The sequence below is a fragment of the Penaeus monodon genome, chromosome 14, assembly GCF_015228065.2.
Source record: "Penaeus monodon isolate SGIC_2016 chromosome 14, NSTDA_Pmon_1, whole genome shotgun sequence".
Classification (NCBI taxonomy): Eukaryota; Metazoa; Arthropoda; class Malacostraca; order Decapoda; family Penaeidae; genus Penaeus; species Penaeus monodon.
This window is the reverse complement of record NC_051399.1, coordinates 20,611,514-20,677,885: the sequence shown is the minus strand read 5'-3', so window position 1 is coordinate 20,677,885 and position 66,372 is coordinate 20,611,514. Positions and strand designations below refer to the sequence as shown.

At 41.0% G+C, this 66,372-nt stretch overlaps 2 protein-coding genes across 6 annotated transcripts in view; one reads left to right on the top strand and one right to left on the bottom strand.

The window, feature by feature from the left end:
• Window positions 1-10,113: 10,113 nt before the first annotated feature.
• On the top strand, window positions 10,114-18,390 carry LOC119580967 (aldehyde dehydrogenase, mitochondrial-like). The gene is made up of 10 exons (XM_037929215.1): window positions 10,114-10,328; window positions 13,383-13,487; window positions 13,605-13,745; window positions 14,128-14,374; window positions 14,585-14,772; window positions 15,931-16,080; window positions 16,203-16,340; window positions 16,453-16,617; window positions 17,170-17,327; window positions 17,871-18,390. The coding sequence occupies exons 1-10, from the start codon at window positions 10,197-10,199 to the stop codon at window positions 18,016-18,018; spliced, it is 1,572 nt and encodes a 523-aa protein (XP_037785143.1). The 5' UTR covers window positions 10,114-10,196; the 3' UTR covers window positions 18,019-18,390.
• A 35,581-nt stretch (window positions 18,391-53,971) lies between these two features.
• LOC119580965 (mannose-1-phosphate guanyltransferase alpha-A-like) overlaps window positions 53,972-66,372 on the bottom strand; it is a 16,816-nt gene continuing 4,415 nt past the window's right edge. For 2 of the 5 annotated variants that reach the window (XM_037929212.1, XM_037929210.1), the window contains 8 exons: window positions 64,134-64,332; window positions 61,854-62,083; window positions 61,559-61,709; window positions 61,334-61,429; window positions 60,892-61,063; window positions 60,594-60,709; window positions 60,223-60,371; window positions 54,009-54,278 (listed from right to left, as the gene is read on the bottom strand). In XM_037929212.1, coding sequence (XP_037785140.1) covers window positions 54,178-54,278; window positions 60,223-60,371; window positions 60,594-60,709; window positions 60,892-61,063; window positions 61,334-61,429; window positions 61,559-61,709; window positions 61,854-62,083; window positions 64,134-64,332 — 1,214 coding nt within the window. In that variant the 3' untranslated portion in view covers window positions 54,009-54,177. Of the gene's footprint in view, window positions 54,279-57,644; window positions 57,784-60,222; window positions 60,372-60,593; window positions 60,710-60,891; window positions 61,064-61,333; window positions 61,430-61,558; window positions 61,710-61,853; window positions 62,084-64,133; window positions 64,346-66,372 lie in introns of all 5 variants that reach the window. The other 3 variants (XM_037929211.1, XM_037929213.1, XM_037929214.1) reach the window with 3 other exon arrangements.

The window sequence follows — 66,372 nt, the reverse complement described above, 5'->3', positions numbered from 1 at the left end:
TGGTACGGGCAGCCACTCCTCCTCCTGCAGCTTCACAGAGAGGAAACGAGACATTCCCCCTCGGCCAGCTGGTACTCAGATGCCACAGGCTATGAACCACTGGCACTCTCTGAAATAAACAACAGAGGTACCGAAGTCATTCTGCACAGAATGCGCCTAGGTTACCACTGTGCATGGCAGATTATACAAACCATAGAACGTTAAGAGAGGTGTTGCATGCATTGCGGCGAGCCGAACGCCACACTGATACACTACTTGGAGAATTGCGTGCACACGCAATTCCTAAGACAAACCCCACAGAACACAGCCGTCGTGCTGGTAAAGAGATTATGCGAGATGCTTACACCACGGCTACAGGAGCGCCTGCTGGCAATCCCACCGCCACGGTAAGCACCGAGTGTCAGACCAACAAATGAGACAGCCATAAAAAGCTGACACAGGCCGGGCCATAAGTGAAAGGCCTGGGCGAAGCCAGAACTTCGCAAATCTCAAGCAAGCAAGCAAGCCTCACATTCTTTCGCCCAGGCCACTGACTCTACCTATGCCGGAGTGTGTATAGTTAGAGTCAACATCGACTGAAGGTGGCCATCGATATGTATATACGTACATACATATGTATGTACACACACACACCCACACCCACACACACACACACATACATACATATCCCATGATAGGTGTAAAAATCTTTACCAAATGCTAACATGAAAAAGGCATTCGCCTTTTTCATGTTAGCAATCCGCCCTAACATTCGCCTTTTTCATGTTAGCAATCCGCCCTAACATTTTATGGACTTTTTCATTCATATGGGCTTAAGTTCTTGGGTTATGCTTATTCCAAGATCTTTTTCACAATTTGCTGTATTTGATACTGAGTCTCCTAACTTGTACTGTGTAGGGGTCGATTACTTTCCCGGAGCCCGACTACATGTTATTTAATAGTTTTGACTTCCATTTTCCAAGTACAACTCCACATGAAGAAGTTCTCACTCTGGAGGCATTGGCATGAGACGTCGTCTACTATCTTTTGTATTTTCTCACCGTTTGCAAACGTATTCAGATAGCTACCTGGGCTTATGTTTGATGTAAATCATCAATGAAAATGGTAAATATAATCGGTGCCAGAACGATCCTTGAGCTACTCCGCTAGTTATTCTTCTCCATATTGAGTGCTTCCCACTTATTACCGTGCACATTTGTCTTTCACTGAGGAAGCCTTTCATCCATTCATGAAGTTTGCCACCTAGGTGTTCTAATTTTGATAATAGTCTTTTTAAAAGCATTTTTAATGTCTAAGTACACAAAATTCACTAAGCCGCCTCTTCCAAACAATATTTCAGAAACTGTAATAAAAACTGTGGAGATCTGCTACAAATGACCTACCAGATTACTGATATGATATCAATATTATGCTTTTCAAGTACTTCATTTCTAGAAGCTTACATGTTATAATGGTTAACGAAACTAGCCACCGCTCTTATATGCAAAGATGTAAATCTTAAAATATCTTGCTGTCAAATATGCACCTATTGGGCGCAAGATATTTCAAGACTTCCTTTAAAATCTTTTATAATTTCTGTTTAACGGAACTTCTTCAAACGCATTTTTGACGAGAAATTCAAGCATGCTATGGTTTGGATCGGTTTGTTTCGTCTTGCCGAATTCGTCAGAAAGTCCCGAGGCTCGACACCCCAACGGAAATCGTGGAAGAAAAGAGAATGACGCTGTTAGTAATGATAGAGGATTTAGTGAGAATGACATCTTTTCTCGCCTGAAGAAGATAAAAGGATAAGAATTTAAAGAAATTAGAATTTCAAAAAATCATTTACATATGTAGCTCAAACTATGAAGAACTACACACAATATAGAGCAACAGTTTAACGGGACAATATCTACTGTTCATAGCAAAGCTAGGTCTTTCAGTCTTCTAGAACAGTGGTCCCCAAACGTTTTCTGGTCGTTAGAGTTGGTTAGAGCATCGGACTCAAGACGGTTACGACGGCAATCTGAGTTCGAGGGTTCGAGTCACCGGCCGGCGCGTTGTTCCCTTGGGCAAGGAACTTCACCTCGATTGCCTACCTAGCCACTGGGAGGGCAAGCCAGCCCAAGTCAGCGACGGTCCCAAACCCGGGTAAATAGAGAGGGTTGGCGTCAGGAAGGGCATCCGGCCATAAAAGATATCTGACAGAACCTGATTCACAGCGACCCCATATAGGAATGGGAAAAAAGCAAAGAAAAAAAAATGCTACATTGCTAATGGCTCCAGTTTGGGAACCACTGTTCTAGAGCTACTAATATACTCCAATTAATCCTTTTGGTCGGCACGCATATGATCACAGATCGGTTTTCTATGGCATCGTCTACTAGCGGCAAAATAAGTATCAAGAGAATTTCATTCCATAATTATTTACGTCGGCCATGTAGGCAGATTGTTTATAATTGTGACGTCATGAAGCTGCAGCAAGCTTCCTTTGGAATTAATCTGAAAATTCCTTAAAAATCCCGTTAGAGATCTCATCTGGCCCCTCTGCTTAGTCTTGCCTAACCCTTTTAGGAAGAATTTCATTTCATTCTTCTGAGTGAAAAGTGTGCGATATTCTGATTAATGTTTAATGATAATGATAATTAATGATAATGATAATGATAATGATAATGATAATGATAATGATGATAATGATAATAATAATAATATATATATATATATAATATATATATATATAATATATATATATATATATATATATAATATATTAATGTATGTATGTATGTATGTATGTATGTATGTATGTATGTATGTTATGTATGTATGTATATAATATATATGTATGTATGTATGTATGATGTATTATACATACATATATAAAGTGTTATATATAATGTAATATTTGTATTGTACATATAATAATATATAATTTATATGTATTATGTATATTAATATATATATATAATATAATATACAATATACATACATATCTGTTATACTTTATATATATATATATATATATATAATATAATAATATATAAAGTATAAACAGAGATGTATATATATGTATATGTATATATGCAAATGTATATGTATGTATATCTGTATATATGTACACATATGAAGATATTTATATGCATGTATTTATATTTATATATGCGTATATGTATACATATGTAAATGTATATTGTAGTGTGTGCCCGACGCGCTATTAATATAATAGTCTACGTTCAAACTGGAAGGTAGCTCTGGCCGCTCGTTTTCAACTCGTATTTCATTGTAAATAAAATTATTTGCTTTTGGTTATCTTTATATTTTGAAAAGTTTGACTGGCTGGACTGCAGCATAGGATTATGATACTTAATTACCCGTTATTGATTTATTAAATAATAAGTTACAAATATATATTTCACTCGTGCCACAAGAAAATGAAAGCTCTTTAGCTGTTCTTTCCTACTTGCGCCAACACCACCACAAAATACGGAGAAAAATACTTATCTAATTGTTATTTTCATAAAATCCGGGGGGGGGGGGACAACGGGAGCGTATGTCCAGCCAGTCGTGAGCGTGACCTCTCGCGCCCTTGAAAATCACTGCAGGGGGCACGACCTAGAACGGCTCTGATTGGCTGGAGCTACACGCCCGTTAACCTGATTGGTCTATACGTAATTCGGGGGTACATCTTTTAGAAATAAAATTTGAGTGGAATAGAATACTAAAAATAAATTCAGTAAAATGTGGCAATAAAAAGCACCTTACAAAACATATAGTTAAAACATAATAGAGAGAAATAATAAAAACTGTATACAAGAAAATAAAAGTGTATGCTTAAAATAAAAGAAAATGTAATGTAATTGTTCACAGAGAACGGAAGTTGGCCATTTTAGGCGGTATTCGTATACATCCAGACAAGTAGATATGTACGTATATGTAAAGATTAATATCCAGGTGGACCTCAGGGTATGTATATATATATATATATATAATATATATATATATACATATATATAATTATGTATATATGAATGTATATATGTATATATATGTATTATGTATATGTATATATGCATATTTATATATGTATAAGTATATGCGTATATATACAGTACATATATATACACAGTATGTATGTGTACACACCCCACACACACACACAATCAACACACACACACACACCACACACACACACAACACACACACACACAACAACATATATATATATATATATATATATATATATATATATATATATATATATATATTATATTTTTTTTTGTTTTTTTTTTTTTTTTACCAAAAAATATGGACCAGGAATGTTAACCGGTTATTATATGCATATTTTAGGGAAATGGCTTTAGGGAAATGCCTCATTTGTGAGGACGTATCTCAGTCATCATTACTTTTCTCACTCGCTTTCAAAATTGTGTACTTGATATGAAGGGTCTCTACACGATGCACAGTCTCGCGATCACTTATAGATTTTTTGCCTTGTTTATAAAACTCATCAGATGCATCTTCACCACAATAAAGACTGCCATGAAGAAAATAAAAATCCGCGTCTTGACACCTCTATAATAGTCTGCGATCTGTAGAGGGTTTCTGTCTTCGCTGAAAAGCTTCAGCACTTTTTTCTTTCGTATTCATTTTCTTACATTTTCATTTTTTGATCTTTGCGCACCTTTAGTTTCGATAACCGAGCAACATACCAAAAAAATGTGTGAAACATATTTTGTAGAAATTTGTTTGTAAAATAACAAAAACCTTAGATGGAGGGGTACTAAGTTAATATGTTATTAAATACTCGATTATGAAGACGATAAAACAAACTGAAGCTCTCCGTAATTTTTTCCCATTATAAATCACCATTTTTCTGGCCTATTGTGTCTGTTTTCCTATATACATATGTGTGGGTGTGTATATGAATATGTTTACATACATATATATGTATATATATATACATATATATGTATAGATATAGTTCAACAGGCATTCATCCCACTGACTTAGGCCTCTCTCAGTTCATTATTGAGAGATCATTTGGGCAGTATCACCCTTGCCTGATTGGATGCCCTTCCTAATTAAACGCGGTTCAGCGTGCTACCATTTAACGCCACGGCGGCGACTTCCCTTACGATAACTACGTTTGACCTCGCCGTGAGATCAACAGTCGCTGCGTACAAGGTCTATTTAAGTATACTTATATAGATCATCACTCGTGTATGGGATTTTGTCAAACTCACACCTTGTCTATAACGCAGCAGCAACAAATCTATAAGTCTTGTGCCACAAGAACTACCCTGGAACACAGGGCCTCTTGTCTCGCTTGACATTGTTGCTTCTGAGTTTTATAAAGTAAGCTCAAGTAAAAAATGTTTTTACAGATCCTTTGGCACTTTCTAGTGCTTTGCCTGCACCTTCAATGCTCTTGATTTTGCAGGTGACACAAGATTACAGTAATCGTAGTCAGCACCCCACCTCAGACCGGCAACTCTCTACTGCACCAGGGTAGCCTTGCGGGCTTTGACCCCTGGTTAGGGAGGTCCAGTAGTCTGAGGCGTCGTTTGAAGCACGTTTATATTCTGAATTCTTTTCCTCTCTCCATGTGACTTCCTTGAGCCAACCGGAGTTTCCTTGTGGCCTCCGGTATTCGCTTGGGGGGGGGGGGGCATCAAATTAACGTCCTTCGCTTAGGCAAGTTCGGCGGCAAAGAGGTGTCCTCCACATAATTCGATCCCTCTTTGGTACTGGAGAACGCAACCAAGCTTCTGCTGGGGGGGGGGGGGGACGGAAAACTGCCTTACTCTCTTAGCTATTGATGTTAGGTTAATACCAAAATATGAGAGTTTTTGATCCCTGCAGGACTACGGTTTCGGGCCAAGGAGTCGGACCTGTTCCGATTCCCAGGATGGATGCAACCCCGGCTACCCCTTCTCCTCCTCAAGGAGGAGGGGCGATCAATTCGACGCTGAACAATGGAACCCTTACTAATAACAAACCTAGAAGACCTCTTTTCAAATTCCCTACCGAGAATGCAAGGTTCACGAATTTTAAATGCGTGAATGAAAATCAATCGCTTTTGAATGTGAACCCCTTTATCATCAAATAAGTCCTTGATGGTCAAGTGGACGGCGATTTTGATTTTGTCAAACATTGTGAGATGGAAGCCTCCTTGTTAAATTACAATATAACTCCCAGCTTAAGGATTTACTTAAGCTGACGCAAATTCATGATTTCAGAGTTAAATTAACTATCCCTATTGGCCCAAATATCTGTAAGGAAGTAATCTTTCACAGGAATTTGAGGACATGGAAGAAAGGGAAATTCTCGAGAGCATGAAGTATCGATACGTAGTGGACGTTCATTGTATGACCAAGGAGGATAGGAATGCGGTGAGCGAAAGCTAGACTGTGTTTTTGACCTTTGCTTTAGATAAAATCCCCGAATATGTCAATATCGGATACGAACGTGTCCAAGTAAGACCTTACATCCAAAAGCCAATGCATTGTAATAGATGCCAAAAATTCGGACAAACCTCATTAAGATGTATTGATAAAGAATCAAATAAATGTATTTGCCGTAAACGTGCTGAAGCCCATGACACCATCACATATACCAGTCAAATTTCCAAATGTGCTAACTGTGGAGGTCCCCATCAGTCAGGCCTGAAGAAGGAGACTGAGACATTAGCATATATGAGAAAACATGAAGTTAGTCATACTGAAGCTAAGAGGAAAGTGGAAAGTTGAAAAAATAACTACCAGTAACTAACATCACCCCTAATGCAAGTAATGTCAGTCAACAGTTTACAGCTAAAGATAAAGAAATTGCTGAACTGAAACAAACTGTTAAAAGATTATACATTAAAGTGTATCAGCTAACTAAATTGGTCGATCATGTGGCTGCATCAACCCAGCATACACACCCTAAGGAGGCTGATACTGAATCACAGTCCGGAGCGCACCTTCCCATCCGGGTACGTGTGAGGATTTCGTCTGGCTCGCGATTGGTTTCTCGAGAGAGGGCAGATCGCAATCGTCAGTCGTTCCCTCCCCAGGGGTGCAGGACTAAAGGCTTCTATCCCCAAAACCTACCGGAGAGTCCCCGAGAAGCGGGGAGGGGAGGCGCCTCCCTCCCATAAAAAAAAAAATTTAAAACTGGCGGACAAGGCATTTCCAAACCCAAAAAAAACGTAATCTTCGCGTCGACCATTATAAAGGGAAATTTACTTTAGATCTAAAGTAAATGACCTTAGATTTTTTACCTCTCCTATTTTTCCCAATTTTATTTCCCCAGAAAGCACTTAACACCCCTAGTCTCACGAGGTCGTTTCACGGTTTCACCATTTATGTCGGAAGGTGGGGGTCGCCTGTACATCCACCAAAGTTTCCCTTTTTACTAAAAATGACTATGTTTCTCTTTGGAGTTTGCGATGAAAAAGTAAAAATTAAGGAAATATCTGACTATATTTCAGTTTTGTCCGCGAAAATGGACAATCTAGATGAGCCTTTACTCTGCAGGTTTTTTTTTTCCCAAAAAAAATTTAATTTTAGGTAATTTAATAGTATCAACGCTATGGGTTTCCTGGGGGGGAGGGTAGGGTGGCAAGTGTTTTTTGAAATTATTCAAATTTGGTCCTAAACGAGGGTAGTCCGAAGCGGTGGCGAAATACCGGACTTTGAGTTTATTGCCGGGCCGGGCACCCCTTTGACGACTCGTTGGGGAAGAAATCCCCTTCCTATTCATTAAATTTTCTTTCGCACAAAAAGAACGCCTTCAGCCCAAAATTTAACGTAAAAAAAAAACAGACTGGGTCGCTTTTAAAAAGGAGGTCAAGCTCGAATTTGTGGGAGGAACCTTTGCTGTAAAAAAACAATATTTGAATTCGATCTTAGATGCAGCAAAAACACCATCCTAAAAAACTTCGACAATTCCTGGTGGACACCCGTTACGCAGGGCGCTGGCCAACCAATAGGGACTACAGGCTTTTCAAAAACAACATCAATAACGGGGACCTTTGCAATTACAAAGAAGCAAGAGATAGGGCTCGTAGAATAATTAGACAAGCAAAAAGAGACTTCTAGCGGAGCTTTGTCTTTACAATTAACAGCAACACCACACTATCACAGGTTTGGCCCACTGCCAGTAAAATAAAATAAATAAAAGATATAAAAAAAAATCTTACAAAATTAAAAATATCATTCATGAAAGAAGCAATTTTGATTCACCTAGAGACATTGCTAATGCGCACGCCAGGCAGTTTTCATATACAAGCAGCTCGGACAGTTACCATCCCGCATTCCTTACCACCAAGGAAGCGGCTGAGCTGCAACCAATTCACTTTACCACAGCAGATGACTTTGATTACAATAAAGATCTAACCATGGATGAGCTTGTCCGAGTCCTAGAAGCCTGTAGAGGAACATCCCCAGGCCTCGATGAGATTCGATATGAGATGATAAAGCATCTTAATCATGGTGACTTGATTAGGTTGCTAGAAGTGTACAATGAAATTTGGAAGAGCTCATGGTACTTCGCTCACATCATTCCCATATTGAAAGGAGGGGGAAATCCTAGAACCGTCATCTCCTACCGCCCAATTGCTTATGCAAGGTCATGGAACGAATTGTTAACAGATGGCTATTTCATTTTTTTAAATTCCAGTAATTTGCTAGTTGACGAGCAGTGCGGCTTCCGGAAGGGACGCCAAACACTTGATCAACTAGTAAAACTGGGCAGTCAAGAGGCAATTGCCAAAAAAGACTTTGATTTCAGTATTTTTTGATACAGAAAAAGCCTTCGACATGGCATGGCGATATGGCCTACTCGGAAAACTATGCTTTTGGATTACGTGGAAACTTGCCTTGTTTTGTTAAAAATTTCATTTCTGACAGAACTTTCTTTGTCAAACTCTTTTCCGGCAATGCCACTTTTTCGGACATTTTTGTCCAGGCAAACATTTTTGCCCAGGAAGTGTCTTGTCGCCAACATTATTTCTATGTATAATAAACGACATCTTACCAGCTCCCCTCGGAATCTTAAATACTCACTGTACGCTCACTGTACACTGTATGCATTATGGCATTCCAGCAGTAATGCAGAATTCTCGGCAAATGATTCATAACAGGCATATGATTCATAACAGGGGCCTCCAGTGGGGTTTTAAGTTTTCCACAAGAAAGAGTATTGGGGTATTTTTTCATATAGGAGAAAGCCGAGGCTAAATCTAGACAATCACCCAATACCTATTCAAACGTCTGCTAGCTTTCTTGGTCTACTCTTTGATCGTAGACTGTCCTTCCCTACCTCCCACCCTTAACCAGAGACGTCATTTCAGCCTTTACTTAGGGGGGCGCAAGAGTGGGTAGACGAGCGAAGCGAACAAAATATAGAAAAAATAGCTAGTCTCGAGGTATTTTTATGTTATAACTGGACCGATATAGGTGTATCAAAATAAGTAAAAAAAAATCGTGGCCACAGTTGCCCCTCCCCCCCAACTGACACCCCTGCCCTCTTTCCACTCCCTCCCTCTCTCTCTTTCTCCCTCCTCTCTCTTTTTCTCCACCAGCCCCCCTCTCTCTCACTTTAGAGAAAATAGGGGCATTTTTAAGCTATAACCTGACTATAGGTATAATTTAGTATAAAAAAAATTGTGGTCATGGGAGGGGGGGGGGTCAAGCAAGACCTTGAGGGCGACATAACAGAATCTTAGGGGGGCAATTGACGCTTCTTCTCTCTCTCTCTCTCTCTCTCTCTCTCTCTCTCTCTCTCTCTCTCTCTCTCTCTCTCTCTCTCTCTCTCTCTCTCTCTCTCTTAGTGAATAGTAGATAAGTTGTTTTTTGCATATACAGTGCGGATTTGATCACATGACTAGTTTATTATACTCACAATATCTTGATAACCGGTATCATAAAAATGATAAATTTCGGATACCGATATAACAGATGAAAATGCCGTTGGCAGTTAAGAATTTCAGAACAATAGATTGCATCTTCCTTGGAAAGAGTTAACGATTTAAATGTTTCCGACTTATGAATGCACTAGCTTATAGGTTTAGTTAAAACTTGCGAGGGAGCTGGTTATTCTGCTGGTTATAACGATGCTGTAAAAACGTAGCTGGCAACTGTCTCTTGTTAAGGATCGCTACGTCACTCGGTTGGACTGGAGTCAGTAGGCTTTGAACGCAAGAACAGACAACATTTAGTTCTAACTTCAAGATGTTACGCTCCATTCTGCAACGTACTGCTTTTATAAGGGCAGCTACAAAGTACAACATACCAACTGCTGCAGCGTTTTCGAATGCTGCTATCCCACAGCCGATTACATCGCCCGACATACAGTATACAGGGGTAAGGAGAAAAAAAATGGTAAAAGACAAGTGGCTTGGTAGGTATTATTTTAGTTTTACACAACTATCAAATATTGCATTTATTATACCTTCATTTAATTACCAACGCTGTAATATACCGCAATCTGTTGTTATTTTTCATCGCAAATAATATGAATCAAACTATTTTTAGCGTTTACAAAGTAACCCTGACACTCTGAGATTGTCTTATTACTCCAGCTATTCCTGGGCAATCTACAAACATCGCCGTATGAACCAAAATCGGTTTTTTGAGTTGCGATGGAAGTACATAGAAAAGTTTTTTTTATATTTATTTGCTCTATCATTTGCATATATTATTTTCCGTTTTAAAGACGGCTAGTCAAAACTTTACCTATACCCCAAAATCCTCTCTAACCCGGTGGCTTCGCCCCCAGTCCCCCATCCGATTGCCGTATTTCCCTATCAGGGGCTCCGCTCCCCAGTCTCCAACCCAATCTGAAGTTATATTTTCCCTACACAAAGCTTTGTATTTGTGTGTTAAGTTTTTCTCTTTGATATTTAATGTCATTACATTTTCATGTAAATGTATACCAAAGTATTACGTGTTGCACAATATTATCATCAACTTGCGAAGTAAGTACCATATATGAAATATATTTCGCGCATTCTGTCCATTACAGGCAAATTTTACCTTGTATTACATGGCTTGGGGACACATAAGTAGTCTCTTTATATAATGAACGAAATTATGGATTGTCAACATGAATAATCATCATAAAAACGTATTAATGGAATACCCGTTATATATAGTAATGCAGTAATTAAGCTCTAATTGGCCTGGGAAAGCGTGTAAAAAGAAAAAAATCGACAAGCTAACTTTCGTTCAAGTGTCAGCAATTTTTTTTTTTTGTTAACTTTAACCATATAGTATAAGCGTTCAGATTTACCAATACCGCCTGCGTGTGGAATATTGTCAAAGTAACTCGGTTTTATTTGAACTATTAAAGTTTTAAACGATCAGTAAATCATTTAATAATATAAAAGAATGACACAACCCGTGAATATAATCTATAGTACCTTGATTTCCAAATCCCCATCGCTTCCCTCTGTCTAGAGGTCGGACGTACCTTGCATCCTGTCAAAAATTCATTAGTGCAGTAACTTTTGAGAGGTTCAACACAAGTCTTGGGTTTACGCATTAGCCTGTCATTTACTAAGTGACTTTTATTTTAATAACGGTTATATTTTTGTATGTTATTCAAATTTAGCGCCTAATTAATTATCGATGAGCCTGTTTAGGAAACGTTTACTAGTGTATGTAGGGATAAGTAGGTGCTTCAGAGAGTTGTTAAAAATTTTCCTGGGAAAGCCGGCCATATGAAGATAAGATGACTTTGATAATGAACACTCTAACTAGAAAAAAAAAAAAAAAAACAGCGCGTGTAGTAGAACTCCAGATATCAAGGTCATCATCACATGTTGCCAAGTGGATCTCGCACAGGATTCGTGCGTGAAAGTCAAATTCAAGAGATAAATTTTATCTGGCAGTTGTGCTTCATGCGGGAAATACGGGATTAGGATTCGTTCATAGGCAGTCTCAAAGTTTGGCAATAAGCAATAAAGTAAAACGATTATGCAGATTTCTAATTTGTTAAGATTTTTTTTTGAGGACAGGAAACTATTTCCGCTTGTGAATATATACATATTATATATATTATATATTATATTAATATATATTATATATATTATGTTATATATATTATAAATTTATGTTATATATTTATATTATATTATATATTTATATTATATTATTATATTTATATATATTATATATTATATTATTATATATATATATTATATATATTATATATTATATTAATATATTTATATATTATATTATATATATTTATATTATATTATTTATTAATATTATATTATTTATTTATATAATTTTATATATTTTATATATTGTATATATTGTATATATTATGTACATATATATTTTTGCTTGGAATTTGTGACCAGAAAATTTCTTGGAGTTGGAGGAGGACGGTGTAAAAATATTGGCATTCCCTTACAGGGATCAAGCGTAATCTGACAAGGAACAAGGGATAAAGCTTTTTGACTTGCGATTTTTAATAGCCGTTTATAAATAGATCATTAATAGGCGTTTATATCTAGACAAGATGTGGCGTCGTAATTTTACGTTTGAAAGCCATCGCGGAAACTGGCAATTCTACGAATGTGTAACTTGCAAATACATGCGTTGTTTGATATACTTATGTCGGGTTAGATATCCCACTAAACAAAATTTGTCATAAGAAGGGCACATAGACGTGAATGTACGTACTTATAATGTACTTATAATACGGTAATTACAATTTTCAGAAGTTGGCTCAAATGACAGTTTACGCCCTGAGAAACAGGTTTTGTGATTCAGTGGGGAACCGAGACCTAGCTTGTGGGGGAAACAACCGGTTTGATGGACGAACCCAAAAGGGTTTTTTTCTTTATAAATTTATTTAAGGATGCACTCATAATTGCTTTTCAGCAGTCCTGAATACATATGAAATCGAGAAGTTATTTTGTCTAGCGCACACTTGAGATTTCAAACAAAAATGGGAATGGCATACCGAGTAGGCTTTGATACAGGGAGACGAAGTGAAGATAACGCCGGGGCATGAGGGTTGCCGTCCTGGTGGGACAAGGCAGCTGTTCTAGAGGATTGTCGCTCGAAGGTCAGTCCGTAAGTTAGCCAGGCCATTCGGTATAATGAATACATCGTGTATTACACAGTGAACATGTTTGTGTAAGTTAGAGGTTATCATAGTACTAGTAGATGAGGACATAATAGGTTTAGTTATATGAAGAAAATTCACTGGGAAGTTTTTTCTTTTTCACAGGTGGTTATTAGGCCGAATCCATTTTTAGTATGGTCATTTAGTATATCTTGCCGTTTCATCTGGTGTCCATGACATTGACTATTCCTCTCAACTACCTTTACCGTCCGCATGAGATCCAGATCATGGGCTATTAATCTGCACTTTCTATTTATTTATTTATTTTTTTTTAGGTATTCATCAACAATGAATTTCACAAGGCTGAAAGTGGCCGACAGTTCCCAACTGTCAACCCAGCAACTGGAGAAGTCATTGCAATGGTTGAAGAAGGAGATAAAGTAAGTAATTTGTTTTTATTAGATTGAAAATTAATAAGTGATCTGTGATATTTAGTATGAATTCTATAAACTTTACCATTCAACAAGTTTCTAATAATCACAATTGCTGTGTTACAGGCCGATGTAGAGAAAGCTGTGAAGGCTGCTCGTAAAGCCTTTTCTCTGAACTCGGAATGGAGACAGATGGATGCCTATGATCGTGGCCAGCTGCTGTATAGGCTGGCTGACCTGATGGAGCGTGACAGGGTCTACCTTGCTGTAAGTGGTAGTCGCCAATTGGTTTTGACAATTTTGTCTCAAATATCTAATTTGAGTGTTATATTTTTCTTGATATTATTTGACATGCCTACAGATGTTTAGCTTCTAAATAGAGCTTGACAACAATGGCTTGATATTTTTTAGCAAAGAAATGATAAAGTACTTTAATTCTACTTCACTTATTTTTGTATTTTTTCATTGTGTGCTTTTGTGTATCATGTATCACCTTATATTGTTAATTTTCATAAAACATAACTAAATGTGTAATTATTTAAGTTTTATTTTCTACTTCGTAAGTATATTGAAACTACGATTTTACTTCCAATTGAAGTTTTTGTTTTATGAGTATTGAAATTTATGATGCATCACATTGGACTTCCAGAGTCTGGAGACACTTGATAATGGCAAACCTTACACAAACTCGGTCATGGTGGATGTAGAGCTTTGTATTCGCAATCTTCGCTACTTTGCTGGTTGGGCTGACAAGGTTCATGGAAAAACCATTCCAACTGATGGCCCTCACTTTGCATACACACGACATGAACCTGTTGGTGTTTGTGGCCAGATCATTCCATGGAATTTCCCACTCCTCATGCAGGCATGGAAGTTTGGACCAGCACTTGCTACAGGTAGGATATAGCATTAAATATGCATTTTGGTATCTGGCTCTCAACTTGAGCTTGATGCAATTCTTTTGTCTTTTGTAACAAAGATGATCTTAGTTGTGTTGGTTCCTAGCTTTTTTTTTAAGGTTATATATTGTAAGTGAATGAGATCTTTCATGGCAGGGATTTACATAACATTTTGTGCTAATACAAATATGATTTTGTCATATTTAGGGAATACAGTTGTTATGAAGTTAGCAGAACAGACCCCACTCTCTGGCCTGCATGTAGCAAAATTAGTGGCTGAGGCTGGATTCCCACCTGGGGTGGTAAATGTTATTCCTGGTTTTGGCCCAACTGCTGGGGCTGCAATTGCTTCTCATATGGATGTTGACAAAGTAGCCTTTACAGGATCAACTGAGGTAAGTTGTATCAGTTTTTAGTGATGTTCCATTATAGTGCTTTTTTCAGATCTGCAAATATTTGCCTTAACTAACTGAAATAAAGAAAAGTATCATTTAAAGGGGAAGGCTGAGGGGAGACCAATTATTTGAAGCAGTAACCCTGTCCTCCAACCCATATGTATGGACTTCTCTTGCTTATCAGTCTGTGTTTTGCATGCTTTAAGCAGAGGAAGGGCACGTATAGAAAGTTGAATGCATTTGATGTTAGTTATTCAATTTCTTATGATGAAACTTAAACTGTGTTCAACATTAATTCAGTAAAGGAAATAGAAGTCAAATATCTATGAATGATGTAGAACAATCTAAATATAAAATTCAATTACAGAATTTAGAAATTATATAATAATGGTACTTGAATTATGGAATATGAAATGGATGGGAATATTTGAGATTCACATTTGTGAATGTTAAACAAGGAACTGGCCTTCCTAAAAACGGAAATATGCATTCATTCCATCTCTAGTACTTAATGAAAAGTTGATTTTGAAAAATGCTAAATATTTGTATTATTACATATGTAAGCCTTTGTTACAAGTCTGCATGTGTGACACCCACTAATAATATAGTGTCATAGATGTACACCTGGATTAAATTGTTTATTTATGAATAAAGTGGAAGCAGAATCTACCACAAGAAATAGGGCAAATGTTTTTTTGAAATTAAAATTTGAATGCTTGAGACTTTTAACAAGGTACTTTTAAATATCTTACACAGCCATTTTAAAAAGAGGTCATCAAAAATTATGCAACTAGATCTATTATTTTTGAAACATTTTACAAAGTAAGTTCATATCATTCATTGATATATATAATAGGAATTGAATTTTAAACCCTAGGTGTAAAAGATTATCAACTCGTATGAACTGCACTCCCAGCAAAGAATGTTGAATACATTGCCTGTTTATTTATATTAGGCTATGAAAGGTGTGCATAAGAAACTAGGGGGTAGAATACTTGGTGCATACCTGTAAAGACAGAGGCTTTGTGAAGACGGTACTGATGAAAGTGGTCACCAGTGCACCAAGAACTGTATTTTAATGTGAAAGGGAGGTATTTCTCATTGGTTCAAAGTGGTGTCACCTATGTTTTCTACATAATTTTGTTTTCATTTCTGTAGATTGGTCATCTTATTCAACAAGCTGCTGGTGCTAGCAACTTGAAGCGAGTAACTCTGGAACTGGGAGGCAAGAGTCCAAATATTATTTTTAAGGATGCTGACTTGGACTATGCTGTTGAGCAGTCACACTTTGGTGTTTTCTTTAATCAGGTAAATTGTTATGAGGTGAATTTTTTGTGATTTCTCTTAACAACTGAATTTTTTTTTTTTTAAAGATTCTGAAAGCAACAACTTAATTTCTTTGTATGCTAAGAATTTTAAATTCTCTATAGGGGCAGTGTTGCTGTGCTGGCACAAGGATCTTTGTAGAAGATGCAGTTTATGATGAATTTGTGGAACGCAGTGTAGAACGTGCGAAAGTTCGTACAGTTGGTGATCCTTTTGATTTCAAAACTGAGCAGGGGCCACAGGTAGGACCATTGTTTTAGATTTGTATATGAAATTATAGATTATTGTAAATATAATTAGTGGCTAATATCAATGGTATATGATAGTAAGATTGATGTTTGACTATCTTCAAAGGTGGATGGTGAACAAATGGACAAAGTCTTGGAAATGATTGATTCTGGCAAGAAGGATGGTGCAAAGTTGGTTCATGGCGGCACCCGCGTTGGGGAAAAAGGCTATTATATTGCTCCTACAGTGTTTGCAGATGTGCAGGATAACATGCGTATTGCTACAGAAGAAGTAAGTATGTTTAGAATTTTTCAACATTTAGAACATTTAGCAGAGATGCTGCTCAAATGTCAGAAATGATTCTTTTGATTTTTATGCGTAGAATTTTGCTGTATTCAGTCGTTATAAATCTGCTGAAATGTATTTTTTGTACTATTTATGTAAACTTACATATTTATTTGATATTTTTCCAGTGCTATATCCAGTGGGGTAGGTGCATCTGTAATACCCCTTGCAATGACTGAATTTAATTTATTATTATTATTAAAAAATAATGCTATGATCAGTGTTTGGTAAAAGTGCTCAAATAAATGTTACCTTGATTTACATTTATTATTTTTAAGTAATATAATTATAAGTCTTTTATCCTCATTTTCTGGATATGGCATGTTAAGAAAAAGTAAAATTCACTTTTTGGGTAAATTCAGAGGGTATTATCAGACTTCCTCATGTAGAATTGGTTGCAAAATTATCTTCATGTAATTGCTAGTGAGGATCATTAAAAATCAGGTTTCTAAACAGGCAAACTTAAGATTATATCTATCCTTCCTTATTGTTTACCAGATTTTTGGACCAGTGCAACAGATTATGAAGTTTAGTGATGTCAGTGAGGTGATTGAGCGTGCAAATAATACTACTTATGGCCTAGCTGCTTCTGTGTTCACAAAGGATTTGGACAAAGCAAACATGTTCGCTCAAGGACTGCGTGCAGGAACTGTATGGTAAGGGTGATTAGCAATTACTTATTTTGTTTGTTGTCATAGTTTTGTTATAATCAAGACCCTGAAAAAGGAAAAGAAAACAAAAATCTCATTGCATAGTATCTTATGAATCGATTGGGAAACGAGTTTTCTTTTTTGCAGTAACAAAACTACTGTTAAAGAATTCTTGGATTAGAACATTAGTACACAATAACTTTGAATGTAATGTTCGATATTCTATTTTACACTCTTACTCATTTCTGCTTTTGCCAAGCAGTATCCTGCAGAGTAAATATATGCATCTGTAAGTATAACCTTAGTTTAAAGGGGAAAAAAGAAAAATTTAAACTTTAGTTCTCATTTTCTCAAAATTGTACTAACTCCATGGTAGATTGTTAGGAAATTTTCCTTTATTAAAAAAAATGGCAAATATGCCAAGATGCTGGTTTTATGAATTAGATTCTCCAATTTGGGTTTGCAGATCAGTATGAGTTAAGAACCCTTTTTCTTTGTTTCAATTATTTTGGTTGGAAATCTAGGCTTAAATCTTCATTCACCTTTCAGGATCAATTGCTATGATGTTTTGAATGCTCAGACTCCCTTCGGAGGATACAAGATGTCAGGACAGGGCAGAGAAAACTCGGAATATGCTCTGCAGAACTACACCGAAGTGAAGTGTGTCATTACCAAGTTGCCTGTCAAAAATGCCTAAGTCTAAAGAAAACACAAAAACGAAAGTTTGAGCATTAATGCTCAAAATGAAGTACTAAGATTCACATAAAAGCAATGATTTAAAGGAAATGTTTCACATTTTCTCTAATCGATTTCTTGATCAGTTCAGAGTTTTACATCTGTACATGATGCCAAATAATATTGCCAAACAGTGAATAACTGAATATGGAAATTTTAATGGACTATTTTTTCATAAGTATTAGCTGACTGAAAATATTTAAAAAATATAAAGAACTATACATTTTTTACAAGATGCAAGAATTTGAAAATAATTTTTGTGGATCATAATTGTTATGCTTCTCATATATTTTATTTGAGAGGCAATTTTGAATTATGTAGTAAAAATAAAAGTTAAAAAAAAGTTTTCATTTGATATCCTGCGTGTTAGGTTTATACATTATTAACCCTGCAATCACTTGTCCACCCTGTCTGGGGACCTTGAGGGATGGACCTTTTTTCCTCCCCACACCTTTCAGGCTTCCTGTGGTCAAACACGAAGATTTGTATCCATATTAGGCACATTGAGACTTGCCCCTTTATCAACCAACCTCCCTGAAACTAGCTCCTCTGGTTTACAAACCCCTGACTCTCCTTTGATCACATCTCTGAACACTGCTACTACACCCCACTTGTCAATATAAATTGTCAACCTGATCCATCCCGAATCATCTGCCCAGGTTATAACTCAACTGTTAAAAGATACTCCTTCCTCCAACCCACCTCTTGCACAATTGTCTTAATTTTCTACCTCCTCCTCCCTCATTACAACTCTTCAACCCTATTGCCCTCATCCCCGCATTACTATCTCGCTCCACACCACTCCCTCCTCCACCTGTCCTTGTCCTCTAGACTGGTTAACCTCATTGGCAAACCTATTCCTGCCCAGCCCCACTTCTCCCTTAATACATGTACTGGAACCGTTTCCATCCCCCTGGCTGATTGCCCTATCTAAGACAAAGATTGGTCAGACTGTAAAGACGACCTACTTGCCTGCCGTGCTAACTACGATACAGTATCAGTACAGTGCTACACTATTCCCCCCAGAGGCCACCGTAAGTCCCACATCAATTTTGCCAAGATTACCTTCCGTAGCCCCCCCCCCCCCAATCCCTTGCCCGTTGTCGTGGGGGGGCTTAGGAGGCGGAGACTGGGACCCAATGATGGGGAACTCCCCAACCTTGGGACTCAGCCCTCGACTCAACTAATTTTGCATGGTCTTTATTTTCCTTCCCACTTTTCGTTTGTCCCTTCACCAAACCCTTCTGCTATCCACCTCCTAAGGTGTGAGAGCCGTGCTGAAAGGATGAAAGGCTGACTTTGTGCCAGTCCTGAACGGCCTGAGGGAGCCATGGGCACGGTATTCCCCTGATTTTTCTAGCCCTTACCCCTCAAGGGGACCCTGAGGGGTGGACTGTTTTTATCCCCAACATAATCCAGGCTTACCATGGCCAGCAATGAAAACTTATCTCCACTATTAGGGGCAATGAGGCTTGCCCCTTTATCAAATAGCCCCAACGATGTAAACCCACCCGATTCCCTGACCCCAGGCTCTCCTTTGACCACGGCTCAGAACACTGCAACAACTACCCCCTCATCAATGCCTACTAGTACAGTAGCCAACAACCAATCCTTAAGAAACATTTCCACTCTCCCAGCACGCTCAACTTCATCACCTCTACCCCCACAACCTCCAACATCAACCACCCCATCCTCCCTTATTATACCTTACAGCCTTATTGCCCACCTCCCCATAACACACCTCCCTCAACACTACTCCATCGTCACGCACCCGCCCTTCGACTACCCCTATCACTACAACACATATTGAATACCCTCTTCAGCGCAGCCAAATGGGACCGATTTTTCGTGATCCCTCCCACAGCTCCCTACTCTGACAACACCCTTCTCTTCCAACAATGTCTCCAAAAACAAGTAGGTAAAGTCTCTATCAGAAGCCGACCCGACAGCTCCCGTCTAGTCACAGTAACATCCGAAAACCAAGCTATAGCAAAAACAAAAAAAACAGACAAAAATGGTAAACCCATCCATGCAGAACCCCATCCAACCCTCAATACTTGCACCGGAACAGTTTCAATCTCCCCAGCAAATTGCCCAATCTATTGACAAAGATTGGTCAGATTGTGGAGAAGACCTACTTGCCTGTCTCACAGACTATGATGCAACGTCAGTACAATGCTACTCCATTCCCCCCAGAGGTAATCGAAAGAAACCCACTAACATAGCCAAAATTACCTTCCGTAGAACATGACCTTCCCCTTTAACGTCTATATAGGAGGAGAATCCTCCCTGTTCGTCCATACCAACCTCCTCCACGTCAGTGCCAAATTGTTGGCGTCTAGGACACCCAGCCAAACATTGCCGTTCCACAGCCAGATGCCCACTATGTGCCCAACCTGGCCATACCCGATCTAACTGCCCTGCACAATCACGCACATGTGCCAACTGTGGCGGCCCCATAATGTATTTTATAGGGCTGTCCCACCTACAAATTTGAGTCTGAGGTAGCAACTCTCAGATTCAAACTGGACTCACACTACGTGAAGCCAGACAAGAAGCACGTCGACGTGGTTTCTCTCTTACTCCTTACTCCAGTAATACTGCCATTCTACCAATTCTCCTAAACCCACCCCCCCTACATCTAAACCCCCCTCTTCTACCTCCTACCTTCCCCAGTCAAACTCTTTTGCCATCCTAAATCCAGACACTCCAATCTCTACTACAGATATCTCAATCACCACCACAACCCCAACACCTTCCCCTCTCCCTCCTCGCACTACCCGTAACAGACAGAACAAACGTTCCACCCCCTCTTCCCCTACCACACAATCACCTCCACCTTCCTTTACTCCTTTGCTTGAGACACCAGTCCTCTCTTCCCCCCTCACAAGAAATCCTATATCCCCCAAAACTCCCAAACCAACTCAGAAGAAGAAACCATTGAAAATATTCAAGATTACCTAATGAAAACTGACACTCAACCTCCAAATCTTACAACTCCTGCTCCTTCCACACTCCAAGTAACTGCTGATATCCATCCTCCTCCTAACGATATCCCCCTACACCCAATCCTCCTACCCCCTCCCACACAGCCCATCTCCCCCGACCCCAACCCCGCCCACATTATCCCTCCCACCATCCCCTCTATCCCTTCCACTCCTCCTGGATACACACGTGAATCCCTTATGTCACAAGTATCCCCTTCCTCATCTCCTAATACCCCTCCTAGTAGAACACCAACTCCCACACCTCTCCCATCTCAGACCTCTCAGTCCTTTTCCCACCCTCTAGCTGCTTCCCCCCTCAAAATCAGTAAAGTATAACTATCCTTCATTGGAATATTCGCGGTTTCCGCTCCCACAGACATGACCTTGTCATATCCTTTCCTCTTATAGTCCATCTATTGTATGCCTTCAAGAGACCTTTCTAACACATCCTCCAATACCCCCAATTATCATTTTGTCTTATCCCCACATTCCCTTTATGTCTCATCCATACTTATCAATCAGAAAACACCTTATGTCACACCTCCCTTTCAAACCAATGTCCCTTGCACAGTTGTAATGTTCCCCTTTCAATCCCACACATCCTATTATCGTGCCCACGTTTTGAAACAACCCGTACCTCTGCTTTCCCCCATCTATCCTCCCTTCACCGACCTCCCAACCTATCAGACATCAACAACCTATTCTCTTTCCTCAAACGTATACATATCCTTCATCTAATCTAACTCCTTACCACACCCGACCCTAACCCTTTCACTCACCAATTCCTTTGCCCAGCTTAGACAACTAATCACTAACTCAACCACCCTTCCCAAACATTAACTATAGTGCTACATGACCTTAGATGTCTAGCACATTTCTCTTGCTTTTAACCATTAACCATTAACCATTAACCCCCCCTCACAAGAAATCCTATATCCCCCAAAACTCCCAAACCAACTCAGAAGAAGAAACCATTGAAAATATTCAAGATTACCTAATGAAAACTGACACTCAACCTCCAAATCTTACAACTCCTGCTCCTTCCACACTCCAAGTAACTGCTGATATCCATCCTCCTCCTAACGATATCCCCCCTACACCCTATCCTCCTACCCCCTCCCAACACAGCCCATCCCCCCCGACCCCAACCCCGCCCACATTATCCCTCCCACCATCCCCTCTATCCCTTCCACTCCCTCCTGGATACACACGTGAATCCTTATGTCACAAGTATCCCCTTCCTCATCTCCTAATACCCTCCTAGTAGAACACCAACTCCCACACCTCTCCCATCTCAGACCTCTCAGTCCTTTTCCCACCCTCTAACTGCTTCCCCCCTCAAAATCAGTAAAGTATAACTATCCTTCATTGGAATATTCGCGGTTTCCGCTCCCACAGACCTGACCTAAGTCATATCCTTTCCTCTTATAGTCCATCTATTGTATGCCTTCAAGAGACCTTTCTAACACATCCTCCAATACCCCCAATTATCATTTTGTCTTATCCCCACATTTCCTTTATGTCTCATCCATACTTATCAATCAGAAAACACCTTATGTCCACACCTCCCTTTCAAACCAATGTCCCTTGCACAGTTGTAATGTTCCCCTTTCAATCCCACACATCCTATTATCGTGCCCACGTTTTGAAACAACCCGTACCTCTGCTTTCCCCCATCTATCCTCCCTTCACCGACCTCCCAACCTATCAGACATCCTTTCAGAATCCCACACTTTCTGCTTCAACAACCTATTCTCTTTCCTCAAACGTATACATATCCTTCATCTAATCTAACTCCTTACCACACCCGACCCTAACCCTTTCACTCACCAATTCCTTTGCCCAGCTTAGACAACTAATCACTAACTCAACCACCCTTCCCAAACATTAACTATAGTGCTACATGACCTTAGATGTCTAGCACATTTCTCTTGCTTTTAACCATTAACCATTAACCTTCTGTAGCCATTACCTTCCCTATAAGGTCTATATCTATATATGACCCTGTCAGGCCATAACCCCCACCCCGTCAATGCCAGAAATGCTGGCATTTCGGCCTCCCTGCAAAACATTGTCGTTCCACAGCCCTGTCTGTTCAACCTGGTCATGACCGTTGAACTGCCCAGTATAATCGTGTATATGTGCTAATTGAAGTGGTTCCCATAATGTAGGCAGGGCAGCCCTTGTAAAATACAAATTAGTGGGGTAGCAATTCTCAGATACAAACCTGGCCTCACTCTACAGGAAGCCAGAAAGGAAGTAAGCCGTCGAGATTTTTCAATCACTCCCTCCAATACCATCCTTCACTCACTCCTATCCCCTCTACCCAAGCAGTCTTTACATCTTCCTCAGCATCACTTCCCCCTACTCCTCAACTTCCCCTATCTCCCAGTCAAATACTTTTCCATTCTAAAACCAGATACTCGAATATCCTCAACTACCCCTACCCCCCCCCCCCCCAATCCCTTGCCCGTTGTTGTCGTGGGGGGGCTTAGGAGGCGGAGACTGGGACCCAATGATGGGGAACTCCCCAACCTTGGGACTCAGCCCTCGACTCAACTAATTTTGCATGGTCTTTATTTTCCTTCCCACCTTTCGTTTCTGTCCCTTCACCAAACCCTTCTACTATCCACCTCCTAAGGTGTGAGAGCCGTGCTGAAAGGATGAAAGGCTGACTTTGTGCCAGTCCTGAACGGCCTGAAGGAGCCATGGGCACGGTATTCCCCTGATTTAGTTATCTAGCCCTTACCCCTCAAGGGGACCCTGAGGGGTGGACTGTTTTTTATCCCCAACATAATCCAGGCTTACCATGGCCTGTAATGAAAACTTATCTCCACTATTAGGGGCAATGAGGCTTGCCCCTTTATCAAATAGCCCCAAAGATGTAAACCCACCCGATTCCCTGACCCCAGGCTCTCCTTTGACCACGGCTCCGAACACTGCAATAACTACCCCCTCATCAATACCTACTAGTACAGCAGCCAACAATCAACCCTTAAGGAACATTTCCACTCTCCCAGCAAGCTCAACTTCAACACCTCTACCTCCACAACCTCCAACATCAACCACCCCATCCTCCCTTATTAATACCTTACAGCCTTATTGCCCACCTCCCCCCCCCAATCCCTTGCCCGTTGTTGTCGTAGGGGGGCTTAGGAGGCGGAGACTGGGACCCAATGATGGGGAACTCCCCAACCTTGGGACTCAGCCCTCGACTCAACTAATTTTGCATGGTCTTTACTTTCCTTCCCACTTTTCGTTTCTGTCCCTTCACCAAACCCTTCTGCTATCCACCTCCTAAGGTGTGAGAGCCGTGCTGAAAGGATGAAAGGCTGACTTTGTGCCAGTCCTGAACGGCCTGAGGGAGCCATGGGCACGGTATTCCCCTGATTTTTATCTAGCCCTTACCCTCAAGGGGACCCTGAGGGGTGGACTGTTTTATCCCAACATAATCCAGGCTTACCATGGCCAGTAATGAAAACTTATCTCCACTATTAGGGGCAATGAGGCTTGCCCCTTATCAAATGCCCCAAAGATGTAACCCACCCGATTCCCTGACCCCAGGCTCTCCTTTGACCACGGCTCCGAACACTGCAACAACTACCCCTATCAATGCCTACTAGTACAGTAGCCAACAACCAATCCTTAAGGAACATTTCCACTCTCCCAGCACGCTCAACTTCATCACCTCTACCCCACAACCTCCAACATCAACCACCCATCCTCCCTTATTAATACCTTACAGCCTTATTGCCCACCTCCCCATAACACTACCTCCCTCAACACTACTCCATCGTCACGCACCCGCCCTTCGACTACCCTATCACTACAACAATATTGAATACCCTCTTCAGCGCAGCCAAATGGGACCGATTTTTCGTGATCCCTCCCACAGCTCCCTACTCTGACAACACCCTTCTCTTCCAACAATGTCTCCAAAAACAAGTAGGTAAAGTCTCTTCCGTAGTCGACCCGACGCTCCCGTCTTGTCACAGTAACATCCGAAAACCAAGCTATAGCATTAACAAACTAACAGACATATATGTAACCCATCCTTACAGAACCCCATCCAACCCTCAATACTTGCACCGGAACAGTTTCAATCTCCCCAGCAAATTGCCCAATCTATGACAAAGATTGGTCAGATTGTGGAGAAGACCTACTTGCCTGTCTCACAGACTATGATGCAACGTCAGTACAATGCTACTCCATTCCCCCCAGAGGTAATCGAAAGAAACCCACTAACATAGCCAAAATTACCTTCCGTAGACATGACCTTCCATAACGTCTATATAGGAGGAGAATCCCTCCCTGTTCGTCCATACCAACCTCCTCCACGTCAGTGCCAAAATTGTTGGCGTCTAGGACACCCAGCCAAACATTATGTGCCCACAACCAATGCCCACTATGTGCCCAACCTGGCCATACCCGATCTAACTGCCCTGCACAATCACGCACATGTGCCAACTGTGGCGGCCCCCATAATGTATTTTATAGGGCTGTCCCACCTACAAATTTGAGTCTGAGGTAGCAACTCTCAGATTCAAACTTGGACTCACACTACGTGAAGCCAGACAAGAAGCACGTCGACGTGGTTTTCTCTCTTACTCCTTACTCCAGTAATACTGCTCATTCTACCAATTCTCCTAAACCCACCCCCCCTACATCTAAACCCCCCTCTTCTACCCCCTACCTTCCCCAGTCAAACTCTTTCGCCATCCTAAATCCAGACACTCCAATCTCTACTACAGATATTTCAATCACCACCACAACCCCAACACCTTCCCCTCTCCCTCCTCGCACTACCCGTAACAGACAGAACAAACGTTCCACCCCCTCTTCCCCTACCACACAATCACCTCCACCTTCCTTTACTCCTTTGCCTGAGACACCAGTCCTCTCTTCCCCCCCTCACAAGAAATCCTATATCCCCCAAAACTCCCAAACCCACTCAGAAGAAGAAACCATTGAAAATATTCAAGATTACCTAATGAAAACTGACGCTCAACCTCCAAATCTTACAACTCCTGCTCCTTCCACACTCCAAGTAACTGCTGATATCCATCCTCCTCCTAACGATATCCCCCCTACACCAAATCCTCCTACCCCCTCCCAACACAACCCATCCCCCCCGACCCAAACCCCGCCCACATTATCCCTCCCACCATCCCCTCTATCCCTTCCACTCCTCCTGGATACACACGTGAATCCCCTTATGTCACAAGTATCCCCTTCCTCAGACCCTCCATCTCCTAATACCCCTCCTAGTAGAACACCAACTCCCACACCTCTCCCATCTTAGACCTCTCAGTCCTTTTCCCACCCTCTAGCTGCTTCCCCCCTCAAAATCAGTAAAGTATAACTATCCTTCATTGGAATATTCGCGGTTTCCGCTCCCACAGACCTGACCTTCGTCATATCCTTTCCTCTTATAGTCCATCTATTGTATGCCTTCAAGAGACCTTTCTAACACATCCTCCAATACCAATCCCCAATTATCATTTTGTCTCATCCCCACATTCCCTTTATGTCTCATCCATACTTATCAATCAGAAAACACTTATGTCACACCTCCCTTTCAAACCAATGTCCCTTGCACAGTTATCCGTATCTTCCTTCATCGTTGGATCACAGTGATATCAGTCTACTTCTCCCCATCCCACCCCATTGACACTGTTGCTTTTGAAAATCTAATTTCCCAACTTCAACCACCTTTCCTCATAGTTGGTGACTTTAACTGCCGCCACAACTCTATGGGGTGATTCTATCACAAACTCCCGAGGCCGATCTCTAGAGCGCTTCCTCTCCACAGCTGACCTTACTATACTAAATTCAGATCGCCCCACACACTTTGATACACGCACACAATCTTTTTCATGCATTGACCTCGCTCTATGCTCCCCTTCTCTTCATTTAGATTTCCACTGGTCCAGTTTTAGACACCTTTCCCTATAGTGACCACTTTCCAGTTCTCCTTTCTCTACTTCATACGTACCACTCCCTAACTCCCCACGCTGGTGTTTTGATAGAGCTGACTGGCATACTTTCACTTCACTCTCTGCTATTCATACCCCTCCATCCTCCTCACTTCCATTTCAGAAATGATACAGTATTTCACAAATACAGTCTTAAGAGCTGCACATACAGCTATCCCTCGAACCTCAAGACCATATACCTCCAAATGTGTTCCATGGTGGAATTCTGATTGCACTAAAGCACTTTGCTTAAAACGTGCAGCCTGGAACAGTTACCGCTACAAGAGAGGTACTCCAAATCAATTATCAGCCCTTATCTCCTTTAAAAGAGCATCTGCCTATCTCCGTCGTACAATCCGGAATAGTAAAACAAATAGCTGGCGAAATTATGTTTCATCAATTACATCCTCTACATCTATCTCAAATGTTTGGCGCCGAATCCATAAACTATCAGGCAAACATCCCCCCATCCTGCCCCTGTCCTCCATATTCGAAATACCCTCATTTCTGATCCCCTCCAAGTCGCTAATGAACTGGGTGATTATTTCAGCCAGGTCAGTAGTGGTTCTCACCTATCTTCACACTTCACTTCTATTAAGACCACCAGAGAACGTACCCCCATTACCTTCACCCCACCTCGATGAGTCCTATAATGCCCATTTTCTTCCTCTGAACTCATTGCTGCCCTACAATCGTGCCGTAACACTCATGAAGGCCCTGACGGTATTCACTACCGTATGCTCCGGCAACTCCCATCTTCCTCCTTATCCTTCCTATTAAAAATTTACAACCACATATGGACATCAGGAAATTTCCCTTCTAATTGGCGAGAAGCTCTTATCCTTCCCTTCCTGAAACCAAATAAATCGGGTACCCTTCCTCAAGAGTATCGCCCCATCGCACTAACTAGCTGCTTGTGCAAACTATTAGAGCGAATGGTGAACTTCCGCTTAATGTGGTATCTTGAATCTCACAATCTTCTCTCTCCTTCCCAATTCGGTTTCCGCCGTGCCAGAAGCACAGCTGACCCCCTTGCTCATTTTGAGACATATATTACATCTGCATTTGCACGCCATGAATCCGTACTAGCTATTTTTTTTTATTTAGAAAAAGCATATGATACGACATGGCGGTACCATATCCTCCAACAATTGTCCTCTCTAGGCATACGTGGAAACATGGGTGTCTTCATAAAGTCCTTCCTCTCCCGACGCACTTTCCAGGTCAAAATCGCCTCTGCCACATCATCTTTCTTTCCCCAGATCGAAGGTGTCCCACAAGGCAGTGTGCTCAGTACCACTTTATTCCTTCTTGCTGTTAATGATATTGTCTCAGTTTTACCACCAGGAGCCCGGTCATCACTATATGTTGATGATTTAACCATCTATGCCTCTGGCACATCCATACCAAATCTCTACCAATTTCTTCAATCTGCAATCTCATCAGTATCTTCCTGGCCACAAACCATGGCTTCCGCTTTTCTACCTCTAAATCTTTCTCCATTCTTTTCTCTCGCTCACGTGTAGGTCCTCTACCCCCACTCTTCTTATATGGCACTCCACTCCAATGCCGTTCCTCTGGCAAATTCCTAGGTGTCATTTTTGACTCCAAACTGTCCTGGCGAGACCATATTCTACACATTAAAGAAAAAGCTCTCCACCGTCTTCGAATCTTAAAAACTCTCTCCCATATATCATGGGGCTCAGATCGCAAAACTCTCCTTCATCTTCATGTTACTTTGATCCTCTCCACTCTTGATTATGGATGCCATATCTACTCCTCTGCCTCAACTTCTCTCCTTGCCCATCTTGATACAATCCATCACTGTGGTCTTCGCTTAGCACTAGGCGTCTTTCGCTCCTCCCCAGTTGAGAGCCTGTACACTGAATCAGGCATACCATCTCTATCTCGACGTCGTGCCCTTCTCTCTCTCCGATGCTATGTTCGATTCCACCAATTTTCCCTCACTAAACTAACTATCCCACAATCCCTACTTCTTATTTTAACTTCATCTCCACGATTACCTACTCCTTTCTCCACTCGCATGGATACCCTCCTCTCCCATTCCCCTTTCCCCCATCTCCAACCTCTCCCATTCTCTGTCCATTCCGTCCCTCCATGGCTTATACCTCACCCCCATATTTGCTCTTCTGTTTTCCCCGACCCACCAAAATCAAATATCCCTCCTACTGTCCTTCTCACACATTTCCTTGACCATGTCTCCACTCATTCCTCTAGTATTCATGTATATACTGATGGCTCCAAACCACCTCCGGTGCTGGTTTTGAAGTAATCTTCCCAACTCATACTTTCAAATACTCCCTTCCTCCTGAATCCAGTGTCCTTACTACAGAACTGTATGCACTCCTTTTTGCTCTAAAACACATATACTCACTCTCCTCTTCCTCTTTTACAATTTTTACTGACTCCCGTAACTCATTAACTCTCATAAAGTCAATACACACCACCAACCCCCTTGTTTGTAAGATCCAGAACTGGTTGTTCTAAAATGTCCACACGCCATGAAACAATCAAATTTTGCTGGGTGCCCAGACATGTTGGAATCCCCGGCAATGAACAGGCAGATACACTAGCACTCCACGCCGCTATGTCCACATCATACCAACCACGCTTCTCATGTATCCCAGCCACGGATTATTACCCACACTTTAAGACCTTCTTGTATAATCGATGGCAATCTTTTTGGTCAAGCCTCTGCACTAATAAATTACATTCTGTAAAACTATCAATCTCCTCCTGGTCAGCTCCATTTCATCGGAACAGACGTTGGGAGACCGCTCTCGCCTGCTTACGCATTAGCCACACCCGTTTAACACACTCCTATATGATGTCACAATCTGATCTACCCTTATGTTCCTTATGTAATGTTCCCCTTTCAATCCCTCACATCCCATTATCATGCCCACGTTTTGAAACAACCCGTACCTCTGATTTCCCCCACCTATCCTCCCTTCACCGACCTCCCAACCTATCAGACATCCTTACAGAATCCCACACTTTCTGCTTCAACAACCTATTCTCTTTCCTCAAACGCATACATATCCTTCATCTAATCTAACTCCTTACCACACCCGACCCTAACCCTTTCACTCACTTATTCCTTTGCCCAGCTTAGACAACTAATCACTAACTCAACCACCCTTCCCTAACATTAACTATAGTGCTACATGACTTTAGATGTCTAGCACATTTATCTTGCTTTTAACCATTAACCATTATACCCTTATTAGGGACAATGAGGCTTGCCCCTTCATCAAATAGCCCCACCAATTCAAACTTTCCCAATTCCCTGACTCCAGGCTCTCCTTTGACCACAGCTCCGAACACCAACTACTACCTACTAATACGTTATCCACCCAAATCAATACTGAATCTCCAGGAGACCTTCCTAGTCTCCCAACATGCTCAACTTCATCACCTCTACCCCCACAATATTCATCAACTACCCCATCCTCCCTTATTACTACTTTAAAGCCTTATTGCCCATCCCTTCATAATACTACCTCCCTCAACACTACCCCCATCTCTACAAATATCTTAAATACTCTATTTAGCCCAACCAAATGGGACCGTTTTGCGTGGTCCCTCCCACAGCTCCCTACTCTGACAACGGTCTTCTCTTCCGACAATGCCCCCCATAGCAAGTTGGCAAAGTCTCTTTCCGAAGCCGACCCGACCGTTCCTGTCTCGTCACAGTAACATCTGAAACCCTAGCTATAGCATTATCAACTTTAACCGATCTCTCCGGTAACCCCATTCCTGCAGAACAACATCTTACCTTCAATACTTGCACTGGAAATGTCTCTATCTCCACAGTATACTGCCCTATCTATAACAAAAATTGGTTAGATTGTGCAGAAGACTTATTTGCTTGCCTCATGGACTATGATGCGATATCAGTACAGTGCTACTCCATTCCTCCTAGAGGTCACCCTAAGAACCCCAGTAACATTGCCAATATTACTTTCCGTAGACATGACCTTCCCTTTAATGTTTACATTGAGGGAGAATCCCTCTCTGTCCGACCGTATCAACCTCCTCCCTGTCAGTGACAAAATTGTTGGCCTTTAGGACATCCTGCCAAACACTGCCGTCCCACAGCCAGATACCCTCTATGTGCCCGACCTGGTCATACTAGATCAAACTGCTCTGCACAGTCACACACGTGCCAACTGTGGCGGCCCCCATAATGATTTTTTATATGAGCTGCCAACTCTCAGGTTCAAACTTGGACTCACTCAGTCAGGAAGCACGTCGATGAGGTTTTTCTCTCACTCTACTCCAGTAACGTTGCTCGCTCTGCTCCTCCCCCTCCCTCTCAAGACATTCATTCACCCTCCCCTATACCTATCCCTTGTTCCCTACTTCCCCACTTCTACCTTCCCCAGATAAATTCTTTTGCCATTCTAAATCCAGACACTCCAATCTCTACTGCAGCCCCAACACTTTCCCCTCTCCTTCCCTTCCACTCTTTCTTCTCCTACCACACACCCAACTCCACCTACCTTTCCCTCTACTCCTCAGTCTCCTCTTCCCCCCCTCGTAAGAAAACCTTTTTCTTACAAACTCCCCAACCAACTCCTTTACTGAAACTCTTGAAGATATTCAATATTATCTACTGGAGTCCCAAACTGTCACCAAAACCCCTCATCCACCCTCAAATCCCACAACTTCCACTCCCTCCACACTCAAAGTGACTGCCGATATCCATCCTCCTCCTACTCATATTCCCCCCCACACCCTTTCCTCCTACTCCCTCTCAATACAGCCCATCCCCCCTAGCTCCAGCTACAGCTACATTAACCCTCCCTCCATCCCTTCCACTCCCTCCTGGGTACACATGTGAATCCCTTATGTCACAACTATGCTCTTCCCCAGATCCTCCACCTCCTGATACCCCCCCCCCCCCATACAACACCTTCCTCATCTCATTCCTTACCTCACCCCCTAGCTCCTTCCCCTTCAAATTCTTCAATATGCGATGTAACCGTTATCAATCATAGATCAACTAAAGTATAGCTCTCCTACATTGGAATATTTGTGGTTTCCGTTCTCATAGACCAGACCTTCGCCATATCCTTTATTCGTATAACCCATCCATTATCTGCCTCCAAGAAAATTTTCTTCCACATCCTCCTATACCATTCCCCAATTACCATTTTGTCTCTTCTTCACATTCCCTTTATGTCTCGTCTATACTTATCCATCAGAAAACATCTTATGTCATACCTCCCTTCCAAACCACTGTCCCGTGCACAATTATTTGCCTCTCTCTTCGCTGTTGGATCACAGTTATTTCAGTCTACTTCTCCCCTTCCCACCCCATTGACCTTGTTGCCTCTGAAAATCTAATTTCCCAACTTCAACCACCTTTCCTCACAGTTGATGATTTTAACTGCTGCCACTCTCTTTGGGGTGATTCTACCATCAACTCCCGTGTCCAATCCCTTGAACGTTTCCTCTCCTACCTTTGCTTCTTGTTTACCTACTCTTTTCATTCGCATGGCTACCCTCCTCTCCCATTCTCCTTTCCCCCATCTCTGACCTTTATTATTATCCCCACTTTAAGACCTTGTGTAACCGATGGTAATCTTTCTGGTCGTCTCCAATAAATCATATACTGTAAAACTATCAATCTCCTGGTCAGCTTTATTTCATTGGAACAGATGTTGGGAGACCACTCTCGCCCGCTTATGTATTGGCCACACCCGACTAACACACTCCTATCTGATGTCACATTCTGATCCCTATGTTCCCTAGGCAATGTCCCTTGCACTTACACGCATCTTTCTTCGCTGTTGGACGACAGTTTCAGTTTACTTTTCTCCTCTTTCCATAGACTTTAATGCCTAAGAAATTCTCTCTACTTCAGCCACCATTCCTTATAGTCGGCGATTTTAATTGTTAAACCTTTTCATGCCTTGACCTTTCTCTTTGCTCTCCTTTCTCTTCATCTCGACTTTCATTGGTCAGTTCTGGATCACCTAACACATAATGATCACTTCCCTATTCTCCTCTCTCCTACTTCTTATATTCCCCTACCCAACTCTCCACGCTGGTGCTTCCATAAAGCAGACTGGCATACTTTTACCTCTCTCTACTCTCCCTCTTTTCTTCCACATCAGACATACTATCTTATATCACAGTCAAAATCCTGAGTGTTGCATTCACAGCCATTCTCCAAACTTGCCGATCAGACATATCAAAATGTGTTCCAAGATAGAACACTGAATGCTCAAAAGCACTTTCATTGAAGTGTGCTGCATGGAGTAGTTATCGCTACAAGCAAAATACCCCCAGCCAAACATCAACCCTCATCAATTTTTAAAGAACATCAGCTCATCTATGCTGCACAGCCCGAATCTGTTAAAGCCAACAGGCAAAATAATGTCTCCATAGCTACTTCCTCTACACCTATTTCTATAGTATGACATAAAATCCATAACATCTCTTCTGAACCTTCACAAGTTGCTACTGAACTACTCTCACCTTTCTCCCCACTACTATTCCATTAAAACAGCCAAGGAACTCACTTCCAAATCCTCCTTATCTTCTACAGAGCCTGACAATGCCCCCTTCTCTACTGAGCTCCTTTCTGCCTTATAGTTGTTTCACAATACACGTGAAGGGCCTGACGGCATTCATTACCGTGTGCTATGACATATGACATCTGTATCCTTATCCTTCATACTGACACTTCATACTGGCTCGCTCATATTCTACCTTTCCTTAAACCTAAAAAATCCGGCACCCTCCCTCAAGACTACCAGCTCATTGCTCTGACTAACTACTTGTGCAAGTTGTGAGAGAGAATGGTCAATCTGCGACTAATGTGGTACCTTGAATCCAACTTTCTTCTATCTTCTCAATTGGGATTCCATCGTGCTTGAAGCACAATGAAATCCAAATAGATCCAAAATGGCTTAATTCCTGTATTACCACCAGGTATCTGATCCACCCAATATGTAGATGATTTATTCATCTATACACGGCCCCTTCTATACCTACTCTCGGTCAACTAATCCGGTCTGCAATACCTTTAATCTCTTCCTGGACCACTGACCAAGGCTTCTGCTTTTCCACCTCCAAATCCTTTGCCATCCTTTTTCCTTGATCAGGTATAGGTCCTCAACCTCCAGTCTCTTTATATGATTCCCCTCTCCACTTTCACTCCATAGCCAAATTTCTTGGAGTCAATTTTGACTCCAAACTTTCTGACAAGATCACATCCTCTATATCAAAGAAAAAAATCACTGCCATCCAACTCCTATAGACTTTCATATATCCTGGAGTTCTGACTGCAAAACTCTCCTTCATCACCATACTTCACCGATCCTCTCCACTCTTGACTGTGGCTGTCATATCTATTTCTCTGCCTCTACCACTGTTCTTACTCACCTTGATACTATCCACCACTGGGTGGGTGCTTCATGTGTAAGGTGATGTGAAACGATGGCCTGGTAGCCTAGATAGTGTTAAGTGTTTGCATGCCTTCCCGCCTGCAGCTGGGCACCTTGCGGTCCCAGGCTAAACTGTGGGGGATCTTGGAGCAGTAGGAGGCCCCAGAGATACGGAGCTATGACCCACTGGAGCGTGGACACACCCTAGCTCCATACCAACTCCTGCCCTCTAGCCACCCTGGGGTATTTGGGCGACTCGGGGGAGGTGGGCTTTGCCAGTCCTCCTCCCTCAGATAACTCTCCGGCAACTTCATAAAACAGCGTAGTTTCCCAGATTGGGTCAGGCCATGTTCACCGCCACGTCCACTCTCATTGGACAGTGGCCTCCCCTCGTTCCCGGTACACAGTGCTAGTGTACTTGAGCTGCAGAATCCGAACCGAGATCAGCATTCCCTGATACTCCAGCAGAACACGACAACAGCAGCAGCAACACAAGGACTGCCCAGTCCTTAGCCGACTGGGGAGCCTGCTGGCTCCCCCGTTGGTTTTCGACTTCACCATTAGCACCCAGCCATATCTGTGGGCACTCACACCCACAACAAACACTCCCCAAAGAGATAAGACAACCAATACAAGATAGTAGATGTCCAACCACCCATCTACTATACTGTTCCTCCCACCCAGCAAGCAAGGCGGGCTGTGGATCCCGTTGAGAGGGCAAAGGTTAGGGTGCAGGATGGGAACGAGAGTTACTTGTCCCTAGGTGGACAGGGGGCCCCACAGCCCGCTGACCCCTTTTATTTGGGGCAACATCAGTGGGAGCGGCAAAGGTGGTGTGCACCCAGAGTGACAGCCCGAGGCTTTCCGGGTAGACACTTGGATGGATGAGAGGTACGGTCAGTATCGGCAGGTACACCTACTACTGGCTGGGCTGCAGTGATGGTCACCACCTACAGGGTGTAGCCATAGCTATCTCCAGCTGACTTTAGCCTTCGGTAGTTGAGGTGACACCAGTTGATGAGCATATTATGGCACTGAGACTGAATCATGCCTTTGGCTTCATGTCTCTTATTGCTGTATACACTCCTGCTGATGTTTGCAAACTCGATGTGAAAGAGGTGTTCTACGCCAAACTCGCATCTATGCCAAACTCGCACCAGACAATTGCCCCCGGTGAGATATTCGCAATGTTCTGAGCGACTTTAATGCGGTTTCCAGCTGTGACCAAGCTGGCTATGAGATGTCTGTCATCCCCCATGGCTTGGGAGCTGATCCCAGCAGCGAGAACAGCCTCCTTCTCCGGGACTTAGCTAGGTCCCAGAGAACGAGGATCTCTGGCTCCTGGTACTAGCGCTCCAACCTGCATCGCTGGACATGGCCAAGGAGATCAGCAACATTCTTGGAGGATCCTCCAGAATTGTAGAGTTTACTGGAGTGCCGAGTTCTGTGGAACTGACCATAGGCTGGTTGTGGCTGCCCTACAGGTCCACTTTAAAACTCCTCATCCCTCCAGTGGCCACTCTAAGGTGTTTCACTTGGACAGACTAAGGGAGAAGGAGTGTGTCCATGGGTTCATCATGGCAGTCTCTGACTGATTCACAGAACCTGACAACCTGACTGACCCAGTTGCTCTGTGGGAGTTCTTCAAGCACAAAACAGCCCAAGGGCAAGGCAGAAAACTGAAGCGTGTTGCATGGCTTGGCTGAATGGCAATCAGGTCTTGTGTCGCTCTTTGGTGCACAGGGCTCGGACACTGCTGAGAAGGGACAAGGAACAATTCATCAGGAACCTTGCTGAGAAAGTTGAAGGCCATTTTCTTGGTAAATGACCTTCGCCCTGCCTGCCAAGCCCTGAGAAAGCTGAACTCTAAGCCCACCTTGCTGATGACTGCAGTCCAATCATTGAATGGATGGATCATCTCAGATCACGCTGGGGTTCATGAATGTTGGGCTGAGTATTTTGAGCTGTTGTAAAGGGTAGACCCTCCAACAGTTAGCTTGGATACAAGCGATGTCACAATACCTGTGCTGGACCCACCCATCAGCGAGGAACCTCCTACCCTAACAAAGGTTAGGATGGCGATTTTTAAGCTGAAGAGTGGTAAAGCTGAAGGCATATGTGATATCCCTGCTGAACTTCTAAAGGTTGGGGGTGAACCTATGGCTCAGGGCTTGCATACAGTCTTGACTGCCATCTGGCAGTCTGGTACCATTCCCCCTGACCTGTTGAGAGGCAGTGTCATCTCTCTCTGGTAGGGGAAAGGGGATTAGTGGGACTGTAGCAACCATGGTAATACACTGCTCAGCATACAAGGCAAAGTTTTTGCCCGCATTCTTCTGAAATGGATCCGTGACCACCTACTGAGGCATCAGAGAATAGAGCAGTCTGGATTCACTCCTGCCAAGTCCACAATAGACCGAATACTAGCGCATCAAGTAATTGTGGGATGCCGTCGCGAGTTTGGTTGCGGGTTGCTTGCAGTCTACATCGACCTCAAGAAGGCATTTGACTCGGTGCATCGTGAATCGCTATGGGAGATCCTGAAACTCGGGAATTCTGACACAGATTATTGGCCTAATAGCAAGCCTTTGTACCGGTACTGAAAATACTGTGGTGGGGGTCTGTCAAACTTCTTCCCTATTAATTCAGGGGTGAGACAAGGCTGTGTCCTTGCACCAACACTTTTCAACACCTGTATGGACTGGATAATGGGCAGAGCTACTATCCATAGTCAGTGTGGAGCAACACTGGGCAATATCAAGGTCTCAGACCTTGACTATTGCCTATGATGTTGCTATCCTATCTGAGTCCCTGGAGTCACTGGTGGTGGCTCTTGATGCATTTAGCAATGAGGCAAAGCCCTTAGGCCTAGAGGTCGCCTGGACCAAGATCAAGATTCAGGACTTTGGGCCTGTTAGGGGAACCTGTTCAGTCGGTCCATGCTTGCAGCGAGGACATTGAAGTTACAGATAGTTTTACATACCTTGATAGTATAGTCCATATCTCAGGGCTGTTAGACCAAGAAGTCAAGAGATGGATTGGCCTGGCAACAGCGGCCATGAACTCGACATTTGGAGATGTCTGTACCTATGCAGAAGGACCAAGTTATGTGTCTTCAAGGCCTTGATATTGCCAGTTTTGCTCTATAGAAGCGAAACCTGGACGTTATCTAGTACCTTGGAGTCTCGTCTTGATGCCTTTTGTAACAAGTCTCTTCGCCGGATCACGGGGTACAGTTGGCAGGACCACATGTCCAAATGATTGTTACCTCGTAAGACTGGCATGGGACATGTTACTTGCATTATCCGGGATTGCCAAACTCAGGCTATATGGGCACCTAGTTCGTTTCCCTGTGGATGACCCTGCCCATTAGGCTGTCTCTTTGCAAGACAACCTTGGGTGGGGGAAGCCTGTGGGATGACCCAGGAGGTCATGGCTTGGGCAGCTCGACAAGACCTGTCGCAAGGAATTAGAGATGGACCAAGGGCCTGCCTGGAGGCCCTAGTAGTAAGAAGCAAAAGGTGGATGTGGCCATGCGCCCCCGTCGGCGTTAGCCCCTTGATGATGATGATGATGACTGTGGTCTATGCTTAACCCTAGGCGCCTTCTGCTCATATCCAGTTGAGAGCCTATATGTTGAATCAGGGTTCCCTTCCCTCTGTCGATGCCGTGCCCTTTTATCTTTCAGGGGCTATGCACGTTTTCATCAATTCTCTCTCTCTAAACTAAATGTCCCTCAATCCCTTCTCACTACCTTTAGACGCAGTTCTCTCCTATTCACAGTATCCTCACCTCTGACTCCTACCTTATTCTACCCGTAAATACCTACCTTGGGTTATACCTTCCTCTTGTAAATGCTCCTCTGTTTTCCCTGATACACCAAAATCAGACACCTCCCTTCTATCCTTTTCAATAATTTTCTCAGTCATGCCTCAACTGACTCCTCCAGCATTCACATTTATACAGCTGGTTTTGCTGTAATCTTTCCTTAGAATACCTTCAACTCTCCACTTCCACCTGAATCTAGCATCCTTACAATTGAACTGTATGTGATCGTCTTTGTATGAGAACACGTCTTCTCTCCCTTCCTCATCCTTCATGACTTTCACTAATTATCTCTTATACAATCTCTACAGCCTCAATCAATCAATCCTCTTCGCAAAAATCAGGAACAACTTTAATATACAACACAAAACTGTCAGTTTTTGCTGGATACCCAGCCATGCTGGTATCCCCGGCAATGAACAGGCAGATACACTAACACACTCGGCCACATTGTCCACATCCCATCAACCCAGATTTTCACATATATCAGCCTCAGCCTACTACCCTCACTTCATAACTTTCCTCTTCACCTGCTGGCAGTCTTTCTGGTCTAGCCTTTTTTTTTTTTTTTTTTTTTTTTTTTTTTTAAGTGCTCTGTCCCACCAGGATGTTGGCGATCATGGATTTCCATGATTTTCTTGGCAATTTAGAGCGGTGGTTTGCCATTGCCTTCCGCCCGGTGTTTTTATCGAGTCACCATCTCTATTTACCCGGCACTGACTTGGGCCAGCGGCTAGGTAGGCAATTGAGGTGAAGTTCCTTGCCCAAGGGAACAACATGCCGGCCGAAAACTCGAACCCTCGAACTCAGATTGCCGTCCTGACAGTCTTGAGTCCGATGCTCTAACCACTTGGCCACCGCGGCCTGGCCTGGCCTGGTCCACTAATAAATTGCATAGCTTAAAACCTACCTCCTGTGATCAATACCATCAAATAAGAACTGACATTGGGAAACTGCTCTTGCCTGTTTACGCATTGGACACACTCGTCTCACTCATTCTTATCTCATGTCACAATCTAATCCACTTCTTTGCTCCTCATGCAATGTTCCTCTTTCACTCCCACATATTCTACTATCCTGTCCCTACTTTCCCCAACATCCTAACCTATTGGGCATTCTCTCAGAATCTCTTACCTTTTCCTTAGACAACCTATTCTCCTTCCACTTACACATACCTATCCTCACTTTGATCTAATTGTCTTAACCCTTGAACTCCTCACCCTTTTAACAACCCTTACCTTATATACCCCATCAACTCACCCGCTCTATCCTTTCACTACTATACTCTAACTTTATCCTAATTATTAACTAATTCTTAACCCATTTTCTGCTACTATAATTTACCATAGTGCAATATGACCTTGATGTCTAGCACATTTATATGTTTGAACTATTAACCATTAACCATTCTGGAAATCCACTAATAACGTCTAACTGAACCAAAATATTTTCTTACCTGGGGGCTTTGCCCCCAATCCCTTGTTCATTGTTGTCATGGGGGGCTTAGGAACCGGAGGCACAAGGCAGGGGATCACCCCTGCCTTGGACCTCAGCCCTCGCCTCAACTAATTTTTCATGGTCTTTTCTTCTTCTCTTCTTCATCCCCTTTTTATAATCGTTAACTCATTTTTACCCTTTTCGCCACAGTACGTTATCATAATGCTATATGGCCTTTGTCTAACACATTTATTTGTTTTAACTAAACCATTAACCACTCTGGGAATCCACAAACATCGCTTTATGAATCATCTTTGACCTTAGATGATGACACCTCAGATTTTTTTTTTCAATAAATAGATAAATATTGCTATATTTTGCATTAGCCGCAAATGTCCTTAGATGCTGATGTGGCATAAAAAGAAAATTCATTTCAGAACAGCCACCTCCGGCCCTCCGCTGGGAGCGCCACCACACTTGGCACTTGCTCCCATATCTGTGTATGGTTTTCTATTACTTGTGTGTATTCTTCAACTTAGGAGACGGAGACTGAGGCTCAATCACCCCCCTACTTTGGACCTCATCCCTCGCCTTAACTAATTTTGCATGGCATTTTCTTCTCCCCCTTTCCTTTTCCTTCTTTTTTTTCATCCCTTTCTTCTGTCCACTATCTTAAATTATTAAAACATTTTTACCCTTTTCACCACAATACTTTATCATAATGCAATATGATCTGTGATGTCTAGTACATTTGTTTTGACTATTAACCATTCTGGAAATTCAAAACATCGCCTTATGAACCAAAAACACTTCTTTATCCGGTAGCTTCACCCCCAAGTCCCACCCTATTGCTGAATTTTGAATACGCCGCTAATGATCTTAGATGTTGATGCAGCAGAAAAATTTCAGTAAATAAATAATTAATCAGTACAGTGCTACACCCCCTCCCCCAATCCCTTGTCCGTTGTTGACGAGGAGGGGGGGGCTTAGGATTTGAGGGCTGAGACCTAATGCTGGGGATTTCCCTTGCATCGGGCCTCAATTCGACTCAACTAATTTTGTATGGTCTATTTTCCCTCCCCCTTTTTGTTTGTTTCTGTCTCTTCTCCAACCGCTTCTTCTATCCATTTAGTAAGCTGTGAGAGCCGTGTTGAAAGAATGAAAGACTGACCATGGCCAGTCATGAAGATTTTATACCCTTATTAGGGGCAATGAGGCTTGTCCCTACATCAAATTCTCCCGGTTCCCTGACCCCAGACCTTTCTCCACATTACTCTTAAATTAAGAGTATCCGCTTGTTGGTCGTACAATCCGGAACAGTAAAACACTAGTTGGCAAAATTATGTTTCCTCAACTACATCTACATCTATTTCAACTGTCTGGCGTCAGATTCATAAACTATCAGACAAACATTCCCCTTCCCCTTTATCTATCCATTCCATTCCTCCATGGCTCATACCTTACCCCCATATTTGCTCCTCTGTTTTCCTTGACCCACCAAAATCAGATATCCCCCTTCTATGGTTCCAAATCCACCTCACTTGCTGGTTTCGCAGTAACCTTCCCAATTCGCACTTTCAAATACCCCCTCCTTACTGAATCCAGTGTCCTTACTACAGAACTGTATATTCTCCTTTTTGCCTTAAAGCACATGTAGACTACTTGCTCCCTTCTTTCGCTATTTTTACTGAGTCCCACAACTTATTATCTTTCATAAAGGCTATGCACTCGACCAATCCCCTTTCCTGCAAGATTCAGAAATGATTGTTCTAACCTATCTACGTGCCACAAATCTAACAAATTTTGCTGGGTGCCCAGCCATGTTGGAATTACCTGCAATGAGTAGGTAGATACTCCAGCACGCTCCGCCGCTGTACCCACATCGCACCACCCAAATTTCTCACGGGATCCAGCCACGGATTATTACCACAACTGTCACATCCCCCTCTCAGAAATGATCATCTCCGGCAATTCCCTTTACAAAATTCTGTCATTCTTTCACAAACCACGCATAAAAAAGCGGCTACGCTTCCTTTGCACAAAAAGGTATGCTTGAGCTGGCATTTGGGGAGCCTCTCCTCACTGACAAGTTCTTTCCCTACTTTCCATGTTCCTTTTGTGAAGGCCAATTCAGTCCTGCTGATTTTCATCTGTTAGGAACAACACTAACAAAACGCCTATGTTGTCCTTGCAATCAATACCAAAACAAATGCAGAGTCTGTCCAACTCTCTCTCTCCTTCCGTGAATACGTGGAGGATTCATTGTTTTCCTGGGCGGGTGTTGGAGGAGCCGCAAACCCCTAGCAGGGGGGTCACAGCCCTCTGCATTAAACAGTATAGTGACTGATTTGGTACTGTGATTACAGCAGAGTCGGTGAATTCCACACTGCACACGCGCGACCGAAACTCTCGAAAAAATAGTCAATAGATATCGCATTACAATGCCGTAAACGTAACCACAGCCAATTGAAAATGTCAAAACTTTAAACAAATTTTCTGGCGTTTATTTAATTTGTTTCACAGAAGCATTCTGAGCCTACAGCTTTCCTTATTTCCCGCTACCTTTTTCAAGATCATACATTGTATCTCTTATTTGATGAATGAACCAATGCACTTCCAAACCCTTGAGTATATACCTTTCTAATAAATAACATTTTATGACTGAGATAAAAACAAAAATACGTTTTCCGATTACCAGGTAACAGAAGATGAAACACAAGAGAATCAGTTTATCTATATATATTAAATTATCTAAAATCTTTAATCCACTTTCTGGCATTTCTTGATTTGTATAAAGTGAACCTTTCTATGCTAGAAGTTTCAATATTTTTTATTTTCCACGTCCCTTACTAGGCAATGCATCCAAGCACATATATTTGTACTTGTACTTGGACTTAAGTACAGATTTTTATGTATTTGTACTTCTACTTGGAGTTTAAAAATTCAATTGAACTTGTTCCTGTATTTGTACTTAGACTTTAAGTACTTGAAAAAAATACCAAGTACATTCAAGTACACTACTGAAGTAAAAGTTATATATACTGTGAACAGATTCTAGCGAACTTTGTGAAGGGTAAAGGGACATAATTATGTAGTATTTTCTCAATTGGTAACATGCTGCAAGATACAGGGCCAATACAACACCTCATTACTCAACAAGCATGAACGCGTTCCACTCTTCATTCCTTCATCTCCAATGGCCATTCTAACGGTACTCACGGGACTTGTGTGAGTGCCAACGGCAACATGACTGCTTGACCCTAGCCTCCCGAAGGAGACCAGTCGATTGATCTGACCCGGCCAGGGTAAAACCAAAGACGCGCGCGACAAACACGGGGAGAACCCCTGGGGAAAGACCAGAGGGGATGCCATTCCACCTACAAGATATGCATTATTGTTTGGAACCCTTTGTTCATCCCTCTCAAATGAGTCAGCCACCCAAAGACTGATTCACCTCAGAGAGGGAGCTCAGGTCCTGCACCTTTTCAAGGCGGTTCCAGTGGCAGGACTCGTCGGTATCATTCACTACAGCAGTAGACAAGCAGGAGTCGACACGACTTCACGGACTTGTGATAACTTTACACAACCCAACGATTAAGCTGAATGCAAGCATTGCAAAGCGAAACTCCTGCTCTAAGTATGTAACTTCCAACCTGCACAAATATATGAAGGAAAGGCTCATTTTTAAAAGTGTTACATAAGGGCTCACAATCTGCAAATTACTCCAAGTGTGTATTTTTTATGGGAAGACGGAGGGCAGCCCTTTCCTTTATTTTACCCCTCTCCCCAAAATGAGACGTTGATCCTCAAATTACCATTGGTTATTTTTACACATGTTATATGTTTTTGTTACGTGTGTTATTATTTGATGCTCAAATGAGTAACTGGGAGAATTATGGCTATTTGGAAAAGGGATATCTGGGGACTGGTAGCAGGAGTCGGTTTCGTATGTCTCGCCCTCTCAGTATTTCGTAATGTTGATGTGACGTTTAAGTTAACTAAGACGTAAAAGTAATCACCCACCCAACCAATAGTTCTGTTTTCCTTTATATGAGACTCTATGCATTTCAGGATATTTAATTTACATTATTTATTTTCAGAGAAAACATAGCCAGATGTATGAGGAAGCATGCAAAAGTCACAGCCCTGGGGAGAACAGCAACTACAGTCAATCAAATCTGGATGGATTTGTCAAATATCCTAAGAATTCTTCGCCTCTCGATGTTAGACAAAAGCAACTCAACAATGCACTTGTCCTTTTTGTCGCAAACAACCTTGTTGTTTGTGGTAGAGAGCTCTTACTTCAATGACTGATCCTCGGCACCAGATACCAACTGGAAAGCACCTGGTGAACAAACTACAGCAAAATAGGTGCACTGAAGTTAGATATTCTGTGAAAGCATAACTTGAGTGTACACAGGCTGTTAGCCTCATACTTGACATTTGGTCTCTAGTAGGCAGATGAGATCTTACACATAGAAATTACTGCTCATTTCATCCATGAATGGTCCTTGAAAACGGCCGTTCTGAGCTACAAATGCTTCCGTGGCCGCCACACAGTACACAACATTATGGAAGAATATAAGGAAACTATAAAAATCACAAACATCATAACAGACAATATGATATCAGCATTTTCACTTCCTGCCTTCTAAGATATTTATGATTCTGAATTCTGATTCAGAAGAGGAATTTGAAGAAGTGGACCTGGATGTTGACAATATGGTCAAGAAAAATGATTCATATCAAGTTCTGCCAACTGAATACAATTCATCCTTCGCCCTCACTGCAACTTGTAATAAAGGATGGTCTACGAGAAGCAGGGCAATTAAACTTGGCTCTCAGTAAAGCCTCAAAGTTATTATTATTTTTTTCGACACAAATCCACCATTGCTGCTGATGTTTTGGAAGGTGAGAAAAATTAGATTCTATTTGTGCAACATGATGGAATTCCCAAGTGAAAATGGCTAGATCATTGTTTGAATATTCCTGAACAAAACTTTAGAATCATAGATGATCATAATCTACTTAAAGACATGCCAGAAATCTTTGAGCCATATGAGGCCACAGATTGTCACTGAAGCAAACCACTGTGACTGCAAGTCTGGTCATACCTCCCATTAGGGGCCTCAAATTTCATCTAAACCATATGGAATCCATTTATAACTGAAATCTGTAGAGAAACATTTGAAGCACTATGAAGATAGAAGAGTTTAGGTGCTGGCAACAATTCTATACCCACGGTTTAAGCTCGATTCCTGAAGAAGAAAAGGGGCTCAGAAAGACTAAGCAAATTCAGCACAATCCACAGTTAAGCAAAATCCTGGTGAAGACATACAAGAACCAAAGGAGCCTTAAGAATGGTTAATAGTTAATGGTTAAAAGCAAGATAAATGTGCTAGACATCTAAGGTCATGTAGCACTATAGTTAATGTTAGGGAAGGGTGGTTGAGTTAGTGATTTGTTGTCTAAGCTGGGCAAAGGAATTGGTGAGTGAAAGGGTTAGGGTCGGGTGGTAAGGAGTTAGATTAGATGGAGGATATGTATGCGTTTGAGGAAAGAGAATAGGTTGTTGAAACAGAAAGTGTAGGATTCTGTAAGGATGTCTGATAGGTTGGGAGGTCGGTGAAGGGAGGATAGGTGGGGGAAAGCAGAGTATGGACGAGACATAAAGGGAATGTGGGGAAGAGACAAAATGATAATTGGGGATTGGTATTGGAGGATGTGTAAGAAAGGTCTCTTGAAGGCATACAATAGATGGGTTATAAGAGGAAAGGATATGACAAAGGTCAGGTCTGTGGGAGCGGAAACGCGAATATTCCAATGAAGGATAGTTATACTTTAGTGATATAGATTGTAGTACGTTTTGGAGATTTTGAAGGGGAAGCAGCTAGAGGGTGGGATAAGGACCGAGAGGTCTGAGAATGGAGAGGTGTGGGAGTTGGTGTTCTACTAGGAGGGGTATTAGGAGACAGAAGGTCTGTGGAAGGGGATACTTGTGACATAAGGGATTCACGTGTGTATCCAGGAGGGAGTGGAAGGGATAGAGGGGATGGTGGGAGGGTTACATAAGGGATTCACGTGTGTATCCAGGAGGGAATGGAAGGGATAGAGGGGATGGTGGGAGGGCTAATGTGGGTGGGGTTGGGGTCGGGGGGGATGGGCTGTGTTGGGAGGGGTTAGGAGGATAGGGTGTAGGGGGGATATCGTTAGGAGGAGGATGGATATCAGCAGTTACTTGGAGTGTGAAAGGAGCAGGAGTTGTAAGATTTGGAGGTTGAGTGTCAGTTTCATTAAGTAATCTTGAATATTTGGTTGGGGAGTTTTGGGGGATAAAGGATTTCTTGTGAGGGGGGGAAGAGAGGATTGGTGTCTCAAGCGTAGGGTTAATGGTTAATGGTTAATGGTTAAAAGCAAGATAAATGTGCTAGACATCTAAGGTCATGTAGCACTATAATTAATGTTAGGGAAGGGTGGTTGAGTTAGTGATTAGTTGTCTAAGCTGGGCAAAGGAATTGGTGAGTGAAAGGGTTAGAGTCGGGTGTGGTAAGGAGTTAGATTAGATGAAGGATATGTATGCGTTTGAGGAAAGAGAATAGGTTGTTGAAGCAGAAAGTGTGGGATTCTGTAAGGATGTCTGATAGGTTGGGAGGTCGGTGAAGGGAGGATAGGTGGGGGAAAGCAGAGGTAAGTATGGACGAGACATAAAGGGAATGTGGGGAAGAGACAAAATGATAATTGGGGATTGGTATTGGAGGATGTGTATGGGTTATAAGAGGAAAAAGGTCAGGTCTGTGGGAGCGGAAACCGCGAATATTCCAATGAAGGATAGTTATACTTTAATGATATAGATTGTAGTACGTTTTGGAGATTTTGAGGGGGAAGCAGCTAGAGGGTGGGATAAGGACCGAGAGGTCTGAGATGGGAGAGGTGTGGGAGTTGGTGTTCTACTAGGAGGGGTATTAGGAGACAGAGGGTCTGTGGAAGGGGATACTTGTGACATAAGGGATTCACGTGTGTATCAAGGAGGGAGTGGAAGGGATAGAGGGGATGGTGGGAGGGTTAATGTGGGCGGGGTTGGGGTCGGGGGGGATGGGCTGTGTTGGGAGGGGTTAGGTTAATGGTTAATGGTTAAAAGCAAGATAAATGTGCTAGACATCTAAGGTCATGTAGCACTATAGTTAATGTTAGGGGAGGGTGGTTGAGTTAGTGATTAGTTGTCTAAGCTGGGCAAAGGAATTGGTGAGTGAAAGGGTTAGGGTCGGGTGTGGTAAGGAGTTAGATTAGATGAAGGATATGTATGCGTTTGAGGAAAGAGAATAGGTTGTTGAAGCAGAAAGTATGGGATTCTGTAAGGATGTCTGATAGGTTGGGAGGTCGGTGAAGGGAGGATAGATGGGGGAAAGCAGAGGTATGGGTTGTTTCAAAACGTGGGCACGACAATAGGATGTGTGGGATTGAAAGGGGAACATTACATAAGGTACATAAGGGTGGATCAGATTGTGACATCAGATAGGAGTGTGGCCAATGCGTAGTCGGGCGAGAACGGTCTCCCAACGTCTGTTCCGATGAAATGGAGCTGACCAGGAGGAGATTGATAGTTTTACAGAATGTAATTTATTAGTGCGGAGGCTTGACCAAAAAAGATTGCCATCGATTATACAAGAAGGTCTTAAAGTGTGGGTAATAATCCGTGGCTGGGATACGTGAGAAGCGTGGTTGGTATGATGTGGACATAGAGGCGTGGCGTGCTAGTGTATCTGCTTGTTCACTGCTGGGGATTCCAACATGTCTGGGCACCCAGCAAAATTTGATTGTTTTATGGCGTGTGGACAGGTAGAACAACCAGTTCTGGATCTTACAAACAAGTGGGTTGGTGGTGTGTATTGACTTTATGAGAGTTAATGAGTTACAGGAGTCAGTAAAAATTGTAAAAGAGGAAGAGGAGAGTGAGTATGTGTTTTAGAGCAAAAAGGAATGCATACATTTCTGTAGTAAGGACACTGGACTCAGGAAGGAAGGGGTACTTGAATGTGTGAGTTGGGAAGATTACTGGAAAACCAGCACCGGAGGTGGATTTGGAGCCATCAGTATATACGTGAATACTAGAATGAGTGGAGACATGGTCAAGGAAATGTGTGAGAAGGACAGTAGGAGGGATATTTGATTTTGGTGGGTCGGGGAAAACAGAAGAGCAAATATGGGGGTGAGGTATAAGCCATGAAGGGACGGAATGGACAGAGAACGGGAGAGGTTGGAGATGGGGGAAAGGGGAATGGGAGAGGAGGGTATCCATGCGAGTGGAGAAAGGAGTAGGTAATCGTGGAGATGAAGCTAAGGTAAGAAGTAGGGGTTGTGGGATAGTTAGTTTAGTGAGGGAAAATTGGTGGAATCGAACATAGCATCGGAGAGAGAGAAGGGCACGACGTCGAGATAGAGATGGTATGCCTGATTCAGTGTACAGGCTCTCAACTGGGGAGGAGCGAAAGGCGCCTAGTGCTAAGCGAAGACCACAGTGATGGATTGTATCAAGATGGGCAAGGAGAGAAGTTGAGGCAAAGGAGTAGATATGGCATCCATAATCTAGAGTGGAGAGGATCAAAGTAACATGAAGATGAAGGAGAGTTTTGCGATCTGAGCCCCATGATATATGGGATAGATTTTTTAAGATTCGAAGATGGCGGAGAGCTTTTTCTTTAATGTGTAGAATATGGTCTCGCCAGGACAGTTTGGAGTAAAAAATGACACCTAGGAATTTGCCAGAGGAACGGCATTGGAGTGGAGTGCCATATAGAAATGAGGGTATTTCGAATATGGAGGACAGGGGCAGGATGGGGGGGATGTTTGCCTGATAGTTTATGAATTCGGCGCCAAACATTTGAGATAGATGTAGAGGATGTAATTGATGAAACATAATTTCGCCAGCTATTTGTTTTACTATTCCGGATTGTACGATGGAGATAGGCAGATGCTCTTTTAAAGGAGATAAGGGCTGATAGTTGATTTGGAGTACCTCTCTTGTAGCTGCACGTTTTAAGCGAAGTGCTTTAGTGCAGTCAGAATTCCACCATGGAACACATTTGGAGGTATATGGTCTTGAGGTTCGAGGGATAGCTGTATGTGCAGCTCTTAAGACTGTATTTGTGAAATACTGTATCATTTCTGAAATGGAGGTGAGGGAGGATGGAGGGGTATGAATAGCAGAGAGTGAAGTGAAAGTATGCCAATCGGCTCTATCAAAGCACCAGCGTGGGGAGTTAGGAAGTGGTACGTATGAAGTAGGAGAAAGGAGAACTGGAAAGTGGTCACTAAGACTGACCAGTGGAAATCTAAATGAAGAGAAGGGGAGCATAGAGAGAGGTCAATGCATGAAAAGGATTACGTGCGTGTATCAATATCATTAACAGCAAGAAGGAATAAAGTGGTACTGAGCACACTGCCTTGTGGGACACCTTCGATCTGGGGAAAGAAAGATGATGTGGCAGAGGCGATTTTGACCTGGAAAGTGCGTTGGGAGAGGAAGGACTTTATGAAGACACCCATGTTTCCACGTATGCCTAGAGAGGACAATTGTTGGAGAATATGGTACCGCCATGTCGTATCATATGCTTTTTCTAAATAAAAAAAAATAGCTAGTACGGATTCATAGCGTGCAAATGCAGATGTAATATATGTCTCAAAATGAGCAAGGGGGTCAGCTGTGCTTCTGGCACGGCGAAAACCGAATTGGGAAGGAGAGAGAAGATTGTGAGATTCAAGATACCACATTAAGCGGAAGTTCACCATTCGCTCTAATAGTTTGCACAAGCAGCTAGTTAGTGCGATGGGGCGATAGTCTTGAGGAAGGGTACCCGATTTATTGGGTTTCAGGAAGGGAAGGATAAGAGCTTCTCGCCAATTAGAAGGGAAATTTCCTGATGTCCATATGTGGTTGTAAATTTTTAATAGGAAGGATAAGGAGGAAGATGGGAGTTGCCGGAGCATACGGTAGTGAATACCGTCAGGGCCTTCATGAGTGTTACGGCACGATTGTAGGGCAGTAATGAGTTCAGAGGAAGAAAATGGGGCATTATAGGACTCATCAGAGGATGGGGTGAAGGTAATGGGGGTACGTTATCTGGTGGTCTTAATAGAAGAGAAGTGTGGAGAAAGGCGAGAACCACTACTGACCTGGCTGAAATAATCACCCGTTCATTAGCGACTTGGAGGGGATCAGAAATGAGGGTATTTCGAATATGGAGGACAGGGGCAGGATGGGGGGGATGTTTGCCTGATAGTTTATGAATTCGGCGCCAAACATTTGAGATAGATGTAGAGGATGTAATTGATGAAACATAATTTCGCCAGCTATTTGTTTTACTATTCCGGATTGTAAAACAAATAGGAGATAAGGGCTGATAGTTGATTTGGAGTACCTCTTTTGTAGCGGTAACTGTTCATTTCTGAAATGGAGGTGAGGTAGGATGGAGGGGTATGAATAGCAGAGAGTGAAGTGAAAGTATGCCAGTCGGCTCTATCAAAGCACCAGTGTGGGGAGTTAGGGAGTGGTACGTATGAAGTAGGAGAAAGAAGAATTGGAAAGTGGTCACTATAGGGAAAGTGGTCTAAGACTAACCAGTGGAAATCTAAATGAAGAGAAGGGGAACATAGAGAGAGGTCAATGCATGAAAAAGATTGCGTGCGTGTATCAAAGTGTGTGGGGCGATCTGAATTTAGAATAGTAAGGTCAGCTGTGGAGAGGAAGCGCTCTAGAGATCGGCCTCGGGAGTTTGTGACAGAATCACCCCATAGAGTGTGGCGGCAGCTAAAGTCACCAACTATGAGGAAAGGTGGTTGAAGTTGGGAAATTAGATTTTCAAAAGCAACAAAGTCAATGGGGTGGGAAGGGGAGAAGTAGACTGAAATCACTGTGATCCAACGATGAAGGAAGATACGGATAACTGTGCAAGGGACATTGGTTTGAAAGGGAGGTGTGACATAAGGTGTTTTCTGATTGATAAGTATGGATGAGACATAAAGGGAATGTGGGGAAGAGACAAAATGATAATTGGGGATTGGTATTGGAGGCATACAATAGATGGATTATAAGAGGAAAGGATATGACGAAGGTCAGGTCTGTGGGAGCGGAAACCGCGAATATTCCAATGAAGGATAGTTATACTTTACTGATATATATTGTAGTACGTGTTGGAGATTTTGAAAGGGAAGCAGCTAGAGGGTGGGAAAAGGATTGAGAGGTCTGAGATGGGAGAGGTGTGGGAGTTGGTGTTCTACTAGGAGGGGTATTAGGAGATGGAGGGTCTGAGGAAGGGGATACTTGTGACATAAGGGATTCACGTGTGTATCCAGGAGGGAGTGGAAGGGATAGAGGGGATGGTGGGAGGGTTAATGTGGGCGGGGTTGGGGTCGGGGGGATGGGCTGTGTTGGGAGGGGGTAGGAGGATTGGTGTAGGGGGGATATCATTAGGAGGAGGATGGATATCAGCAGTTACTTGGAGTGTGGAAGGTGCAGTTGTAATATTTGGAGGTTGAGTGTCAGTTTTCATTATGTAGTCTTGAATATTTTCAATGGTTTCTTCTGAGGAGTTGGTTGGGGAGTTTTGGGGGATAAAGGATTTCTTGTGAGGGGGAAAGAGAGGACTGGTGTCTCAGCATAGGAGCAAAGGAAGGTGGAGGTGATTGTGTGGTAGGGGAAGAGGGGGTGGAACGTTTGTTCTGTCTGTTACGGGTAGTGCGAGGAGGGAGAGGGGAAGGTGTTGGGGTTGTAGTGGTGATTGAAATATCTGTAGTAGAGATTGGAGTGTCTGGATTTAGGGTGGCAAAAGAGTTTGACTGGGAAGGTAGGAGGTAGAAGAGGGGGGTTAGATGTAGGGGGGGGGTTTAGGAGAATTGATAGAGTGAGCAGTATTACTGGAGTAAGGAGTAAGAGAGAAACCACGTCGACGTGCTTCTTGTCTGGCTTCACGTAGTGTGATTCCAAGTTTGAATCTGAGAGTTGCTACCTCAGACTCAAATTTGTAGGTGGGACAGCCCCTATAAAATACATTATGGGGGCCGCCACAGTTGGCACATGTGCGTGATTGTGCAGGCAGTTAGATCGGGTATGGCCAGGTTGGGCACATAATGGGCATCTGGCTGTGGAACGGCAATGTTTGGCTGGGTGTCCTAGACGCCAACAGTTTTGGCACTGACGTGGAGGAAGTTGGTATGGACGAACAGGGAGGGATTCTCCTCCTATGTAGACGTTAAAGGGAAGGTCATGTCTACGGAAGGTAATTTTGGCTATGTTAGTAGGTTTCTTTCAATGACCTCTGGGGGGAATGGAGTAGCATTGCACTGATGTTGCATCATAGTCTGTGAGACAGGCAAGTAGATCTCCACAATCTGACCAATCTTTGTCATAGATTGGGCAATTTGCTGGGGAATTGAAACTGTTCCGGTGCAAGTATTGAGGGTTGGATGGGGTTCTGCAAGGATGGGGTTACCATATATGTCTGTTAGTTTTGTGAATGCTATAGCTTGGTTTTCGGATGTTACTGTGACAAGACGGGAGCGGTCGGGTCGGCTACGGGAAAAAGCCTTTGCCTACTTGTTTTTGGAGACATTGTTGGAAGAGAAGGGTGTTGTCAGAGTAGGGAGCTGTGGGAGGGATCACGAAAAATCGGTCCCATTTGGCTGCGCTGAAGAGGGTATTCAAAATTGTTGTAGAGATAGGGGTAGTAGAAGGGCGGGGGCGTGACGAAGATGGAGTAGTGTTGAGGGAGGTAGGGCAATAAGGCTGTAAGGTATTAATAAGGGAGGATGGGGTGGTTGATGATGGAGGTTGTGGGGTAGAGGTGTTGAAGTTGAGCTTGCTGGGAGAGTGGAAATGTTCCTTAAAGGGGTTTATTGTTGGCTACTGTACTAGTAGGCACTGATGATGGGGTAGTTATTGCAGTGTTCGGAGCCGTGGTCAAAGGAGAGCCTGGGTCAGGGGAAACGGGTGGGTTTACATCTTTGGGCTATTTTATAAAGGGGCAAGCCCCATTGCCCCTAATATTGGGGATAAGTTTTCATTACTGGCCATGGTAAGCCTGGATTATGTTGGGGATAAAAACAGTCCACCCCTCAGGGTCCCCTTGAGGGGTAAGGGCTAGATAACTAAATCAGGGGAATACCGTGCCCATGGCTCCCTCAAGCCGTTCAGGACTGGCACAAAGTCAGCCTTTCATCCTTTCAGCACGGCTCTCACACCTTAGGAGGTGGATAGTAGAAGGGTTTGGTGAAGGGACAGAAATTAAAAGTGGAAAGAAAAAAGACCATGCAAATTAGTTGAGTTTAGGGCTGAGTCCAAGGTTTGGGAGTTTTCCCATATTGGGTCCCAGTCTCCGCCTCCTAAGCCCCCCCACAACAACAACGGGCAAGGGATTGGGGGGGAGGAGCCTTAAGAAAGTTCAGAATCATTCCCTTTGAAGAGGAAGTGGATATGCAGTTTCATGCATATTCATACACAGGAGTCAACATCCATACCTGAAAAGGTGCAGTCAATCAAAACTCAGATCAACTGTTATCTGAGCCAGCTTGCACGATTTTCAGCATTGCTGGAAAAGTGTTGAAGCCTGATAGATGTCTTAATGACAAAATCTTTGAAAGTGTATTGCTCATAAAGTGCAATGATGATGCACCCTAAGCTCACTTGTGTATTTCTTATTTCAAGTAAATGGCATTTTCTTTGCCTTATTTAGGAGTAAAATGGAACTAGAATTTATCAAATCTTATTTGAAAAATCCATATTTATTTTATGATGTAATTTTGTGATTACTTTCATATTATAAGGAAAGCCTCCCACACCCCAAAAAAAAGTTGCGGAATGAGTCACATGAAGAACAAATTTATGTTCATTAAATCTACTGCACTTATCTGCTATTTTTAGTTAGAAAACTATATATTAAAATAGAATAAGGACAAGTTTTAATGCCCTGATACCTTTATTTTCTGCACCAAATTTAGTTTTATTACTGATATGAGAAATATATGGATAGTCTTTTGCAGCACAGGGAATATTATTTTTTGAAGTATCTACAAAAACTACCAACTTAAGTGCATTATGAAAGTACTTGTCTTTGTACTTAAGTACAATGACATGGACTTGGACATAGTGACTGTACAAAGTGGCTGTACTTGTACTGAAAAATATCCAGGTACTTGGACTTGGACCTAAGTACAGTTACCTGTACTTGGACCCAACCCTGCTATCGTGTCTTATATGTATATAGGGTAAATCCAACAATGCATTTCCAAACTTTTATTAAAAAATCTAAATAATTGCACTTGTAATAAATACATTTAATGATCAGGATACAAACTTTTTCCCCTATTCCCAAGTAACAGAAGATTAAATGAAAGAAAACAATCAACCAATCATTCAAATATTACAATACATGGTCATAATTAATTCAACTCTTGTAATAAGATGAACAACCAAGAAAACATGAAATTAGAGAATGATTTCATTCTTGTAGCTGCGTGGAAGATCCTTGTACGGCAGAACAATAGAGTTGAGCACAATCACCTCAGATGGCACTGATACATTACACCCTATAAAGAAAGAAAAAGAAAAAAATGCAAACGTCATTTACTTGATGCTAGCTATTTTTAAGTGCTCTAAAACATCAGCCAAACATACTTTTTTTAATGTACAGAACATTCAAATAACCAGGATAATTAAAATTCTTTACTTGTCTCATTTTCACGAAAAAAGATAAAATTTTATAGAAGGGGCATTATATAAAAAGAAGAAAAATGTGTGTCTGTGTGTGTGTGTGAGTGTGTGTGTGTGTGTGAATGTGTGTGTGTGTGAATGTGTGTATGTGTGAATGTGTGTGTGTGTGTGTGTGTGTGTGTGTGTGTGTGTGTGTGTGTGTGTGTGTGTGTGTGTGGTGTGTGTGTGAGAATGTGAATGTGAGTGTGTGAATGTGAGTGTGTGAATGTGAGTGTGTGAATGTGTGAGTGTGTGAATGTGTGACTGCGAATGTGTGAATGTGTGAATATGTGTGACTGCAAGTGTGTGGATGTGTGTCTGTGTGTGTGTGTGTGTGTGTGTGTGTGTGTGTGTGTGTGTGTGTGTGTGTGTGTGTGTGAATGTGAGTGTGTGTGAATGTGAGTGTGTGTGAATGTGAGTGTGTGTGAATGTGAGTGTGTGTGAATGTGAGTGTGTGTGAATGTGAGTGTGTGTGTGTGAGAATATGTGTATGTGTGTGTGTGAGAATATGTGTATGTGTGTGTGAATATGTGTGTGGGTGGTGTGCGTGTGTTTGATGGGGTGTGGTGTATTCTGTGATTGGGTATGGCGTGATGTGTTGTGTTACAGCAAGTGGTGTGCTAGGTGAGGAGGTATGGTTTGTTGTGCAATGGAGGATGCACAAGTTCTAAAAAATAAATATAAGGCAAAATCTTTTTATCCTAGGAACTAAGCCAATTAAAAACTAATTAGTGATTTGGTGTGGGGCAGTTCCTAAAGAAGAGCTGTATCATTTGTTAACTTCTCTAAATATACAATAAAGCATTGTGAAAATATTACACATCTAGGCGATGAGTCTAAACACATGTTAGTACAGCAATAATATTACCACAAGGTAAACTAGAATATAACAAAAGATTTCTAGATTAGCAATAAAAATGAAGAATAATGGTTAAAAGCATATGTATATGAGACCTAAGACAATGGTATTTAGAAGCAACAGGATCTGTTACCTTGTATGGTATAGAAGTAGTATACATTTTATTTTTCATTTTTCTTATTCAACTTTTACTTTCACAGCTATCACAATCATAACCTGACTTCCAATCACTCATCTCTTAAGTGCAGTCACTGCTCGGCCAACATTCTCTAAGACATTATGCATGCTTAAGGTAATATGGTTTAGTTTGCCTTAAGATATTAAAAAGAATATTTAAACTTATTCTTTTCCTTACAATATGTTATTACTCATGGAATGTTTATTGATACAAGGAGTGGAGACTTCTTTAGATGATACACAATATAGGGATGTGACAAGCATAATTTCTAGAGCTTATCACAGCAGGCTTTGGGAAGCACATATCCCATTAAAGAAAAAAAAAAAAATAAAAAATAATAGAAAAAAATATTGAGTGTAATTGAGAGCCCATTTCTCTGTTTAGACTGCAGAGAATAGCAGTATATATGAATATTTGCTGACAAACTACCTACCACCTCAAAATGACATTGCAACTTAGTTATACAATGAAGATGAGGAAAAGCTTTGATGCACCAATGACACCCAAAATACTTATGTTTGAAGTAATGTGTGATCCAGCTTTAACAGCTTAAAGCCTCTAGGTAAATCGTCAAAAACCATTTCTTCTCTATTTTTTAATTTATTTTTGGAAATGAGGCTAAAAAGAGACTTTCAGCTTATTTTTGAGGGGCTGTCTATTCTCAATAACAGTCAAGGCCAAACAACTGAACAGCTGTTTAACACACACAACTTAGAGCAGGCTTGACTGCATGTGGCACGGGTACTTGCTGTTGGCATTTGCGACAAGTTCACCATAATGTGATTAGATGTCATCTGATGTGAGTGGGTTAAACTAAAAAAAAAACATTTAATATTTGATGGAGGCTATGTACATGCAGTACTGTCCTACAGGATATATGTATCTAAAAGTGTCTTTATCTGTGGATATTTCCCTGCTAGTGCTGACTGACTTTGTAAATATTATTTAATTTTGCAAAGCCTTTATTTCTTTTTTTTTTTTTAATGCAACATTTATCCCAAAGACTTCAGCTCACCTCAAATGAATCTGCATTTTTGGAGGTTAAGTGACAAATTTTGACTGGCTTAACCTATCCTTAATGCAGAGATTATGATTATCTAGTTATGTATCTATTTCCTAATCAAAATCCACCTCTTTAACCCCAAAAGTGTTCTATTAGGATGTTACATCATATGTTAATCCTATGTGCCATGATCTTTCAAGGCCTGTCAAAAACTGGCAGGGTTTTTATGCCTTTTTTCATTATTAATAAGGCATTGGTAAAGTCCTCTAGTTCATGTAACTGTTTAACTTCCCTATTTCCCATGTTGTCAATCCTAATAATTGGTTTTAGGAAGATTTCTCTTGTAGTTAGCTTTTTTATTTGACTTATGGAAGAGCTGAAAAAATCCGAAGCTTAAGGCAATAATATATAAATAAAAGTTTTGATTATGTTCCTACATCTGCAGTTTTTGTGAGCATATGCATTACATTACATATTACAATGTTTCGTCTCTCTCAGTTTTGCTCAGCCAACTATTTTCATTATTTCCTTGAGATGGGCAAACTTTAAAAGATATAATGAATCTTTATTTATCTATTCTTTTATATAAATAATTTGAAGGATGTGTGGTGCAAATGACTTATTTCAGGATTTAATATGGGAAATATAAAACCACTGCAAGACAGTTACCAAAAGCAAGGCAAATCAATTAAAGCAATCAAATTAACAATATCAGACTACACATCCGTTTTACTTTAATTTGATAATGTTTGAACAGAAACTTCATGCATAGTCAATTTAATATTATTTCTTTTAATTTCAATCTACTAGATGTATAAACATTCCAAATAGTGTTAAATGCAAAAGAAAAAAAAGAAAAGAAAAGAAAAAAACAGCCATTTGAATAAATTCTGTAGTATTAGAATGGCAATACTCCAAACATAAGCAAATTAACTTATAAAATGTTCAAGCAAATCCCATCACTTAGTCTATCTTTGCAAGTATCAAAATCAGGACAGTTATCAAGGCAAATGCTACATGCAATTTCTGACCAAATGAGCTTAGGTTACAACAAAACAGAAGGATAAAAAAAATCACTTCCATCTTTTGATTGGCACCCTAAGGTCTTGGTCAATACATAAATAAATAAAAATATAGTTGAGAGATTTTCTTGAATATCAAACCTAAAATTGCCTTGTGTCCAGTCAAAGAAAGATGCAACTCAAAGAATAATCTGATTGAGGATGCTAGTTGAGAGTTCTTTATTTGGAAGCACAATGGAGTTTAATACCACCACTTCTGATGAGACTCTCACATCAGTACCTGTAGTATGTAAAAAGGCAAAACTTTATAGATAAACATCTTGAGTGAATATGTCTAATATTATTTAAGGAAACCCATTTGACTATACCAACAAAATACCACTGGTATCATATCCTCACAGCAGAATGATTCACTTTAATTCACCATATAAAACATAACAAGACAGTTTCATAATTACTCACAAGAACAAGATACATATCATTACTGCCTCCACAAAAAATACAACAGTGAACTCCCTTTTCCATTCAGTTTTTAATGAGGTGTGAAAGAGAAAGAGAGAGAAAAAGAGAAAAGAGAGAGAAAGAGAGAGAGACAAAGAGAGAGAGACAAAGAGAGAGAGAGAGAGAGAGAAGAGAGAGGAGAGAGAGAGAGAAAAGAGAGAGAGAGAGACAAAAGAGAGAGAGAGAGACAAAGAGAGAGAGAGAGAGACAAAGAGAGAGAGAGAGAGACAAAAGAGAGAGAGAGAGAGAGACAAAGAGAGAGACAAAGAGAGAGAGGAGAGAGAAAGAGAGAGAGAGAGAAAGAGAGGAGAGAGAGAGAGAGAGAAAGAAGAGAAGAGAGAGAGGAGAGAGAGAGAGGAGAGAGAGAAAGAAAGAGGAGAGAGAGAGAGGAGAGAGAGAGAGAGAAAGAAGGAAAGGAGGAGGGAGAGAAAGAAGGAAGAGAGAGAGAGAGGAGAAGAGAGAAGAAGAAAAGAGTAGAAAAGAGAGAGAGACAGAGAAAAAGAGAGAGAGAGAGAGGAAAAGCAAGAGAAAGAATGAGAGAGAGAGTAGAAAAGAGAGAGAGACAGAGAAAAAGAGAGAGAGAGAGAGAGGAAAAGCAAGAGAGAAAGAATGAGAGAGAGAGATTATCTTCCTGTCCCCTGGCCCTCAGCTAATTCTTCTCATGACATGACAGTCACCCCACCTGGATCAAATGTGTTAATGCCTGGAGGGGATGTACTATCAGAAGCAAAAGTCTGACTACACATACAGCCTATTACACATTTCAACACTACTCACAGATGTCATGGTATTTGTTGCATCCTAAGTAAAACAAACATGGAGGGGGTGGGGGAAGTGGAGCATGAGAGAGGCAGGCAGGCAACAAGTAGTAGAGAGATGGAGGGGGAGAAGAGAGAGAGAGAGAGAGAGAGAGAGAGAGAGAGAGAGAGAGAGAAATTGAAAATTAATTCTGCTACTGCTTTCTTATGATCATAGATTAAATGTTTTATTGTAATTCTTGTATTAGCTGCTTATTTCATGCAGTGTAACCTCTTCATGTTATGATTCACAATGTACTATTTATCAAAGGGCATGCACAGACACATCCGGTCAAGCAGGTCAATTCTTCCTGACTCAGTCTGAAAGTAGAGTACCAACTACCTGCTCTTGCTCAGCCACAACCATAAGGGATGCCAATCACTCTCCTCCTGCTAAAGGTAACTACTTAATAAAGTGGAGGAACCACAATGTCTGCTACAACATGGGTTCTCCATCATCCCCTCCACATCAACTTACAGATAGAGACAGACACATAGAGAAGACCTTATGACATGGGTTCTCCATCAACAATATCACCAATAAATTGTTTATCAGGAAAAAAGTGAGAGAGAGAGAGGGGAAAGAGAGAGGGAGAGAGAGAGGGAGAGAGAGAGGGAGAGAGAGAGAGAGAGAGAGAGAGAGAGAGAGGAGAGAGGGAGAGGAGAGAGAAGGGAGAGAGGAGGAGAGAGAGAGGGAGAGGGAGAGAGAGAGAGGGAGAGAGAGAGAGAGGGAGAGGGGAGAGAGAGAGAGAGAGAGAGAGAGAGAGAGAGAGAGAGAGAGAAAAGAGAGAGAGAGGGAGAGGGAGAGGGGGAGAGAGAGAGAGAGAGGGAGAGAGGGAGGGAGGGATGGGGGGGGGAGAGAGAGAGAAACAGAAAGAAAAAGGGAGAAGGTGGCAGAAAAAGGCAGAGAAAAAGGGAAAAAACAAACATGAAGGAGAAAGAGAGTAACTGATAGAGACAGAGACGTAGAGTAAGATAAAGAAAAGAAGGAAAAGACATATAATGATAGAAAACATGAAAAAATTGGTGGAGAAAAGAAAATGGAGAAATAGAGAGCTGAGGAAACTGACCTTTTTTTCTTTCATGGGAATGAGAGCTAGTAAATTGAATAAATAAAAAATGACCATACTGTTGTGAATAAAATAATAATGAGGGGGAAAAAAGACAGATAATAAGGACTACAAAGACTACTCAACTCAATTTGGTTGTTTAGGCCTGTAGCATGAGCAGAAGAAGCAAGATACTGATGGTAAAATTTCTAAATTTGACATAGAACAAAATAAATGAGCTAAAGAAACTCCATCCAGTTGTAGCAATGACCTAGTAAAATACAAATCTAAATATTCTAAAAAATAAATTTAGAAAGAAACTTATAAAGGAGTTTTGCAAATAAAAATCAAAAGTACATGATCAGTACTCACCAAGGATTGTTATTGAAGGGTTTAATTTGCCCTCATTATTAAATAGAGGGACATTATCCATTTTGGCAAAGGGCTTATTTGGATTTGGGTCACAAGGTGTTCCTTCTAGGCGTGACCAAGCTCCAACTGTCAAATTCCATCCAACCACCCTGAGACAGAATTTATTCTCCTCAAGCAACTATTGCATCACTAAAGTTTTTACTTAATATTTCATGTTAAGTATTTAATTTTTTTTTTTTATGCTGCACTACAAATTTCCAAAAAAATCTGAGTAGCACATTTGTGTAGTCAACAGCTTCAAGGAACTAATGATACATAGTACAATGATAAAATTAACAAACTCAGAATAACTAAAACAAACTAATACACACGTATACAGCACACAGCTATGTTCTTGTATTGTTGTGTTGCCAAGAATAATAGATTCTCGGATACGGACACCTGCACCAATTACTGCATTCTTTCCTACACTCACATTTGGACCCAACTGCAAAGACAATATAGTGTATTAACACACGTATACATGCATAAATTTGGAACATGAAACTTGCATATGTATAAGTGTGTAAACAACCACACCAGAATATTTATAATTGATTTCAGTGGTTCTCATTGTTCATTATCCATTATCCTAAGCACCATCTGTTGCAAAGTTTACTTGTGACTTACCACTGCAGATGGATCAACACTTGCTGTTGGATGAATGTAAACATCACCAATGATTGTTGGCTTATCTGGCCCATTTGTGGCTAAGCGATCTTCCTTCTGCTTGTGGTAGAGTTGGAGGTAGTGGCGATTGGCATATATGGCAGAGCCTGCAGTCTTGATTTGAGACCACCACCTTAATCAGGAGAAAGGACACAATACTGTAGTCTCATTTTCAATATATCTAGCTTTTGCATTGTGGATTTTTCTACCATACATATACATACACATAAATAAACACAAAAACACACACACACATTTTTTTTTTTCATGAAACTGCTGTCTCCCAAAAAGCTAAACATTATTTCTTAATTTGTTTTTGAGGAATGGATAGGAGACAGTGAGTTAGAAAAGGAAATGGATTTGAAGAAAGTTTACCCTATACTATTTATCATACAAAACTGACCTGTCTGTGGTGTAAACATAGGCTTGACCAGTGCCTGCAATGGGCATCAGAATGTCTTGTTCTAGCTGAATAGATTCATTGCCCTCACTGTCATCACTGGAATGTAAAATCAGCAATGCACAGGCACAATCTCAATATAAAACAAATAAAATATCACACTTAAAACAGTATCATAAAATTTACTAGATTTTCATTCATATTTTCTCAGGTTCACTATGCACTTACCTGTAAAAATCTTGTCTTGAGTTAAAAATTTCACCCACTCTTTTAAATATATCAGGGGAGCAGATGTATACACCACAGTTAATCAGGTTTGATACAAAAGTGGATGGCTTCTCAACATAATGAAGGACCTGATGTGTGTCTTTTGCTTCAACTGGAGAAATATAATCATATATACTTTAACATTACTTATTTATGGTGTAACACTGATATGATGATGAATGATGATGATGATAATAAAGCAATGACAGATTTGTTAAAACATACTCTTACCAACTATATTACAACATATTCTTACCAATGCAACCATACATAGTAGACTGTTGTCTTGTGGCTTCTGTACCCATAATAGTAATGAGTGAAGGTGTGGTAAGATTGGTGTGGAAGTCAAGCATTTCCTGCAGGGGAAAGTCTCCACATACATCCCCATTTAGCACAAAGAAAGCATCAGGATTCCCTGAGCTTATCTGATCACGAAAATGATAGATTCCTCCTGCTGTTCCTAAAGCTTGATATTCTTGGAGATATCTTAAAAAGAGTATTGAATTCATATTTTAAGGATTAACCACATATAGAAAACTGATTCATTTTTAGTACATGATCATCAAAGAGGCATATGACAGAGTTATAAATCTCCAATTCTATTTTCAAAATGCCTGACAGTTCCTGGAGTGTGCTCATGAAAGGTCTTACTAGTTTCTCTGACAAGATTAAGGACTATTTGTAAACAGATTTTGATTCCAAGATTATTGTAGAATTTGTCTATGACTTATTTAATCCAGTGTCATGGGGATGGCAAGTCCATACATGCCATGCCTACTGTGAGTTTAGTTTGTTAATGGTCTTTACATATAGATGGTTCTACAAGTATTTGATTATCAAGAAGTGAATTACTAGTACTACCTATCTCACCTGTTTACCCTTTTCCCTGTTTTTTGGAAATATATGTGTATATAATGTTGGTGTAATATGTGGTTAGTGTTATGTCTGTATGTATATGTGTTATATATTATATTATATATATATTACTAATATATTATATATATTGATATATTTATATATTATATATATATAGTTAGTATATTAGTATATATATATATATATATATAATATATATATATAATATATATGATATATATAAGATAAATAATATGATGAAAGAGAAGAGAGAGAGAGAGAGAGAGAGAGAGAGAGAGAGAAGAGGACGAGGAGAGAAAGAAAAGAGAAGGAGAAGAGAGAGAGAGGAGAGAGAGAGGGAGAGAGAAGAGAGAGAGAGAGAAGAGAGAGGAGAGAGAAGAGAGAGAGAGAGAGAGAGAGAGAGAGAAGAGAGAGGAGAAAGAGAAGAAAGAGAGAGAAGAGAGAAAGAGAGAGAGAGAGAAAGAGAGAGAGAGAAAGAGAGAGAGAGAGAAGAGAGAGAGAGAGAGAGGGCAGGGGGGGGGGGGTGGTGGATTTGTAAACATCAAAATGTCATAATTTACCGTTTGAATGTCTTTTCAGATGAAATATACTACATTAACAAAGTCAAGAGTAAACAGTGTAATTACGTACATTTTGCAATGCACTATAGTGCCAAATATTTGGGCAGGGTTTGAATGTGATAAAATGCCATACTGATCTAACTATTTGTTTGGAAAAAATGATGGGTTAAGGTGCCTGAAACTCATAGTACTATCTTTTACATTTCTTGGCACCCTCTATATTTGTTGTTATTGCATTAGCTGAGAAGGTGTGTGGTGCCATTTGTATTTTCTAAGAGAAGTTATCTTCAACAACTATAAGATTGCATTATTATTGTCGGCATCTCATAAAGACAATTTAAATCCAGTCCTTCCACATCTAGGACAGCCCCGGACCTATCTTAAACTTTAGCTGAGTCACAGACAAAGTTGGACTGTTGAAGACATTTCTGTGAGGAATCAAAGACAAAGTTGCAGTCAATGAAGTTTTTTTCTGTCAAAGACAAATCTTGACCTATCATGAATACTGCTCTAGATGCCTGCATAAGTAGGAACAATGATTTTCTATGATTATATACATTAGATATAATTCAAAGAATAATTGCAATACAGTTATGAATTAAAAACAGAAAAATATAATTGGTAGTCTATAAGTTAGTTAATATATTGATCCTCTTATGCAACTATTCAACAGGGTTTTTCTTAGGTTAATTAGAATAAGTAAATGTTGATTTTTAGAATGATTTTATCTAATAGGATCACATTATTTTTAAAGCATTACAACCTAAAACTAAAAGTAAAGTTACAAGAAAATTTCTTAGTAGTATTTAATTTTTTTTTTTTCAAATATTTACAGTGCACATCAATGGAGAAATGAAATAAAAGAAATGAGAAGTTCATTATCTTTATTCTGGGCATGGTTCAATGCAACGTCCAGTGCAGGTAAGTGTAATAAAAGAAATAAAATATTAAGTAGCACTACACAAGTACATGAAGTGAAAAAGCAAACATAACTAATTTTAAAAACTGAATAATTATCACTTTTGGCTTTAAATTCATTCATTTTTATGAATTATCACTCATCACTTCCCTGATTCAAATCCAGAAAATTCCAATATTACCTTATTCTTATCTTGTAAGTAGCCATCATGTCAGCTACAAACTGTTGTAGTTGTTGGGCAGGGAAGTATCCAAGGAGTAGAATTTCCCTCAGATCTGGTAAAGAAGCAAGTGCTTCTATGTGGTGCTGAACCATCGGGAGGCCAGCCACTGGGAACAGCGGCTTTGGGACATCCAAGGACAAGGGTCGAAAGCGTGTGCCTGTAAATGATATCTATTTTCTATATATAGTCAAGCAAGGAAAGTACAGTAATGTGCATACTGGTTTATCAAACAAATTTACAGAATATAAAATATAGATCATAATAACTATCAGTGAAGTATTCCAGGTCATCATATACAACTGGATTATTCAAGCACTAATTTTCATGACTACTATGCCTTGATTTTCAGCTTTATCTTACTTTTAGTACATCATAACTGGTTGTTTTATGTGATACTGAATTACTGTTAACAAGACAATTTTCACTAATTCATAAGATGGAAACATCTTTCTTTGAAAAATGTCTCTGACCGGATATACCTTCAATACCTATTATAAATCTTTGAATACAATTCCACAACAAATGAAAAACTTTCTGTCAGTACTGCCACTACTAGAAATTAATAAGTTCTGAAGTTAGCATTTCTTGGAAATGTAAAATGTATTAATTATTTTTGCCAGTACAAGTAAATGTCACTGAATTCTATATCACCAAATTATATATCATTTCCTTTATACATTAATCATTAATCTTTATCATAAATTTATGTAGTAATTAGAATTCATGATATACTCTAGTATACAGAATATATCATGACACATAAGATCAAGAAAAAAATGTGTCTATGTTTTTGTATGCACACACACACACACATACACACATACACAGACACAGACACACAGACACACACACAGACACACACACACACACACACACACTTGGCTTTTGTTAATCTGTTTATTTTGTTGTCATAGATTGTTAGTTTACTTTGTTGTGTGTTGTTTATAAGTTTATGTATATATAGTTTGTCTCGCTATCTGTATTTCTATGTACATTTTCAGCCTCTGGCTGCATGAAAATCAATAAACCGATTATTATTATTATAATTATTATTACACACACACACATGCACACGCACGCACACACGCACGCACGCACACACACACACACACAAAACACTCTCTCTCTCTCTCATACACATACTGTATAAACATACATTTCATATATCCATATTCCTCATACACATACTGTATAAACATACATTTCATATATCCATATTTCATTTGTTAATACCATATCAACCCCAAGTTGCTGGGAAAATGTTGTGTTCACTTTAGCATGGTTTTGTAAAATGTCTCTGCACATAGATGGCTCCACAAGTCATTAGCCATAAAGGGGTCAATCTGTAGACCTTTCCTTCAGTTTGTGAGGAAAATAATTTAACTACTAATGCTATTAATATCAATGCTGTTATTATTACTATAGACATTATAATTATCCAAATGTTATCAATATTCCTAACAGCAATATGAGATAATAAAAAATAAAAAAAATCACAGAAAAGGGTTAACAGGTGAGAGAGGGACTACTCATAATTGGCTCAAGTAAAGACTGTGCAAAGACAAATAATGCCATCCCTGGAGGAAATGGGTTAAAAAATTAACTACTACACAAATTCTCAAAGATGTTGTCTGCATGTGACAATTTACAGTACTTTTTAAGAAGAAAAAGAAGAAGAAAAAGTGAAAAAGTGTAGATTCACTATTTCTTCTTGAAATCACATATTTCTTCTATTTCAAACTTGAAAGATTTATATATTCATTGATAAAATAAAGGAAAATTTTCCTGATAAAGCAAATGACTACAAAATACCAGGAATGCCTACATTGTGTAAATACCCCAGTATAAGAAACCTTTTAGCATTCCTTTAAACACTAAAAGTGCTTTTGCACATTTTTTTCTTTAAAATATATGGCAAATTTGTTAAATTCCTATTAAAAAAAAAATTATATATATATATATTCACAATATTTTCTTCTATGTGACATATTTCTTTCTTAATACTTGGCTAAAGGTAAATATGTATGCAAGATACATAAATGCATGAATTTATGTAGAATCAAAACTGAAAGCACTTAATAATATGATACAAGTTAATGGAGTAGAATTGTTTGTATTCTTACAGGTTACAACAAAACATATTAGGGAAAATATACTGACAGAACTAATTTAAATACTCAAGAATGACTCTTTTGTC

Excerpts from the sequence above, each read along its gene's own strand:
- LOC119580967 (XM_037929215.1), top strand. The coding sequence starts at position 10,197 with ATGTTACGCTCCATTCTGCAACGTACTGCTTTTATAAGGGCAGCTACA. Across the intron at positions 13,488-13,604 it reads TGGTTGAAGAAGGAGATAAA|GCCGATGTAGAGAAAGCTGT; the intron begins GTAAGTAATTTG and ends GCTGTGTTACAG. Across the intron at positions 14,375-14,584 it reads TGGACCAGCACTTGCTACAG|GGAATACAGTTGTTATGAAG; the intron begins GTAGGATATAGC and ends TGTCATATTTAG.